This window comes from Heterodontus francisci, chromosome 1 (assembly GCF_036365525.1).
Source record: "Heterodontus francisci isolate sHetFra1 chromosome 1, sHetFra1.hap1, whole genome shotgun sequence".
Classification (NCBI taxonomy): Eukaryota; Metazoa; Chordata; class Chondrichthyes; order Heterodontiformes; family Heterodontidae; genus Heterodontus; species Heterodontus francisci.
The window spans coordinates 242384117-242456205 of NC_090371.1; the positions used below are offsets into that span (position 1 = coordinate 242384117).

At 43.6% G+C, this 72089-nt stretch overlaps 1 protein-coding gene across 2 annotated transcripts; it reads right to left on the reverse strand.

Annotated features, from left to right (window-relative positions):
* Positions 1-25448: 25448 nt before the first annotated feature.
* On the reverse strand, positions 25449-58353 carry LOC137375395 (interleukin-8-like). Of its 2 annotated transcripts, XR_010975996.1 has the most exons (5): positions 58199-58353; positions 54593-54728; positions 53246-53352; positions 49910-49970; positions 25449-26411 (listed from the first exon to the last, which is right to left on the reverse strand). XR_010975996.1 is itself a non-coding variant. In XM_068042555.1 (4 exons), the coding sequence occupies exons 1-3, from the start codon at positions 58260-58262 to the stop codon at positions 53259-53261; spliced, it is 294 nt and encodes a 97-aa protein (XP_067898656.1). In that variant the 5' UTR covers positions 58263-58352; the 3' UTR covers positions 25449-26411; positions 53246-53258. The 2 variants fall into 2 exon arrangements, 1 of the variants encoding a protein (XP_067898656.1); XM_068042555.1 differs by lacking the exon at positions 49910-49970 and having other exon boundaries at positions 58199-58352.
* Between the last annotated feature and the right edge of the window lie 13736 nt (positions 58354-72089).

The window sequence follows — 72089 nt, forward strand, 5'->3', positions numbered from 1 at the left end:
GTGTTTAAAACTAAACCCTGTTACAATAAGAACTGGTGAAGATAGTAACAGACCCCTAGACACCTTTCGCACCTGGTCGTAACACTACCTTATCTCAATGCTTTTACTTTTCGAGGATGTCTTATCTCACGAGTAGACAAATCTATGCAAAAGATGTTTTCACTGTCTGTTCCCATGATCTCACACTTTTACTGCAAGTAAGCATTTTAAAACTTGACATAATCTCCCAGAATCCCTCTGCCTTGCCATCTTGTCTATACTGTGCCCTATTTCCTAAGTTTTTCCATCTTATCATACTACAAAGAAATACATTTAAATGCTAGTTTATAATAATAAGTTATTTGTTAGTTTATAATAGCTAGATTTTAACAGGTAGTATGCTGTTTAGTAACTGATAGCAATCTAATAATCATATATTCCCCTGGTTGAGGAGGAGATATCCTTATCGACCCCTCATTAATTCATTTTACTATTTTCAAGAAAAGCCGTGAGCTCTAAGCTTACTGTCTTGTAGTGCACTAATCACACAAGGTGCCTCAAATAGCAAAGCATAAAGAGTCCTTCTACTAACACTGTGGCCTGAATTAGTCCGGAGCCATGGGTGTTGACCTACATTATATACAGTCTCCCACCATTGGTGGTCCCCTAGCCATTGTATTTCCTGCATTCTACAGTCATTGTTCTACATCATTTTTACCAAATGTTTCTGTGAGGTGGTTGTCCTTTCTATTATGGACAGTAGGCTAAGGGAAAACGGAGGTATGGGGTGCCCAAAATTCATGACAGCCCTAAGGGCTTCTGCCTGCATGGAGAAGTTAACTCTTAGCTCAGTGACATTATGGGTCACTGCAGGAAACAGGACATGGCCACCTATAGTAGTTTGGGTGGGTTTAAAACAAAAGGTGGACTCTAAGATGGGACATTCTCCCTTTCCATGGATCATTGATCATTAGTTGTAACACAATACGTGCCCATACAATGGTAAACGTAATTAACGCTATTCCTACCCCACCTTTGGATGCTTACATTGCATGTCGGTGACTCTTGGTCCAAGGTAAACCCGTATGCAGGCTTCCCCGGACTCCTGGCTTCACATCGGCATATGTATGCCCCTCCCCTTCCTTGATTCTAATCATGATAGCAACATCCACGGATCCATGGCCCAATCACACTGGTCACAAAAGCGTCATATTACATTCATTGCAATATCACAATACTTCCAAAATGCATGGACTCTCTCTTTACCTGTACCCATCTTGTGGATAGTTCTTACCAAAGATTATTATTTTCCTAGCCCTTCAACTGTTTTTCTGAACTTTAATTTTACTCCTCTGATCATTGCCAATGTGTTTGATTTATCCTGATTATTGTAAAGTCATTTTTCTCTACGGAGTATGTGGAATGTAAAATTTGTCTCACCCTCCTGGCCACATTAACCATTTCATGCCATGCTGTTTGTCAAGTAGGTGAACATGTTTGAGACCCATTCTTCAGTGCATTTCACCATGCATTTTGCATGTTCGTTGCTCTACATGTAACAAATCACATCTGCATACTTACACTTAATATCATGGCACACATTCTCAACTCTCAGGTGATCTTATCAAAAGAACAAAAAGCTGTTGGGGCAGTGTGGGGGGGTGGGGGGGGGGGAATGGTTGTGCTGGTGGTCATCTGTCTGAGACCTTTGCCTACTTCCCCCTGCATGGTCCTGATGCCTCGGGTAGTGGCCAAACTTTCAAATGTAGTTCTCTTTAAAAAAAAAACTCATAGGCAAGGAAACATATTTCTAAAAGAAAACTATCAAATTATTTACACTTTCCTGACTTTCACTGGAAAGTTCTGGGCTTCTTGGAAATTCCACACTATACTAATTTAATGGTTTGAATTCTAATTTCACCATTGTTTGTCCCCAAAATTCCTTTATTCGCTCTTGCATCAGCCAGATCTAATTGCCAATTCCCATTAGTTATAATTCTATTTCATTTTGAGCCTTGGAGAAACTTTACAGTCCAATATTCATAATATCTTTACAACAGAAATCAAACATTCCCATTTGAGTCCAGGCATTACCGTATTTTGTTTGTTTTTTGTTTCTCTATCTTAGATTACATTTTGATTTCTTAAAAGTAACTTATTAAATTACACTGAATTTTCAACATCTAAAATTATTCCAAATTCAAATAACAGTGTTGCTGGGGTGACAGGTTTTGTTAATGTTCCATTTAACTTCTCCCCAAAAAGTAACTTTCTGTTTTTTCTATACTTAGGAACTACCTAGACTGCTTTTTCATCATTTTTTTGTTGAATGAAATTTTGACTATCCCCTTAAATGTCAAATAAATTCCCCTTTGAGTGCTTTAAATAACCACTCATATCAATTTAATTTTGTTTATTGATTCCAATTTCTTATGCCCAGGCTTGGTGGTATTTCAAGGTTTTTTTTACTTTAAGAAAGAAGTACTTTCAAGTAGCTCTCCTTCTCAAGCACTTTGTCTTGGAAGACAACAAATAAAAGTTTTTGAAAAGGTAAAGCCTTTAGTCCAAATTGTGACTATGCTGTGACATTTGATGTCTGCAGTTAAGTTCTTAAATTCATAAAGCTGCTGGATCTCTTGCTGTGGCATCAGTTCTCATGTGGCCCTAAAAACTATTGTCACCTGTTTAAAAAAACACACAAAGAGTCCATTGTGGCTTTGCCTCAAAGCCCAGTGGGTTAATTTATCCAATTATATCTGTCAATTTAAAATTTAATAATGTCCAATATATATTTTACTTTCAGCAATGTAAAATTGTGTGGTAGATTAAATGAAAAACAACAGCTGCAGCGGGGTTAATTTTTTTCCTTGTCTCCAAGGGGCGGAGCAAAACATTTTCAGATGCGTCACTTTACATAACACTCTTCAGAAGAAATGTTCCCATTTGAAAAAGAGCTAAACTCCACTTTAAACTATTTTTTTCCAATTCTTTTGGTATCCTTAGGGTTTGAAAAAACAAAATTATTAGGCACAGTGGTGCAGTGGTTAGCACCGCAGCCTCACAGCTCTAGCGACCCGGGTTGAGTGCTGGGTACTGTCTGTGCAGAGTTTGCAAGTTCTCCCTGTGTCTGCATGGGTTTCCGCCGGGTGCTCTGGTTTCCTCCCACAGCCAAAGACTTGCAGGTTGATAGGTAAATTGGCCATTGTAAATTGCCCCTAGTGTAGATAGGTGGTAGGAGAATGGTGGGGATGTGGTAGAAAATATGGGGTTAATGTAGGATTAGTATAAATGGGTGGTTGTTGGTCGGCACAGACACAGTGGGCTGAAGGGTCTGTTTCAGTGCTGTATTAATAAATAATTTAGTTACATGATCAACATCAAAGGAAATCATCTCCATCAGAGAAGAAAGCATTTTAGATTAAACTCCAATTATTTCCAAACATTTTAGTATCTTTTGTAAAAGGTTTCTAATCCAAGGATTTTTTTTTTGATACAACAAAGTTGATTCCGAATTCCAATTCACGTTAAACATTTAAAATTCAAAACTGCCAATGTTATATGAGTGAGCCTTATATCTGGAATTAAAGCCTCCCTCACATGATAAACTTGAAAGTTCATTGTGGCCATAAAGGAAATTCCAGTTTTTCCAACTTAACAGGTCAGTTGACCTTAATAATTTAAACTTAATTCAGACATATTAACTTATAATACTTATTAACTACACACAGAACAGAATAGCAGATGCTTTTTTAAAGAAAAGGTAAATTATGTCATTTTTCTTGTTCTCTCTTCAAGTGCCTTTTCAAATGACTGTAATAAAACCAAAAACTAAAGAAAAAGTTATTTTACATTCTTAAAACAAAAAAATTAACATCAGCTTTTTACACCAGCTTTAAACAGAGAATCTTTCCCATATTTCCTTTATTTATCATTCGCTCCCTTAACCAATATCCAATTCCAGACATTTGCCACTTAAAAATAGTCAGGAAGACATGTCTTTAATTTAAACTGCAAAAAAAGAGCAAATTTTAAACTTTGGTCCAATTAAATCAGTGTTTAAACTTCAAATTGGATTTCTGACAGACATCTTCAGACCTTCAAGGCTGAAGCTTATCTAACAAAATTGTTCATTACCTTTTCACAGTTGCAAAACCAACGTTTAAAATAAAAATAAAAACTTTAATTTAAGACATAATTTATTTTTTATATCCCATTTCTGGGTGCACAATCTTAAATTGAAATGAACTAACTCAACAATCACTTTCACACTTATTCAATTCCAAACAACTTAGAAAAATTGATTCCTGTAATGGGTTATGAATTCAAAGTACCAAAAATCTGTGTTAAATTCCCTGTCCTGATCCCAAGGAACACACACAGGTTCCACTAGTTCACAACCAAAACATGACTCAAGGTTCCCAAAGAAATATACACGCATAAAAAAAAAGAACAAGTAACAAGTAATGCTTTCAATATTGACGCCGGACTACAAAGGGTTAATGACTGATCACTTTACGGAACACAAGCTGCTCAGATATGGACGCTTATTCATGGAAGCATTCACACATTTGAACAAAAGACACGATAACTTTATTTTACTCATTTGAAATTTCACTAAAAACATCTTAAGTTATCCCTTTTCCTCAATCTGATAACTCTCACTTTCCCACTCCAGCTTTCCCAATCTACGTTCTAACCACCATCCTCATAGAAGTGCCTCTCACAGTTACTGCAGACACAATTGCCTGTTGTCTCCCCAATCTTCCCTGCAGTTCCAAATCTTTTTTGAAGCATTCATTCTCCGCTTCCTGTTGCTTCAACTGACTTTTATTTTCCTGAGCATCAACCACGGCTGTGCCAGCATTCAGGTTAGAGACATGCTACTGCTGTAACAGAGCAGCCATACGCTTGTGGCACAGCTCTAAATCTCGAACCCGCTGGTTCAGGCGCTCAACCTCGTTATCCTTCTGAGTGCTGTAAGCCAGAAAGTTTTTAGCCTTCTCTATCTTTAACTTCATCTAGACTATCTTATCGTGAATTAATTTCTGCTTGAAGACCCGTTTAACATCTTTAGACAACATGACTTTATTATTCTCTTTATATATTTTCGTTTAAGTGTCTTTGGATCACTGGTGGGCTCTTTAAGATCTCCACACTCCCCAAAAGGGTTTTCCCTCCCAAGATGTCTGTTGGCCGGTCTCGCAAACTTGAGATCCTTCCTGTCTCCCAAAAAGCGTTCACAACATGCCAAGTCCCATCTGGGGTGCCACTGTAAGATTTAATAATATAAGGGTGTTTTATATCCCCTTCTCAGGTGGGAACAGACTTGGCAGCACAAAGCTTGTTGTGAATCTACTTTATTGAGATGAAGGTAAGAACAAGTTTGTTAAGTTCTCAGATAAACCATAGTCACAAACCCAGGCAGTAATTAACCCGTATTAGAGACTGGACGGCAGAGCGCACGGCTCTTTCTCTTGCAGCTTTGGATCCTCAAGCTTTTGGCTCTCTCTCTCTCATAGTTTCTCTTGTTGTTGTTCAAACTTCTCTGCCGGGCGATAACAATGGAATGGACTTCTTTTATGCTGGCAGCTTTACAGTTAACCCTCCCCTCTCCCAATCAGTGATTAGACTTATATTAAAGGATGCCTTCCTTAACCAACCAAAGATTATTTTGTGATGGTTGCCAACCTTTTGGATTTACACAACTACCTTATCTCAATGCTTTTACTTTTCGAGGATGCCCTATCTCACTACGAGACAAATCTACGCAAAAGATGTTTTCACTGTCTGTTCCTATGGTCTCACACTTTTACTGCAAGTAAGCATTTTAAAACTTGACATAATCTCCCAGAATCCCTCTGCCTTGACATTTTGTCTATACTGTGGCCTATTTCCTAAGTTTTTCCAATTTATCACACTACAAAGAAGGGTTCTAATAAAGCTAAATGTTAGTTTATAATAATAAGTCATTTGTTAGTTTATCATAGCTAGATTTTAACAATTAGTATGCTAGTTCATAACTTTTAGCAACCTAATAATCTTACAGATATATACTGTGAACCGCTGGGGCCCAAGCACTGATCCCTATGGTACCCCAATGAGTCACAGCCTGCCAACGTGAGAATGACCCATTTATTCCTACTCTCCGCTTTCTGCCTGTTAACTAATCCTTAATCCATGCCAGTGTATTACCTCCTATCCTATGTGCTTTAATTTTGCTAACCAACCTCCTGTGCGGGACTTTATCAAAGGCCTTTTGAAAATCTAAGTATACCACGTCCACCGATTCCCCTTTATCAATCCTGTTTGTAACATCCTCAAAAAACTCCACCAGGGTTATCAAACATGATTTCCCATTCATAAATCCATGTTGATTATGCCCAACCAGATCATTATTATCCAAGTGTCCACTTATCACATCCTTTAGAATACATTCTAGAAATTTCGCAACAACTGATGTAAGGCTAACAGGTCTGTAATTTCCTGTTTTCTCTCTCCCTCCCTTCTTAAATAGTGGGGTGACATCTGTGACCTGCCAATCTGCAGGAACCACTCCAAAATCTATAGAATTTTGGAAAATGATCAACAATGTATCCACGATCTCCATAGCTACCTCTTTCAACACTCTGGGATGTCGAATATCAGGTCCTGGGGACTGATCAAAAAATATTTATGAAAATCTATAAAAAATATTTATGTTGCTTTTGAAATACCTTGCAAGTTTCTTTCCATATTCTGTTTTTTGGAGCTCTTACTATCTGTTTTGTCACCTATTGCTGTTCTTGTGCCTTTCCCATTCTTCAGGATGTGTGCTATTATTGCATTCTTGTACACTTTTAGCTTTAGTTTTATGTTAACTCTTTAGTTGTCCATAGCTGTCTTCTTTGGCAAGTGGAACTCCTGTCAATTAGGGGTATCAAATGGTTCTAATGTCACAGTAAATACTTTTTTGAACACCTCCCACTGATGTTTATCATTTTACCCATTAACAGATTTGCCCATTTTACTATGTCTCTGCCTCATCTCATTGAAGTCAGCCTTACCTAAATCTAGAATCTTAGTAGCTGTTTCACATTTCTCCCTTTCAATGACAATGTTGAGCTCAATCATATTATGATCACTGTTAGGTAAATGTTCAGGTACCATTAAGCTATTAACTAAATCTATCACATTGCTCATTACTAAATCTCATATGTTTGTTAGTTCTAGGATATATTGCTGTAGAAAACTATCCCAGACACACCCAAGAAATTCACTGTCTTTAAAAATTAAAAAATAAATTAGGAAAGCAGAGAGGGTATGAAAAAATATTGGCCAGCAAAATCAAAGAAAACCCAAAGATGTTTTATAAATACATAAGGAGCAGGAAGGGAGTAAGGAAAGAGTGCTGCTGATTAGAGACCAAAAGGTAACGTGTGTGTGTGGGCACAGAAGATCTGAGCATTGTTCTTAATGAATACTTTGCGTCTGTCTTCACAAAAGAGAGGGACAACGCAGAAATTGTAGTTAAGGAGGAGGGGCAAATATTGGATGGGGCAAATATTGTGAGAGAGGTTTAGCATTTTTGAAAGTGGATAAATCACAAATCATCAGGCCTGGATGAAATGTATTCCAGGCTGCTAGGAGAAGCAAGGGGGAAAATAACAGAGGCTCTGTCCATCTTTTTCAAATCTTCTCTGGCTACAGGCATGGTGCTGGAGGACTGCTAATGTTGTATGGTTGTTTAGAAAGGGAGAAAGGGATAGATTGAGTAATTAAAGCCCAGTTAACGTAACCTTGGTGGTGGGAAAATTATTGGACAAAATTCTGAAGGTGAGTATGAATCATCGTTCAGAAAGTCACACATTAATCAAGGACCATCAGCATGGAATTGTTAAGGGAAGATTCTGTCTGACTAACATGTTTGAATTTTTTGAGGAGGTACCAAGGTGGGTCAATAAGGGTTATGTGTTTGGTGTAGTCTACATGGATTTTAGCAAGTCTTTTGACAAGGTCATAGATGGCAGACTGGTCAGAAAAGTAAAAGCCCATGGAATCTAAGGGCAAGTGTCAAGATGGATACAAATGTGGCTCAGTGGCAGTAAGCAAAGGTAGCGATTGACAGGCATTTTTGTGACTGGTAGGCTGATTCCAGTGGGGTTCCGCAGGACTGAGTACTAGGTCCCTTGCTTTTTGTGGTATATGTAAATGATTTAGACTTAAATGTAGCGAGCAGTAAGCAGAGGTCATTAATTTAAAATAATTGGTACAAGAATGAGAGGGAAAATAAGGAGATTTTGTTTCAAAAAGAGGGTTGTTAAGATTTGAAACATACCTGAAAATTGTTGAATAACATCCCATAAGAACTTTCAAAAGACATTGGACAATGGCCTGGATTTTGCATTAAGATTGTCAGTGAAGTCAGTGCTCAGTAATATTAAGGAGCAACCCGAACAACAAGTCCCAGATTTCTGCATTTAAATGCACAATTAAGGCTATAAAAGGGCTGGTGTAGTATGGTAAGTCTTAATTACTGTCAAACAATCTCTCTGTCCCTGAAAATCTAATTTTATAAGTGTAGGGTCTCATTCCTTCAGAATTTATTATTTTTGGATATCTGGATTTTTAAAAGCTTTTTCTTTCTCTCACACTTATCTCTTTCTCTCTTAATCCCATCTTTCTTCACCTCTCTTTATTTCCCTTTCTGTATATGATTTTGCAATACATTAAATATTCTAATCAGACTTCCTGGTTTAAACTCTGTGGGGGTTAAATTTGATAACCCAGCCAAAACTGAACACGGGGATCAGGATACGTTGTTGACCCATGTGCATTGACTGTGACACAGGCAGCACAGAAACTTTGTATTGCCTGCTATTTTATAGATTGCTGCAACCAGCCAATGTTAACGGTGCTGGATGCCTGCGGGGGAGGGAATCATCATGAGGGGCTCGCACCAGTTAAAACTAGCCTGCAGTGCTTAATCCTAGCCTGCACTTCTTATAGGGAGGTGCATTGTGGCTGCAGCATGTGCTTGAATCCTTTATGAGTTGAATCTGACCTGGGAAAAACAGAAAGAATGGCAGAGCATGGGAAAGAGCAGGCTCCATGGTTTTCTGGTGCTGCACTGGGGGATTTGGTGAAGGGGGTGGAAATGAACATGGATGTCCTGTATCAATATGAGGCCAGGTGTCCCTCCAGACACATGCTCGGTAGCCACTGGGAACAGATAGCCATGGAGCTCAATGGCAGGAATTAAGTCCAAAGGATTTGAATTCAGTGTCACAAGATGTTCAATGTCCTCACACGAGTTGTCAAGGTCAGTGAATGCACCTTCAAATGCCATATCTTACCAACTGCACCACTAGCCTCAGTCACTGTTCAAATCACCGTACACCTGTCACTCACCTGCCAACAATCAGGACTCATACCTCCTATGTGATGGAATATAGGTATAATAGGCTTAGTTAGGTAGCATTTAGATATAGTTAATATATTATACCTTTTAGAATTAAAGATTTACTAAATGGTCATTTTTCAAAACTCCCTGACATTCCCCTTTAAGAATGTAGAGTTAAAAAATTTCAAGGTCCCTGTTAGAATAGAATTTCTGTTGTCAGGGACTTGGAAGATAAACACACATTGAAATATCCTGTGTGACATCAGTAAGAGGTAGCAATAAACTTAATTAGTTTATGGGGTTGCTGATGCAGACAGATCAGATCAAAAGGTTGCTTTAAGGTTTCCATAAAAAGGCAATTATAGATAATAAAGCAATAAATAGAATTGACTTACAGGAACAAGAGGTCAAGTAAACACAATTATAAACATTTTGACCAGATAAATGTGCACAACTTCAAAAACAGGGGATTTCCAGTAAAACATTAAGTCGAGAGTTAGTTAATGATACTACCAAATATGGATTGAAAGCAAGAAAAACACACATGGAAAGGTAGCACCGATATGCTAAGAGATCATATGACACCTTAGAAATAGTATAAACACGAGAGGTTCTGAAGTGAAAATTAGAAGTGTTGAATTCCTCAAGCAATATTTCTCACCCTATGCCTTACTCAGGGAGTTTAAGGTAAAAGTTTACTTTAAGTTTTAGTGGATATTCTAAGATACTTTGCTGTAACATTAGTAAGGTTAAACTTTTGGATTCTATGTCAGAAATAAGATTATGTGTAACATCTCTTAGTAATATTTGATATTGTGATATACTTATCCACTTAAGAAGTGTATTGCATGTTCAATTCTTTAATAAATATATAAAAGTTAATAAATCGTCTCATGTAGTATTCTGTATGCAACGACAAGAACCCCTCTCTGTGTCTCTTTAGGTGGAGAGATACATATTGAAGAGAGTTTCCTAGGCCCTTATAAAATCTGGGATATTTATGACTTAGCCTTAATTATTAAAAATAGGCTATCCAAAAGATGGTAATATTCTCTATTGGTTTTCTTTCTTTGAGGGAAAGCTAGTTCAATTCTTTGGACCCAAATAAGTGTCTATAAGAGTTTGTCTGGTTTGAAATTAATGAAAGGAGATTCATAGCACCCTGATTTGGGTTAGTCCATATAAGGGGTTAAAGTCATAAATCACTTCAGCTACACTGCACCCTCAAACACTTAGCATTGCTGCAGGCCTCTCATCCACATCTTATGGCTTGCACATTGACAGCTATTCAAGCATGACAGCCACATCACCCAAACAGATTGCATGATACTCACTGACATTGTTATCTCTTGCCCCATCCCCGCTTTACTTGCTTATAACCTTTCACATTCCTAATATTTGCCAGTTCTAAAAAAGGGTCACTGACCTGAAATGTTAACTCTGCAGCTCTCTCCACAGATGCTGCCAGACGTGCTGAGTATTTCCAGCATTTCTTATTTTTATTTCAGATTTCCAGCATCCGCAGTATTTTGCTTTTACTCACTGACACTTCCCTATTCCTTGCAGGACATGGTGGCACAAAACTGCAGACAGCAAGAGCTAATTGGAGGGGTACAGACCCACCTGTAGGAGATGGCGTTGGCCATTATTGAGATGGCCATTCCTGAGGCTGTGGCCAGCGGAGGCACTGAAACCATCGAAGATCATGGTGTGCTCATACCTAATCATCCTTCTCACATCTCTTCTCCCCTACACCTCAACACTCTCTTCTGATTTGCAACTGCAGATGGTGTAAGAATGAACATAAGAAATAGAAGCAGAAGTAGGCCATTCTGCCCCTCAAGCCTGCCCCATCATTCAATAAGACCATGGCTGATCTGATGCAGGCCTCAACTCCTCTTTCGAGGCTTCGCATAACCCTCAACTCCCCAAGATTTCAAAAATCTATCTACCTCCTCCTTAAATCCATCTAGTGCCCTAGCCTCCACAACTCTCTGAGGTAGAGAATTCCAGTGATTAGCCACCCTCTGAGAGAAGAAATTCCTTTGTATCTCTGTTTTAAATGTGTGACCCCTTAATCTAAACTATGTCCCCTACTTCGAGGTTCCCCCACCAGTGGAAACATATTCTCAACATCTACCCTGTCAAGTCCCCTTAGAATCTTATATGCTTCAATAAGATTACCTCTCATTCTTCTAAACTCCAATGAATAAAGGCCTAACCTGTTTAGCCATTCTTGATAAGACAACCCCTTCATCCCAGAAATCAGCCTAGGAATCTTTTCTGAACTGCCTCCAATGCTAGTATATCCTTCCTTAAATATGGGGACCAAAACTGTACACAATACTCCAGGTGTGGCCTCACCAACACCCTATACAATTGTAACAAGACTTCCCTATTTTTAAACTCTAACCCCCTAGCAATAAAGGCCAAAATTCCATTTGCCTTCCTAATTACTTGCTGAACCTTTTTGTGTTTCATGTACAAGAACATCCAGAACCCTCTGTACTGCATATTTTGTCATCTTTCTCCATCTATAAAATAATCTGCCTTTTTATTCTTCCTACCAAAGTGGATGACCTCACACTTTCCCACATTGAACTCCATCTGCCAAGTTTTTGCCCACTCACTTAACCTATCTATATCCCTTTGCAGACTCTTTGTGTCCTCGTCACAACTTGCCTTCCCACCTATTTTTGTATTGTCAGCAAATTTGGATACACTACACTCTGTCCCTTCCTCCAAGTCATTAATATAGATAGTAAATAGTTGAGGCCCGAGGACCGATCCTGTGGCACCCCACTAGTTACGGCTTTCCAACCTGAAAAAGACCCATTGATCCCAACTCTCTGCCTTCTGTGTGTTGGCCAATCCTCAATCCATGCCAACACATTACCCCCAATACCCTGAGTTCTTATTTTGTTCAATAACCTTTTATGTGGCACCTTATCAAAAGCCTTCTAAAAATCCAAATGCACAACATCTACCTGTCCCCCTTTATCCACTCTGCTTGTTATATCCTCAAAGAACTCGAACATATTTGTCAAACATAGTTTCCCTTTCATAAAAACATGTTGACTCTGTTTGATTGCATTATGTTTTTCTAAATGTCCTGCTATTTCTTCCTTAATAACGGACCCTAGCATTTTCCCAATTACAGATGTTAAGGTAACTGGTTTCCTGCTTTCTGTTTCCCTCCTTTCTTGAATACGGGCATCACATTAGCGGTTTTCCAATCTGCTGCTACCCTACTGGAATCCAGTGAGTCTTGGTATATTACGACCAATGCCTCCACTATCTCTGCAGCCACTTCCTTTAAAACCATTGGATGCAGGTCATCAGGTCCTGGCGACTTGTCTGCCTTTAGTCCCATCAGTTTGTCCAGCACCTTTTACCTTGTGATAGAGATTGTTACAAGTTCCTCCCTCCCATTTACACCTTGCTCATCTATTATTGTTGGGATGTTTATAGTGTCCTCCACCGATGCAAAATATTGGTTTCAATTATCTGCCATTTCCCTGTTCTTGTTATTAATTCCCCAGTCTCATCCTCTAAGCGTCCCACACTTACTTTAGCTACTCTCTTCCTTTTTATATACCTGTAGAAGCTCTTACTGTTTGTTTTTATATTTCTTGCCAATTTACTCTCAATCAATTTTCTCTCTCTTTATTAGTTTTTTAGTCATCCGCTGCCGGTTTCTAAATAATTCCCAATTCTCTGGCCTACCACTAGCTTTTGTTTTTGATTTGATACTCTCCTTAACTTCCTTTATTATCCCCGGGTGGTTCATCGTTCTCATCGAGTCCTTCCTTCTGACCGAAATAAATGTTTGCTGAGTGTTATGAAATATCTGCTTAAAAGTCTGCCACTGCTCATCTACTGACTTCCCCTGTAGTCTATTTTCCCAGCCTGCTTTAGACAACTCTTTCTTCATATCTCCGTAATTTCCCTTGTTTAAGTTGAAGACACTGGTTTGAGACCCGAGTTGCTCACCCTCTAACTGAATTTGAAATTCTACCATGTTATGATCGCTTCCCCTGACAGGAACGTTAACTAAGAGATCTCTTATTAATCCTACCTCATTACCAAATCTAAAATAGTCTGTTCCCGGGTAGGTTCTATAACGTATTGTTCTAAGAAACAATCCCTGATGCACTCAACAAATTCGTCTTCCATGTTGCCCTGGCCAATTTGATTTGTCCAGTCTATATGCAGATTAAATTCACCCATGATAATTGTAGTGCCCTTCTTACAGGCCTCCATTATTTCCTGATTAATACTTTGTTCTACAGAACGGCAACTCCTCGGGGGCCAAAAGACCACTCCCACCCATGATTTCTTTCCCTTGCTATTCCTTATTTCCACCCAAACTGATTCTACATCACAATCTATTAAACCTCTATCATTACTCACAACTGCACTGATCCCTTCCTTTAAATACAAAGCTACCCCACCTCCTTTTCCTCTCTGCCTATTCTTCCGGAACCTCGAATATCCTTGAACATTGAGTTTCCAGTCCTGGTCATTCTGCAACCATGCTTCTGTGATAGCTATCAAATCATATTCATTTATTTCTATTTGTGCCGTCAGCTCATTTATCTTGCTACAAATGTTACGTCCATTCAGATAAAGAGCCTTAAGCTTTGACTTTTTACCATTTTTACCTACTTTGGTTCTAATTTCTGCTGTACTCTTATGCTTATATTCTCTGTCCCTTCCTGTCACACTCTGATTAATGTATGCCCCTTCACTACCCTGCACCTCTGCTGTCTTGTTACTTTTCGACTTTTTAAACTTCCCTTCAATTGAACCCTCCCCCTACTATTTAATTTAAAGCCTTATCTGCAACCCTAGTTATACGAATTGTCAGGACACTGGTCCCAGCATGGTTCAAGTGAAGCCCATCCCAACGGAACAGCTCTCTCTTTCCCCAGTACTAGTGCCAGTGTCCCATGAATCAGAACCCATTTCTCCCACACCAACCTTTGAGCCAAGCATTTACCCTCTAATCTTATTTACCCTATGCCAATTTGCACGTGGCTCAGGGAGTAATCCGGAGATTATTACCCTTGTTGTTCTGCTTTTTAATTTAGCCTCGAGCTGCTCATAGTCCCTCAGCAGGACCTCTTTCCTAGTCCTACCTATGTCGTTAGTACCTATGTGGACCATGACAACTGGATCCTTCCCCTCCCACTCCAAGTTCCTTTCTAGCCCAGAAGAGATGTCCTTAACCTTGGCACCAGGTAGGCAACACAGCCTTCGGGACTTTATCTTTGCTGCAGAGAACAGTATCTATTCCCCTAACTATGCTATCCCCTATTACTACTACATTTCTCTTTTCTCCCCCCACTCGAATGGCGCTCTGAACCACGGTGCTGTGGTCAGTTCACTCATCCTCCCTGCAGTCTGTGCCCTCGTCCACACTGGGAGCAAAAACCTCGTACCTATTGGATAAGGACACTGGCTGAGGCTCCTCCAAAGCTAAATTTTGGATCCCCATACGTGCCTCACTCACAGTCACACCCTCCTGTCCCTGACCACGGTCCAAACATGAGGAGTGTGACTGTCTCCTGAAACACTGTGTCCAGGTAACTCTTCCCTCCCTTATGTGTTGCAGTGTCCACAGCTCGGACTCCAGCTCATCAACTCTGAGCCGAAGGTTGTCGAGCAGCCAACACTTGCTGCAGATGTGGCCACTGTGGATCGCACCGGCGTCCACCAGCAAACACATACTACAGCTGCAGCACATCGCCTGCCCAGCCATCTCTATTCTATTTAATTATTTAATTTGGATCTCAGTATTTTAAAAAAATGAATTATTTAAGTATACTCTTAACCTGTAATGACATCTCCTGATTTAAATCACTTGGCCAAACAAAAAAGAGACATGAGAGAAATATCCACCAATCACTTACCAGCTGTCTTGTGATGTCACACTTCGATTTTGTTGGTCAAGCAAGTCCATTGTTCCCGCTCTCACTGCTGCCGCTTCTGATCTTGGGCCTCGGGTCTCCGCTCTTTATATCCCGGCTCCTCTCGCCTGTTCCCACTCTCACCACCACCGTTTCTGGTCTGAATGCACCTCTTACTTTCCCCCGCTCTCCGCACAACAAAAATATACATGCATAAAAAAAATGCCCTCTTGCAGTACTGGCAGTGGCACCCAGTGGCACTGCTGATACTATTGAACTTCCAGCTTGTGCTGTTCTCCTTTCAGAAGTGCAACCTGGCCAGGTAGTCCAGGAGACTGAGGGGAGATTTAATAGAGGTATACAAGATTATGATAGGTTCAGATAAAATTGACATAGAAAAGCTGTTCTCATTCGCTGATGATACAAGGACTAGGAGACACAGATTTAATCAGCATTTTGGGCAAGATATGCAGTGGGGATGTAAGGAAGAACTTTTTTATGCAGGGAATGGTAATGACCTGGAACTCACTGCTTATGAGAGTAGTGGAAGCAAAGATGATAATTTCAAAAGGAAATTGGATGTGCACTTGAGGGAATAAACTTGCAGCGCTGCAGGGATAGAGCAGGGGAATGGGACTGATTAGATTGCTGTATGGAGAGCCAGCATGGACTCAATGGGTTGAATGGCCTCCTTCTGTCCATAATGACTCTATGACTCTAGTTCATGATCCTGTTAAATAGCACTGGTGGGAGGGCCATCCTGCTGATGAATGCATGTAAGCTTTGAGAGGTGAAGAGAGGGAATTAGCTTGAGTTCTAAAATGACACCGCTGGCATCAAATCAGGGTTGTAGGCTGATTGAAGGCATGTTCTGCCTGCTCTGCATACTTCCTGTGACCGTTTACTGCAGCCATGCTAACTTCCTCAGCAACATGACATCCACTGTGACTTGCCCATAAATGTTCACATGTGCCACGGCTGCCATTTTGGATACCAAACTGCACGCATCTTCCCAAACAATGGGCTCTACCATTCTGAATTTTGTAACTGAGGCGCTTCAGTGATGATTCTGCCATCCAATTTGTTGAAGATCCACACAGTTCTTTTCCTTGCTCACACACAATGTCAATCCCATGTAGAAGGCACCACAATGGAAATGATCTCTAGGAACTCAAATTGTTACTCAAAATCCCATGAAAAGCCTATATGTGTCATGAGTGGTGAGTGAATTCCTTCACTGCTGACCCATGTGCTTCAATAGAACTAATTTGCAGGAAAATGGGGAAAAGGATGGTGGGTTGAATTTTGTGAGCCCCCTTCAGATAGGTTCGTAGGCAGGGAGAGCCATATAATTGCAACGGGACGCAGGATGAGGAGGGGCCATCGCCTTCCCATCTCAATGCAATTTTGTCCCGCCCAGAGGCCACTTGAGGCCCTTAAGAGACCTATAAACAGTCACTTAAGAGCTTCTTTTTTTTTTATTCATTCATGGGATGTGGGCGATGCTGACCAGGCCAGCATTTACTGCCCATCCCTAATTGCCCTTGAGAAGCTGGTGATGAGCTGCCTTCTTGAACTGCTGCAGTCCATTTGGGGTAGGTACACCCACAGTGCTGTTAAGAAGGGAGTTCCAGGATTTTGACCCAGCGACAGTGAAGGAACGGCGATATAGTTCCAAGTCGGGATGGTGTGTGACTTGGAGGGGAACTTGCAGGTAGTGGTGTTCCCATGTATTTACTGCCCTTGTCCTTCTAGTTGGTAGAGGTCGCGGGTTTGGAAGGTGCTGTCTGAGGAGCCTTGGTGCATTGCTGCAGTGCATCTTGTAGATGGTACACACTGCTGCCACTGTGCGTCGGTGGTGGAGGGAGTGAATGTTTGTAGATGGGGTGCCAATCAAGTGGGCTGCTTTGTCCAGGATGGTGTCGAGCTTCTTGAGTGTTGTTGGAGCTGCACCCATCCAGGCAAGTGGAGAGTATTCCATCACACTCTTGACTTGTGCCTTGTAGATGGTGGACAGGCTTTGGGGAGTCAGGAGGTGAGTTACTCGCCTCAGGATTCCTAGCCTCTGACCTGCTCTTGTAGCCACGGTATTTATATGGCTACTCCGGTTCAGTTTCTAGTCAATGGTAGCTCCTAGGATGTTGATAGTGGGGGATTCAGCAATCGTAATGCCATTGAATGTCAAGGGGAGATGGTTAGATTCTCTCTTGTTGGAGATGGTCATTGCCTGGCACTTGTGTGGCGCGAATGTTACTTGCCACTTTTCAGCCCAAGCCTGGATATTGTCCAGGTCTTGCTGCATTTCTACACGGACTGCTTCAGTATTTGAGGAGTCCCATCTCCACTGGCATTAAGCCAGCAGAAGGGGCTGGGGGAGAGTGGCCAAGCGGGAAGGTCGACAAGTAAAATGAGGTGACCTCCCTGCTGACATGGGGCGTGGCGGGGCCCTACTCTGTGGGCAATATTTGGTCCAGAGAGGGCCCCCGACTTCAATTTGGAGTGGCACAGTGGCGCAGTGGTTAGCAGCAGTGACTCGGGTTCAGTTCTGGGTACTGCCTGTGCAGAGTTTGCAAGTTCTCCCTGTGACCGCGTGGGTTTCCGTTGGGTGTTCCAGTTGCCTCCCACCGCCAAAGACTTGCAGGTTGATAGGTAAATTGGCCATTGTAAATTGCCCCTTGTGTAGGTAGGTGGTAGGGGAATGTGGGGATGTGGTAGGGAATATGGGATTAATGTAGGATTAGTATAAATGGGTGGTTGATGGTCGACACAGACTCAGTGGGCCGAAGAGCCTGTTTCAGTGCTGTATCTCTCTATGACTCAATGACTCTATGAAACAAGCAACCTCCCTGGATCTTCCTTCCCCTGCACATATGCCCTCCCTCCCACCCCATCACTTGGCCCATGAGACCCCACCTCACTTAACTGGGGTCTGGGTCTCTAGCACCGGGCCTGGGTCCAAGGCCTCTTGCAGTACTGGCAGTGGCTTCCAGTGGCGCTGCTGATACTACTGAACTGCCAGCTCTTTGATTGGCCAGCAGCTCTTGGAGGCAGGATCCCCATCTTCAAAGTGACATTGGCAAACAGGATTAAGGAAAATCCCAAGGCTTTTTATACATATATAAAGAGCAAGAGGGTAACTAGGGAAAGGGTTGGCCCTCTCAAGGACAGAGAAGGGAATCTATGTGTGGAGCCAGAGGAAATGGGCGAGGTACTAAATGAGTACTTTGCATCAGTATTCACCAAAAAGAAGGACTTGGTGGATGATGAGCCTAGGGAAGGGAGTGTAGATAGTCTCAGTCATCACATTATCAAAAAGGAGGAGGTGTTGGGTGTCTTGCAAAGCATTAAGGTAGATAAGTCCCCAGGGCCTGATGGGATCTACTCCAGAATACTGAGGGAGGCAAGAGAAGAAATTGCTGGGGCCTTGACAGAAATCTTTGCATCCTCATTGGCTACAGGTGAAGTCACAGAGGACTGGAGAATAGCCAATGTTGTTCCTTTGTTTAAGAAGGGTAGCAAGGATAATCCAGGAAATTATAGGCCAGTGAGCCTTACATCAGTGGTAGGGAAATTATTAGAGAGGATTATTCGGGACAGGATTTACTCCCATTTGGAAACAAATGAACTTATCAGTGAGAGGCAGCATGGTTTTGTGAAGGGGAGGTCATGTCTCACTAATTTGATTGAGTTTTTTGAGGAAGTAACAAAGATGATTGATGAAGGAAGGGCAGTGGATGTTATCTATATGGACTTCAGTAATGCCTTTGACAAGGTCCCTCATGGCAGACTGGTACAAAAGGTGAAGTCACACTGGATCAGAGGTGAGCTGGAAAGATGGATACAGAACTGGCTCAGTCATAGAAGACAGAGGGTAGCAGTGGAAGGGTGCTTTTCTGAATGCAGGGATGTGACTAGTGGTGTTCCGCAGGGATCAGTGCTGGGACCTTTGCTGTTTGTAGTATATATAAATGATTTGGAGGAAAATGTAGCTGGTCTGATTAGTAAATTTGCGGACGACACAAAGGTTGGTTGAGTTGCGGATAGTGATGAGGATTGTCAGAGGATACAGCAGGATATAGATCGGTTGGAGACTTGGGCGGAGAAATGGCAGATGGAGTTTAATCCGGACAAATGTGAGGTAATGCATGATGGAAGGTCTAATGCAGGTGGAAAGTATACAGTAAATGACAGAACCCTTAGGAGTATTGACAGGCAGAGAGATCCGGGCGTACAAGTCCACAGGTCACTGAAAGTGGCAACGCAGGTGGATAAGGTAGTCAAGAAGGCATACGGCATGCTTGCCTTCATCGGTCGGGGCATAGAGTATAAAAATTGGCAAGTCATGCTGCAGCTGCACAGAACCTTAGTTAGGCCACACTTAGATATTGCCTGGTCTGGAGGGTATTAGCTATGAGGAGAGATTGGATAAACTCGGATTGTTTTCACTGGAACGACGGAGGTGGAGGGGCGACATGATAGAGGTTTACAAAGTTATGAGCAGCATGGACAGAGTGGATAGTCAGAAGCTTTTTCCCAGGGTGGAAGAGTCAGTTACTAGGGGACATAGGTTTAAGGTGAGAGGGGCAAAGTTTAGAGGGGATGTGCGAGGCAAGTTCTTTGCACAGAGGGTGGTGAGTGCCTGGAACTTGCAGCCAGGGGAGGTGGTGGAAGCAGGTACGATAGCGACATTTAAGAGGTATCTTGAAAAATACATGAATAGGATGGGAATAGAGGGATATGGTCCCCGTAAGTGCAGAAGGTTTTAGTTTAGGCAGGCATCAAGATCGGCGCAGGCTTGGAGGGCTGAATGGCCTGTTCCTGTGCTGTACTGTTCCTTGTTCTTTGTTCTTTGGGACAGGGATCCTGGCGCCAGGCTGTTACTTGGCTTGGCGCCGTAGAATCGTGCTGGAGGGGCTCCAAATGGCTGAGGTGGGGCTCCTCGGGCCTTTTTGGCATCGCACCAGGAGCCCCACCATGGGGACAAAATTCAGCCCAGTTTGTGGATTAAAATTGACAGTTGTTTCAAAGAGCCAATGAAGGTAAGACGGTCAAATGGCCTCCGTCTGTGCTGTAAGGTTCTCTGATTCTATGAATTGCTAAGTGGTTTCAAAGTGGAAGGCCATTGGGAACATAATTTATCCAATTTATGGCATTTTTTGTCCCACCAAATAGCAGCCCTAACATTCTGCAGCAAGTTTGATTTATTTTTACAGTGCAAATGCATTATTTTCTTTATACACGTGTGGAAGTTGATAGTGAACCTTGATTCATATGAGGCTAATGGCGGTGTGGCGCAAGTCATCCAGCAATTTGTAGCAATTCACAACTCTCGGCATATCTCTTCTTTGCCACAAATTGTTGTTGATTTTGTGCATTAATAACAGCTTATGCCATGAACTCAGTGTTATTTTTGCAGCAAACTATGAGCCATTGTATTATCATCTCAGTGGTCTGTTCCACTGTGGTGGCATGGGCTTCATTACATTATCCCTACTGCACTCTGGGGGTTCCAAACATGTGTAATTAGCCTTGAGAGTGAATACCCTGGTCTTCGAAGAGTCACCCAGGCATGGTGTTATCTCCTTCAAGCAATGAGTGGAGTGTAGATTGCTAAAGTCGGAAAGAAGCAATCGTGTTCCCTGGAAAGCATGCATTGACATGCAGGGTGATGTCTTTGTGTTGCACAGGCCCTGCCAAATGAAGCATTGGAAATATTTCCTTTTCATGTGTGTGTTCAGAATGTGATGCAAGTGATGATGGTAATACGCACATCATCAGTAATATTCTCAACTCTTTTTTTAATTCATCCTCACAGGATGTGGTTGCTGCTAACAAAGCTGGCATTTATTGTTCCTTCTAATCATCATTGGGAAGGTGGTGGGAAGGGAAATCACCTTAAATGGTTTTATACAACTGAGTGATTTATTAGGCCACTGCAGAGGGCAGTTAAGAGTCAAGCACATAGACATTGGACTGGAGTCACCTATTGGCCTGACTGGTTAAGGACAGCTGGTTTCCTTCCCTAAAGGCAAGTAGTAAACTGGTTGTGTATTTACGACAATTCAAATTTCAAAACTACACTGGTGGGATTTGAATTCTTGTTCTCTGATCTTTAGCCTAGGCCTCCAGTAACATAACCACTACACTACTGTACCCAAATTTTCTTGCTCATTTCCCCTGCGAAAGATATAATGCTTGATGCAGTTAAGAATTACAGATTGCTGGTGTGTCAGGTGTCCCCTGTGATTGCCTGGATAGATTGTGTGTAGTGGAAGACTAAACAACTTGTTAGTGGCACAGCAACGGGAAAAGCTGTAGACATGGTATACAAATCAGACTGCAGCAGAAAGCAGTACCTGCAGCCCTGGTGCACCTTTTTTTATGAATGAGGCCCTTGTTGATAGGATTGAACCCAATGTTCCACAATTCAGTGACTTTTTGACCCAGCTTGAATATGTTTTACACCCATGCATGCCTGTAGCATTGCCTCTTAAGACACGAAATCTTCTCTTTCTGTGGCACTTGTCGTAATTAAGAGTAATATTTCTCCACAGTTTCCAACATGCTGAAAAACTGGGTGTATTTTCTGGGCCTATTTTAGACCATTTCATGAAGGTTAATTGTTCTGATTAGACAACAACTCCATTATTGTTGTAGTTGCAAATACCAGGATGGTATAGGTCAACTAGATGATCTTCATTTTTTTCTGTCTAGCAATTCCTATGTTTCTGTTTCCGATGTAAAACTGAAATAATTCCCTCCAGTTTGCAGCTAAGTCAAAAATATCACAAGCAAGTTTATATTTCTATCTTCATGCATTAGTGGTACTGTAAAATTAAATATATTTTAAAGCTGAAGGCTTGAGAAAGAACAAAAGTGAACAGTGAATCTCTGTTGCTGGTAGTTATGAGAAGGCTATTCATACTGGTGCCGATACCATGGCTTGAATTTTACGCCGCCCCAGCGGATTGGTTGATGGTGTGGGGGCGTCGTAAAATTGAGCGGCAGGCTCCGGGAGGCCTAACCGCCCCGATTCCGTCTCCGACCAAGTTCACGGAAGTCCGGCGGGGGGCGGAGGGGTGAGAAGCGGCCCACCCGCCCAAGACCAATCAAGACCACTTAACGGCCACTTAAGGGTCTTTGCCCGCCTCCACGGGTATTTTACCCGTGGCAAGCGGGTATGCCGGGGACGTGAAAGGCCACCCAGCTATTGCTGTCAGCCTTTCCGCACCCCAGGGGGCACTGGCAATCAGGCACAGGGTGCCCGATTGAGGGCCACCCCCACCTCCCAACCCAACCCCGGGATCCAAGATGCCTCCTCCCCCCAAACGACCACCCTAGCCTCACCAGGGCACGACTGATTCTCCTGGTGAGGCTGCCCAAACTTACCTTCTGTCCCAGTTCCATTGCGTCCTCCTCAGTCGGCTGGGCTGAAGTCCCAGCAGGCCCGCTGATTGGCTGGCAGCTCACTGAGGCGGGACCTCCTCCCTCAAGTGGGTGGAAGTCCCGCCTCGGGCCAATTGAAGACTGGGGATCCGTAAAATACGGGCCGGATCCCCAGGCTGGGCGGGAGCGGGATCAGCACCGACATTTACGTTGGAGTCCGGCTCCCATCCGCCCAGCGTAAAATTCTGGCCCATTTGTTTATATTCTTGTTGATATTTAGAATGCCACAACTTAACTTCAACAATGACTACTTGGTGTTGGGTGGGGTGGGGGGGGGGTGAAATTTACCAGGCAGGGGAAGGTGGGTTTGCGTGCGTGAGGGGAGCTAAATCCCCTGAGATTGACATCTGGCTGGAATCCTGAAATCATCCCGTCTTCTTCTGGGTTTCTGTGAGGTGGGATTGAAGGCAAGCAGGGAACCCCATTGTCAGGTAAGCTTTAAGGCAAGAGAGAGGAATGAGTGGAGCTGCAAGGTGTGTTGACCTGAGGTGTGCTGTGCAGGAGAATACTGGGAAAGTCAGGATGTGGGGCTTGGCACCTGATAGTGTTATGCCACTCACCTGTCATACCCTCCTGAGGTCCTGGATCCTCTTGGTGCACTGCCTCCAGGTTGGAGGGAGCACAATCCTGCTGCTGATGTCCTCAGCCACTTCTAACCACACCTGCTTGGTTAGAGAGGTTGTCCTCTTCCTCCCATCACCTCACTGCAGCTCCTCAGATCCACAGCAGGATCTCCAAGGGGCAGCCTTCTCAGGTCTCTTCTCCATTCCTGTGGTTGCTTCATCATTAAAAAATCCAAGAGCTGGTGAGCCCTTGTAACCCATGCTATGGTCCCTTTAATTAGAAATCCTTCTTTTGACAGAATAGACACATCATCCTGCCCACCCTCCCTAAATAGTTGGGCAACCCAGAGGCAGGATGCTAATGCCGTAACTGAGTTACAGAGCCACAGCTAAGCCAACCCATTAGTAAATCGGGTTCCCAACCTGAAAATGGTCCCGCTGCTCTCACAGGGACTAAATGCAGAAGATTCCACCTTGGATTTACTTCATGACTTTACCGTAAAAAAAAAAAATGTCCCAAGGAGCTTTAGAGAGTGTAATTAAAAATATTGACTGAAATTAATGGAAATAAAATCGGGAGAGATATATAACAGGCAGCTAACTTAGTGTTGCCCATTTTACACAATCACCCAAAGTCAAAATTATCCCCTGGAGTTATTAATGCGTTTCCCAATTTACAATGGGTAATACTGAAAATACAATTAATGTAGTGACACTGTCAGATGATATTTTCTTCCATTATGATATTTTATATTTACTAAGTAGAACTTACTGCACTTATGAGTAGGTCCTAAACAAGTCATTCTGTGCTTGTAGTGTTTGCAGGTTTTTTAGTGCACCTAAACACATGGGTTAAGTTCTACGTTTAATAATTTGCCATTTATATCCTGTATATACCCAAAAGCAGTTTGATAGTGTCAAGCCATGATTGTTTTGAACTTGCTTGCATGGAAATTCTATAAAAGCACATACTTTATCAATGTACATAACCACACTCTCAAGGATAGGTCTTCACAGCTATCAGTAAAGGTGCACCAAGAGAAGTCACCCACCTGAATGGATTGTTTGCTGCCTGTCCATCATCTTTTGGAGATGGAAGGATGTCAACCACCCCAGAATACTGCCAATCAATTTGTGGGTTTTTATATATGGTGATAGCAGGGCTTCTGGATAATAATTGCATTGAATGCACCTTTATTCTGTTTTATAGTTTGTTAGCTGGCTTGAGTAATGACTGTCCCCTGAAACTGATTTATTAATCATTCCAAGGACTCTTGTATTCATCATTCTTTCATTTATTATTTATTCTTGGAGATCTAGTACAATTCAGTATCTAATGTGATGATGTTATTATGGATTTCAAATATATTTAAAGACAGCATTTTGTTAGCCATAAAATTATGAGTAATTTCAAACAACTCTTTACATCATTATGGGTCACATCACAAAGTAGTTTTCTGGTACAATATTTAACACGTCTTCAGTATACTTAATTTAAAAAATTGACTCGTGAATTCAATCAATCTGGTATAGAGTAAATTGTGTGATAAGTACAACTGATTGTTATACAAGTACTGTAATTTTACAATCTGTCAAAATAACCACGATATTTATTCAAACCGTTAAAGAGATATCCTGTTTTGATTTCTGAATAATTTCAGTAAGTGATTGCATATTGATTTCAATGCTGTACGGTATTGGGCAGTACTGGTTGTGTACAGCAACTTGAATACAATGGAGAGCTTTGCCAACCCTGAGTTCATTAACGCTTCATTGATTTGGGATTATTGTTTTAACACATGTGATTCACTATGATAAAGGGTGACGAGATAACAATTGGGGCAGATTCTCTTCATCATCCTATGTGGGTCAGTATCTGGGACATTAGGATAAGGAAATTGGAGTGGGCACATGTAACACTTGGTCCCTGCTCCCTTTGATGTACTTTTGATAACAGATCGCCAATGCAGACAGGAAGCTCCTGTCTGAATCAGGCAATAGAATTTAAATTTTATATAATTGATGTGGCCTTGATAATTCTGCATCTCAGCTCACTTTCTGGAAGTTTTGCCCAGCATCTGCCAGAGAAGCATCCCGAGAAAGTGAATGTTCGAGTTTACTGCCAGTCCCTTCAGATTGAAGGACTTCTTTAAACCTCCTGTAATGTAAGTGTAAATGTTAGGGGGTTGTAGGTGGTGGGGGCAGTAACTAGAATATCAGGGCTGGAAACGACTCACTTGTTGTTACAGACAGTAACCAGAGCAGAGAGGCTGTTGGTAATTCCCATTGGTGCAGACATTTTAGGCCAGCAGAGGTGCACAACTCAGCCATTAATATGTGGCATTTCCATTTGACAAATAACTAGCTCATGTCAAGGACCTAACCATGAGAATGGACCTAGGTTTAGTTACTTTCAAGTTGGTTAAATTTCAAATCACACCACATGACCTAAACTGTGGTGAAAGGTGCAGGAAAATTAGTCTTACTGTCTTGTTTACTCTTCTTTCTCTTGTTAAAACAAATAATTATAGATCATTCCAGTGTTGGCGTTTTAGTGATTGTTGTCAAAATATCAGAATTTAGAAATTAGTGTTGGACAGATGCAAAGGGACAGATTTTAAATATGTAGTAATTATATAATGAATTACAGTCTGGTCAAAAATAATAATAGTTTCAATAATCATGGATAAAGCAATACTCACAACTGGTTATGCTAAGCAATAGATATTTCTGCTCTGTCTGTGGACCATGTGCTAAGATAACATGGTAGCAAGTGATTTGATAGATAAAATTTTAATATCCAGTTAATAGTCAGATACACCAATCCAGCTATCTGATTAGGTATGTCATACCCAATCTCATCTTTGTTCTTGGTCAAGTTACCATTACACTGGGTATAGTTTAATTAAGTATAGATGACAAAACCACCCGATGTGAATGTGATTTCACTGTTTTGTGGACTTCAGCTGAAAACTAATTAAAGCCTGTTTCTCTTGCTGATGAAAATGAAAAAACAATCATCTGTAAAACACACGACTAAAGTGAACTTCCAGAGCTTGTGCAGGGGATGTGTAAGGCTGCTTTTCTGATTCTTGCGAGTTGTGATGTTATACTTTGCCTGAGACATCTTCACTACAAAGTGCAAAAAATATATGAATTAGTAAAGTCATAAAGAGTACATTTTAAGTACATCAGCTCAGAAATTTTCAGAAGAAAAAAGCAAGAGGGGCCTTATCTTCTGGTAGAGTACTGGTTAATATATTTTCCATTTTATTTTTGAAAAGGATTAATGATGGATTAATGATTGTCTTAAAATAGTACACAAAGGAATGTTATGCAAATACATCAATCACTGCATCACCAAAGGAAATGAAGTCCATAAGGACCCTCAAGAAAGTAAAACACATTGAGGAAGGCTTCAGATATTACGGGAATTATGTTGATTTATTCTCTGTGAAGTGGTAATGTGCTAGAATGCTACCCTTTTTGTTGAGCACCAGGGCACAAATCATTGAATGTTGCAAACAGGTTGGAAAGCAGTTAATAAAGCATATAGGATCCTGGGCTTTATAAATAGGGGCATAGAGTACAAAAGAAAGGTGGTTATGATAAACCTGTGTAAAACACTGCTTCAGCCTCAATTGGTGTATTGTGTCCAGTTCTAGGCACTTTAGGAAGGATGTTAAGGCATCAGAGAGAGTGCAGAAAAGATTCACAAAATTAATTCCAGAGATGAGGAACTTCAGTTATGTGGATAGATTGGAGAAGCTGGGACTATCCTCCTTGGAAAAGAGTCAAGAGGAGATTTACTAGAGGTGTTCAAAATTATGAGGGATCTGAACAGAGTAGATAGGGAGAAACTGTTCCTGTTGGCAGAAGGATCAAGAACCAGAGGACACCAGTTTAAGGTGATTGGCAAAAGAAGCAATGACAACATGAGGGAAAACCTTTTTAACGCAACGATTGGTAAGGATCTGGAATGCACTGCCTGAGAGTGTGAAGGAGGCAGATTCAATTGAGGCTTTCAAAAGGTAATTGGATAATTATCTGAAGAAAAAAAATTTGTAGGGCTATGGGAAAAAGACAGGCGATTGAAACGAGGTGAGTTGCTCTTTCAGAGAGCCAGCATGGACACGATGGGCTGCATGGCCTTCTTCTGTGCTTCTATGAATCTACAATGCAGGAGCAGACGCTGGATGAATTCTAAGTTGAAATTTGTATTTGTAAATTAGGGTTTTGCACTTCTTAACAGGTATGCTCTATATTTTGGATTCATCCAGCACCTCATTTGCCATGTGCTGAACTTGCACAGCACACTGCGGTGCTAATTGGCATGAAGGTCCCTTGCCAGTGTTATTTAAAACATTCATGTTGTACTTACAGGTTAGTTGCAGTTTAGTTTTTGTTTAACTTCCTGCTGCTTTTACAGAGTTCTACCACTCTTGAAAGTTCACTTTGTCCACACAGGAAAAGGTCTTGCTGCATTTTCACTATTGTCCCCTTCTGCCTCACAAGTAGTCTAGGTCCAGACATGGGTAGTCTGGTAGGGCTGGCTTTGGGAATACAGGACAAGGGGAAAAAGTGTTGAAGATAACACAGACTAGGAAGAGATGGAAAAGGAAGAACAGGAAGAGGCAGAGGAGGTAGAAGAGGAGAGTTGAGTCAACAACCACAAGAGCCTGTATTTGCTCAAGCACGAAGTGAAAAACTCATTGAGAAGTGTTTCAGCTAAGCTGGGCCTCCTGTTCCTCATTCACCAATAGTCACATAATCCTTACCACCATTCTTACACACACCATCCAATTGTCGTCCTTCGCTCCAGGCTCCAAATCCAGATCCAAAAAACAAATTTATCAAACAAACAATGTCAGCACTGACAAAGGAAATGACTAATCTCCCTTGTGAAAACCTTTAATTCTTTCTTGTATGGTCAATTTCCCACTTTGATGCTCCTCCAAGGTGTTTCCTAGTGACTGCAGCTTGGAGGCTGGAAGGCTGCTGACCTTGAACTGAGGACACTCCAAATGGCCTAGGATGATGACCTCCAGCAGCTCTGAGCTTAGGGAACCCAAACACAGTCTGCAAGTCTCATGGTCTGGGCTTCAGTGGTCTAGCCGGCTGGTTGAAGGGCACCATCAAGGGCTGCAGGCATGATGTCATCCTGAGAGAGGACAGCAAGTCCCTCTCCCATGGAATCCAGGCCATTCTGCTGGGATGGTTCCTCCACACTCCTAGGGCTTTGCTAGATAACAGAGTTCTGGACTGATGTGATTCCCTGATGCACTGTCAACAGTGGCTCCCATGCAAATGGCAGTCATCTGAGCTTCCATGGCAGCAGCTTGTGCTTCAATTGAAGCTGTGAATTTGTCATAAAGCACTGCATCATGGTGAGTTCCACAGCATTGCTGATAGAGCTGACTATTCAGTTCCATGTTGGACTGAATGGCACCATATTTAGCACAAAGCCTTAAATTGAAGGTGGAGACCTCTATGCTCTGGTGCATTGTGCACAAGCTCTCTGCCAAGGTGCCCTTTACACCAAGCATTTCCATTAACATTCTCTGATAGCATGGGTCATTGAAGTCAGCATCTGAGGTTTCTGCAGCAGAGTTAGTATACACCATAACCCTCCAGCAACTCGCAGCTGTGACATCCTATTTCCAATCCCTATATTTTATGTACTTGTGGCCAGTGAATCACCACATCCAGTTTCCTCCTCTAAGCTAACCTCTACTGTCCATCTGGTGCCAGTATCTGAGCTGGTGTTTGCAAGAGTCATATCAAATGATGGTGCATCTTCTGCAACACTGCATTTATCTTCCTCCACTGGCTGAGGGGCATTGGCATTCTCAGAAGCTGAAATTAATGAGGCGGTCAAGGATTCATTTGTTGTGTAAGGAAGACCTGAGAAAAGGAACTGGGTATCGAAAGCATTTCCAGCTTGTCATGCAGATTGTGAGGATCAAGGGATAATCAAGGGAGACAAAGAGGATTAGGTATCAACAGCTCCTCTAGCATTACCAATGATCACGGCCTCCACTCTGCTACTGCCCATGATTGGCAGAACAATCTCTTCAAGGGGGCAGTAGGTTTGCAGACAGGTTCTTCCTCTTCCGGTATCAGTCTGTTGCCAGGTCTTGAGTGTTACCTTCTCCTGCAAGACTGAAGTATGTTTGTGAAAGGTGTATGGAGAATGGTGGATAGCTGAGAGTGGATATAGCAAAGGCTATGTGCCTGGACAACATCCATGCTGCACTGCTGAAGACTTGTGCTCCAGAATTGGCTGCACCTTTGGTCAAGCAGTTCCTGTACAGCAACAACACTAGCATCTACATGAGAGTGAAAAACTGCCCAGATTTGTCCTGTCCACAAAAAGCAGGACAAATCCAATCTGCCCACTTGCCACCTCATCAGTCTACTCTCAATCATCAGCAAAGTGATGGTCGTGCTATCAAGCAGCACTTACTCTGCAAAACCTGCTAACTGATGCTCAGTTTGGGTTCCACCAGGGCCATTCAGCTCCAGACCTCATTGCAGCCTTGGTCCAAATATGGACAAAAGAGCGTAATTCCAAAACTGAGGTGAGAATGAGTGCCCTTGACACCAAGGCAGCAATTGACTGAGTGTGGCATCAAGAAGGCCTCGCAAAATTGAAGTCAATGGGAATTAGGAAAAAGTCTCCACTGGCTGGAATCATGCCTAGCACAAAGGAAAATATATGTGGTTGTTGGAGACCAATCATCTTACCTCAGGACATCGCTACAGAAGATCCTCAGGGCAGTGTCCTTGGCCCAACTATCTTCAGCTGCTTCAACAAGGTTAGAAATGGGGATGTTCAGTTCCATTCACAACTCATCAGATAATGAAGCTGCCTATGCCTGCATGCAGCAAGACCTAGATAACATTCAGGCTTGCGTTGATAAGTGAGAAGTGAACATTCATGCTACACAAATTCCAGGCAATGACCATCGCTAACAGGAGAGAATCTAACCACCTCCTCTTGATGTTCAACGGTATTACCATTGCGGAATCCCCCACCATTAACATCCTGAGGGTTATCATTGAGAAAAAACTTAACTGGACCAGCCACATAAATAATGTGGCTACAAGAGCCGGTCAGAAGCTGGGAATTCTCCTGACTTCCCAAAGCCTGTCCACTTTCTACAAGGCACAAGTCAGGGGTGTGATAGAATACTCTTCACTTGCCTCGATGAGTGCAGCTCTAACAACACTCAAGAAGTTCGACACAATCTAGGACACAGCAGCTGCTTGATTGACACCCCATCCACAACCTTAAATCTTCACTCTGTCCATCATCGGCGCACCATGGCAGCAGTGTGTATCATCAACAAGATGCACTGCAGCAACTCACCAAGGCTCCTTCGAAAAACATCTTCCAAACCTGCAACCTCTACCACAAAGAATAAGAAGGGCAGCAGATGCATGAGAACACCACCACTGGCAAGTTCCCCTCCAAGCCACACACCATCCTGACTTGGAACATCGTTCCTTCACTGTGGCTGGGTCAAAATCCTGGAACTCCCTTCCTACATGGACTCAGCAGTTCAAAAAGGTGACTCACCACCACCTCTCAAAGACAATTGGAGATGGGCAATAAATGCTGGCCTTGCCAGTGATACTCATATATTTCTTTTAAGAGTTATAAAGGGCAAAAGAAGTGCTTGGCCTTAAAAAGGAAATCTTGGGGATGTTCTCAGGCCAGTATCTTTCCTGTATGAATACTCATTATAAACATACTAAATGCCCTGTGCAAACATTAACCCATAAATATATTCTGAAGATTCTTGTAGCAGCTTTAATAGGGATTAAGTCATAGGAGCTCCATGTGAGAGCTAAGGAGAAAGTGAGGTAAAGCATATCTACAGATCAATAAGGACTATGGATGATGCCATCAAAGATTAAAGGTGCTAGCTGGTGTTGTAATTTACATGGGCTAGAAAACCCACGGACCAGTGATGATGACATTCATGATGGGATCATATCCATTAGTGATCACTGCCACTGACTCTACCTTGCATGTGGTATTGGGGCAGGTCACATAACTTAACTGGCTCCAATGGTTGGCCACACCAGTCATGTTGCATCTCAGGTGCCTGCATTTCCTAGGACACCACAAACTATGGCAATGGTTGTTGAGTCCAAGGAGAAGTTGACTACTCCCCCTCAGAAATATCTTCAGAATGTCCCATTGGCCCCATTATACGAGGGCCAAAACATTCTCCAATCATGTTTCTTTGGGGGTCCAATCTACAACACTGGCCTGGATCTCCAAAGTCTCCACAACCATCAACAGGTCGGCTGGTATGCCTGCTTCTACTGGGCACTGCCAGCCACCAAAGATCCACTGAGTGGCTGGAAATGCAGGAAATAACAACATTGGGAGTCCTCAGCCCTGGTTCTGGTCCCCCTGCATTAAAACATAGGAACATAAGAAATAGGAGCTGGTGTCAGCCATTTAGCTCTTCAAGCCTGCTCCGCCATTCAACCAGATCATGGTGGATCCATCACCTCAACATCACCTTCCCATACTATCCCATTATCCCTTAATTCCCCTAGTACCCAAAATTCTATCGACCTTCATTTTGAATATGTTCAATGACTGAGCATTCACAGCTTTCTGGGGTAGAGAATTCTAAAGATTCACAACCCTTTGAGAGAAGAAATTTCTCCTCATCTCAGTCCCAAATGACTGACCCCTTATTCTGGGTGGGATCCTGTATTCTAGATTCTAGCAATAGGAAACATTTAGACCCTTAAGAATTTTATATATTTCAATTTGATCACCTTTCATTCTCCTAACCTCCAGGAAATATAGACCTAAACTACTCAATCTCTCCTCATAAAACAATCCCCTCATGCCAAGTGATCCTTGGTTGCACTCCCTCTCAGGCAAATATTTATTTAGAGATACAGCACTGAAACAGGCCCTTTGAGTCTGTGCCAACCAAGAACTACCCATTTATACTAACCCTACAGTAATCCCATACTCCCTACACTAGGGGCAATTTATAATGGCCAATTTACCTATCACCTGCAAGTCTTTGGCAGTGGGAGGAAACTGGAGCACCCGGCAAAAACCCACATGGTCACAGGGAGAACTTGCAAACTCCACACAGACAGTACCCAGAATTGAACCCAGGTGCCTGGAGCTGTGAGGCTGCAGTGCTAACCACTGCACCACTGTCCTTCCTTAGGTAAGAAGACCAAAACTGCACACAGTACACCAATGCCCACCAACACCAATCATTGTAGTAAGACATCTTTATTCTTATACTCCAATCCCTTTGCAACAAAAACTCACAAACGATTTGCCTTTTTAATTACTTGCTGTACCTGCATGTTAACTTTCTGTTAGTCATGTCCAAGGACACCCAGATCTTTCTGGATGCAAACATTTCCCAGTCTTACAAAAAATATTCTGTTTTTTTTGTTAATCCCACTTCATACTTAGGCACATTGTATTCCATCTGCCATGTTCTTGCCTGTCACCCTTCGCAGTCTCTTTGTGTCCTCCTCATCACTTACTTTCCTTTTGTATCTTCAGCAAACTTGGATATGTTACACTCAATCCCTTCATCTAAGTCATTACTGTAGATTGTAAATAGCTGACGCCGAAGTACTGATCCTTGCAGCACTCCACTAGTAACAGTCTACCAGCCTGAAAATGTCCCATTTATTCCTACACTCTCTTTTCTGTCTATTAACCAATCCTCAATCAATGCGAATATATCACACCCAATCCCATGTGTCCTAATTTTGTGTCATAACCTTTTGTTAGCAGCTTATCAAATGCTTTTTGAAAATCTAAAAATACTACATCCAGTGGTTCCCCTTATTTGTGTGCAAATGAGCTTGTAAGGGGAGGGAGAAGGCTCCATATTTTTTAAGGCCCCACAGGAACTCCTGGTGTATCTGGATCCTGGGCTATTTTCCAGCCCTCTGACCCCCCTCCCAGCATCTATACACTTTACAATATACCAATTTGTACCCTTGGCATGCAAAACTCTGTAGTGGCAGTGTTAATTTTGGGGGTACATTACAAAATGGTCTGAGGAGAACTGGCAGTGGTTGTGATATGCCACGTACTGCACATCATAGCCCTGAGATATGGCCGTATGTCTAGTTATAGATTAGGATCAACTGGAAACAATAACACAGAATGAGGAGGAGGATGAGAATAGCAAGAAGCTAAGGCAAACAAAGTTGCAGGAAGAAACACAGACGCACAATGATTGGAATGAAGAGGATTCACTTGTGGCCTGGATTTATATTCAATTGGTTTATTTTCCAGCTGCAGAAAACAATGCTATTTTTAGGATATTTTCTACACAACAGAATAGTTTTCGACAGGCCTAGAGCTCTGAAGGTCTGTTTGCCAGTAAAAAAAACCTCAAACCTCAAAAACAACAATATTCCAAAAGAATTATCTTCCACAAAATTTGAACAAAATGTTTTCTTTTCCTTTTTTCCACCATTTTCTACTTCTTCACTAAAAGTAGTGAGTTCAGGGATTTCCCGAGAATTTTTTCCCTTATAATTTTTTTACCCTACTTAAATGCACTTTATTTTCTTTAGATTTGTGTTTACTTCTCTGTCTTTACATTGCACAAATTATTTGCAGAGACTCTGGGCTCCCAATGGAATTAAATGTATTAACAATGAAGCCACACTACACCCCCAATATAAGTCGAGCTCCTTTGATGATCATTTCTATTTATTCAGGTCTAACCTGTGGGCGGCACAGTGGCGCAGTGGTCTGTATGGGTTTCCTCCAGGTGCTCCAGTTTCCTCCCACGTGCCAAAAGACTTGTAGGTTGATAGGTTAATTGGTTGTTATAAATTGCCCCTAGTATAGGTCGGTGGTAGGGGGATGTGGTAGGAATATGGAATTAGTGTAGGATTAGTATAAATGGGTGGTTGATAGGTGGCACAGACTCGGTGGGCCGAAGGGCCTATTTCAGTGCTGTATCTCTAAACTAACCTGAAGTAAAATACTCTGTGTAACTGAGGGATGCTGCATTCATTTTTCATTATTGCCGATAACAAGGTCTTAACAGTCAGCAATTGATTTGTTTTATAAATTTTGTTTTGTGTATTTGAAGGAGTAATAACAGTCAGAAAGCCACCCTTTCCACCCTTTATTACTCCCTTCTCCAATAATGGTAATGTACTCAGGGACTGTTCACTTCCCTCCTAACTTCTTATTTAACCCTTGAGCCTGTTATTTCTAAAGGGTGGAATATACCTGCTACACACAAGCTGCAAACAAGCAAAAAGACCAATACCACAAACAGTCGATTGACTCTATCAGGCCTGCTTGTGGCCCCAGAGTCATTACGACACAGAAGGAGGCGATTCGGCCTATCAGGTCCATGTCGGCTTTCTGCAGAACAATCCAATCAGTCCCATTCGCCCGCTCTACCCCATAGCTCGAAAAATGTATTTCCCTCAATTTCCTATGTAATTTCCTTTCGAAATCATTGTCTTCGATTCCATCACCAAATTCTGGGTCATTACTACTCGCTGCATAAAAACGTTCTACCTCACAGCCCCCCTGTATCTCTTTCCCAAAACCTAGCGAGGATGGGGTAAGAGATAACAAAGGAAAAGGTGTAGATAGGACAAGGCCACAGAATAGCTGACCACAAGGTCATGGAGCAAAGGCAAACAACATGTTAATGGTGTTACTTTTTTTTTAGAGCTACAGCACTGAAACAGGCCCTTCGGCCCACCGAGTCTGCGCTGACCATCAACCACCCATTTATACTAATCCTATATTCCGACCACATCCCCACCAGTCCCTATATTTCCCAACCACCTACCTATCCGAGGGGTAATTTATAATGGCCAATTTACCTATCAACCTGCAAGTCTTTAGCATGTGGGAGAAAACTGGAGCACCCAGAGGAAACCCACACAGACACAGGGAGAACTTGCAAACTCCACAAAGGCAGTACCCAGAATTGAACCTGGGTTGCTGGAGTTGTGAGACTGCGGTGCTAACCACTGCTCCACTGTGCCGCCCCACAATGTGTTGAAAGACAAAGCATTAGTACAGATAGGGTGTTGATGGACTGAAAATTGAACAGCCGCAAGTACAAACATGAAAAAAAACAGTGGGTAAGCAAACTGAACAAACTAAGAAATAAAATAAAATAAACACAAAAAAAAATTTTTTTTAAAGGAAAAAGAAAAAAATAACTAAAAATAAAAGTAAAATGGGGGGCCCGTCATGCTCTGAAATTATTGAACTCAATGTTCATTCCGGCAGGCTGTAGTGTGCCGAATCGTTAAATGAGATGCTGTACCTCGAGCTTGCGTTGAAGTTCACTGGAGCACTGCAGCAATCCCAGGACAGAGATGTGAGCATGAGAGCAGGGGGGAGTGTTGAAATGGCAAGCAACCTGAAGCTCGGGGTCTTGCTTGAGGACTGAGCATAGGTGTTCTGCAAAGCGGTCACCCAGTCTGCGTTTGGTCTCCCCAATGTACAGGAGACCACATTGTGAGCAGCTAATACAGTATACTACATTGAAAGAAGTAAAAGTTAATCGCTGCTTCACCTGAACGAAGTGTTTGGGGCCTGGGATAGTGAGGAGAGAGGATGTGAATGGGCAGGTATTATACCTCCTGCGATTGCAGGGGAAGGTGCCATGGGAAGGGGATGAGGTGGTGGGGGTAATGGAAGAGTGGACCAGGGTTTCACGGAGGGAATGATCCCTTCGGAATGCTGACAGGGGAAGGGAGGGGAAGATGCTTTTGGTAGTGGCATCATGCTGGAGGTGGCGGAAATGGCAGAGGATGATCCTTTGGATATGGAGGCTGATGGGGTGGAAAGTGAGGATAAGGGGAACCCTGTCGCAGTTCTGGGAGGGAGGGGAAGGGGTGAGGGTGGAGGTGCAGGAAATGGGCCGGACACGGTTGCGGGCCCTGTCAACCACAGTGGGGGTGAATCCTTGGTTCAGGAAAAAGGAAGACATATCAGAAGCGCTGTCATGGAAGGTAGCATCATCAGAGCAGATGCATCGGAGATGGAGAAACTGGGAGAATGGAATGGAATCCTTACAGGAGGCAGGGTGTGAAGAAGTGTCGTCGAGGTAGAACATCCTTGTGAATCTTTTCTGCACCCTCTCTAGCTTAATCACATCTTTCCTGTAGTGCGGTGACCAGTACTCCAAATGCGGCCTAACCAACGTTACGTACAACTGTAACATGACGTCCCAACTCTTGTACTCAATGCCTCGGCCAATGAAGGCAAGCATGCCATATGCCTTCTTCACCACCCTGTCTCCCTGTGTTGCCACTTTCAGGGAACCATGTACTTGCACCCCAAGGTCTCTCTGCTCAAGAACACTCCCCAGGGCCCTGCCATTCACTGTGTATGTCCTGCCCTGGTTTAACTTCCCAAAATACATCACTTCGCACTTGTCTGCATTAAATTCCATTTGCCAATCCCTTGCCCACTTTCCCAGTTGATCTCTATCCTGTTGTAACCTTAGACAACCTTCTTCACTGTCCACTATACCACCAATTTTGGTGTCATCTGTAAACTTACTAATCATGCCCCCGACATTCACATCCAACTCATTAATATCTACGACAAACAACAGAGGGCCCAGCACCGATCCCTGCAGCACACCACTGGTCACCGGCCTCCAGTCTCCAATCTGAAAAACAATCCTCCACTACCACCCTCTTATCACCAAGCCAATTTTGTATCCAATTGGCTAGCTCACCCTGGATCCCATGTGTTTGAACCTTCCGGACCAGCCTACCATGGGGGACCTTGACAAAGGCCTTGCTAAAGTCCATGGAGACAACGTCCACCGCCCTGCCCTCGTCAATCCTCTTGGTCACCTCCTCGAAAAACTCAATCAAATTCGTGAGTCATGATTTCCCACGCACAAAGCCATGCTGACTATCCCTAATCGGACCTTGCCTTTCCAAATACATATAAATCCTGTCTCTCAGAATCCCTTCCAATAACTTTCCCACCACTGATGTAAGGCTCACCGGTCTGTAGTTCCCTGCCTTACCCCTGCTGCCCTTCTTAAATAAAGGCACAACATTAGCTATCCTCTAGTCTTCAGGTACCTCACCCATGGCTAACAATGATACAAAAATCTCTGCCAGGGTCCCAGCAATCCCCTCCCTTGCATTCCATAGCATCCTAGGATACACCTGGTCAGGCCCTGGGGATTTATCCACCTGAATGCGCTTCAAAACCTCCAACACATCCTCCTTTGTAATGTTGATATGCTCCAGGAAATCACTGTTCCCTCCCTTGAACTCACTAGCTTCCATGACCTTCTCCACGGTAAATACGGACGAGAAGTATTCATTTAAGATCTCGTCCATTTCCTGTGGCTCCACACATAGATTACCACACTGATCCTTAAGGGAACCTACTCTCACCCGAGCTACCCTTTTACTCTTAATATACTTAGAAAATCTTTTAGGATTCTCCTTTATCTTATCTGCCAGGGAAATCGCATGGCCCCTTTTCGCCCTCCTAATTTCCTTCTTAAGTGTACTCCTACATCCCCTATACTCATCAAAGGACTTGCTTGATCCCAGCTGCCTATACCTGACATATGCCTCCTTCTTTGTCCTGACCAGACCTTCAATATCCATCGTCAAACAAGGTTCTCCAAACTTGCCAGCCTTGCCCTTCCATCTAACAGGAACATGCCGGCCCTGAGCTCTTCCTATCTCACTTTTAAATGACTCCCACTTGCCAGACATCCCTTTACCTGTAAACAGCCTCTCCCATTCAACTTTTGAGAGTTCCTGTCTGATGCCATCGAAATTAGCCTTCCCCCAATTTAGGACTTCAACTTGAGGACCAGTCCTATCTTTTTCCATAACTATCTTGAAGCTAATAGAATTATGGTCACTGGTCCCAATGTGCTCACCTACTGACACAGCAATCACCTGCCCAGCCTCATTTCCTAAGAGGAGGTCGAGTGTAGGCCCTTCTCTAGTAGAGGCATCCACATACTGCTTCAGAAAACTATCCTGGACACACTTAACAAATTCTTCCCCATCTGATCCCTTAGCACTAAGGCAGTCCCAGTCAATATTAGGGAAGTTAAAATCACCTACTATTACAACCCTATAATTCCTACACCTATCTGTGATTTCCCTACATATATGCTCCTCCAATTCCCTCTGACTATAGTATAATCCCATCAAAGTGATCACCCCTTTCTTATTTCTAAGTTCTACCCATATGGCCTCGCTGGACGTTCCCCCAGGATATCGTCTCTATGTACTGCCGTGATATCCTCCCTAATCAATAGTGCAACTCCCCCTCCTCTCTTACCTCCACCTCTGTCACGCCGGAAGCATTGGTAGCCCAGAACATTGAGCTGCCAGTCCTGCCCCTCCCTCAACCACGTTTCCGTAACAGCTATAATATCACAATCCCATGTACCGATCCATGCTCTGTGTTCATCTGCCTTACCTGTAAGACTTCTTGCATTAAAGTAAATGCAGTTTAGACTACCAGACCTTCCACGCTCCCTGTCCTGCCCCTGCCTGGCCTGCCTACTGGACTTGCTTGCTTTAAACTCTACATTTGCCTCAATTATCTCATCGGAGAGACTACTACTTTGGGTCCCACCCCCCTGCAAGACTAGTTTAAACTCTCCCGAGTAGTACTAGCTAACCTCCCTGCAAGGATATTGGTCCCCTTCCAGTTCAGATGCAACCCATCCCTCTTGTACAGGTCACCTCTGCACTAGAAGAGATCCCAATGATCCAAGTAGCTGAAGCCCTCCCGCCTACACCAGCTCTTCAGCCACGCATTCATTTGCCTTATCCTCCTATTCCTATCCTCACTAGCATGTGGCACAGGGAGTAATCCTGAGATTACAACCCTAGAGGTCCTGCTTTTTAGCCTTCTGCCTAACTCCCTATATTCATTTTACAGGACCTCATCTCTCTTCCTGACTATGTCGTTGGTACCAATATGTACCACGACCTCTGGCTGCTCACCCTCCCCTTTCAAAATCTCCTGCAGTTGCTCTGAGACATCCTTGACCCTAACACCAGGGAGGCAACATACCATCCTGGAGTCTTGTTTGCGGCCACAGAAACACCTATCTGCACCCCTTACGATAGAATCCCCAACCACTATAGCTCTTCCACCCCTTTTCCTCCCCTGCTGTGCAGCAGAGCCCTCCGTGGTGCCACAAACTTGGCTGTTGCTGCTTTCACCCGGGAGGTCATCCCCCACCAACAGTATCCAAAGCGGTATATCTGTTTGAGGGGGGGATGGCCACAGGGGACTCCTGCACTTCCTGCCTGCACCTACTACTCCATCTGGTGGTCTCCCATCGCTTTTCTGCCTGTGCAGCCATTACCTGCAGTGTGACCACCTCACTAAACGTGCTATCCATGACATCCTCAGCATCGCGGATGCTCCACAGTGAATCCACCTGCAGCTCCAGCTCCATAATGCGGGTAGCCAGTAGCTGCCGATGGATACACTTACTGCACACATGGTCATCAGGGACACTGGAAGCATCCCTGATTTCCCACATAGGGCAGGAGGAACATATCACGGGGCTGAGCTCTTCTGCCATGACTTACCTTCGTCCTTCTACCATCAACTATTGGGAAAAGCTATTCATTGTCTACCTTATCTAAACATGTCATAATCTTATACACCTCTATCTAATCTCCCCTCAACCACTTTTGCTCCAATGAGAACAACCACAGCTTCTTCAACCTAACCTTGTAGCTAAATTCCCTCACCCCTGGAATAATTCTGGTAAATCTCCTCTGCACCCTCTCAAGGATTTCACATCCTTCCTAAAGTGTGGTGACCGGACCCGGATGCAATACTCTAGTTGTGCCCTAACCAGAGTTTTATAAAGGTTCAGTGTAACTTTCCTGCTTTTGCACTCAATGCCTCTATTTAGGAAGCCCAAGATCCCATATGCTTTGCTGACTACTTTCTCAATGTCCTGCCACCTTCAAAGATCTATTCACTCAGTCCCTGTACACTCTTTAGGCCTATGCCATTAAGTCTATATTGCCTTTCTCTATCCCTTCTGCCAAAATGCATCACCTCACACTTCTCTGTATTAAATTCCATCTGCCACTTGTCTACCTATTCTGCTAGCCTATCTATGGTCTGTTCCAGGTGATTGGTATCATCCTCACTGTTTGACACACCTTCAATTTGGAATCATTGGCAAATATTGAAATTTTACTCTGTATTCCAAAATCCAAGTCATTTATATATATGAGAAAAAGCAGTGGTCCTAGCACTGGACCTTTGGGAACACCACTGTCTACCATCCTCCAGTCTGGAAAACAACCATTTATCATGACTTTTTTCTGTCCTTAAGCCAATTTTTTATCCAAACTGACACTGACCCTCCTATTCCATGAGCCTCAATTTTGTCAACCAACCTTTTATGTGGTACTTTGTGAATGCTTTCTTAAAATCCATATAGACATCATCCACTGCATTCCCTTCATCAACCTTCTCTGTTACTTCATCAAAAAATTCAATTAGATTAGTCAAGCACGATCTGCCTTTTACTCAACATTGGCTCTTATTAATTAACTCAAACCTCTCCAGATACATGCTATTTTTCCCCTCATTATTGTTTCTAAAACTATACCCACCACTGACGTTAAACTGATCAGCCTGTAGTTACTAGAAATGTCCTTGCACCCTTTCTTGTACAAAGGTTTCACATCTGTATCTTTCCAATTCTCTGGCACTTCCACATATCAAGGGACAATTAGAAGGTCATGACAAAGCCCTTCCACTATCTACATCCCCACTTCCCTTTGCAATCTGAGATGCAGGCGACTTATCCATTCTAAGCATAACTAGCCTTTCCAGTACATTTTGCCTCTCAATTTTTTCTCTATCCATTACCTCTACCATCTCCGCTTCCACCGATATTTTGTCAGCATCCTCTTCCTTAGTAAACACTGTTGCAAAATAATGATTATGTTTTCTAGCCTTGCCCTACACTTCTAAGCCTCTTCACTTGCCCTCTCAAATTATTGCATTTGGCCTGGTCCTTGCTTGAAGAATTCACGGGACATGCATCATACATCTTTTTTTTATTTTTCATCATATTTTCTATCTCCCTCACCATCATGGCTTTGGTGCTCTTACTTTTCTTAAGGTTGGAATGCTCCTAACCTATAGCTGAAACATTTCTGCCTTGAAGATCACCCATTGTTCCGTCACAGTTTTTCCTGTCAGTCCTTGGTTCCATTTTACCCTGGCTAGATCCCCTCTCATCCCTTTGAAGTTAGCCCTCTTCCAATTTAGAAGTTCTACTTTAGATTGTTCCTTGCTCTTATGCATTACAAATCTAAAGCATATGATACAATGATCATTTTCAACCAGGTGTTCCCCCACAGACGCTTGGGCTGGAATTTTCCATTGGGTGGGAGGCCCCGTCCACCGGCCGAAAAGTCAGTGGCGAGCCCACCTCCGCCGAGCCTGGGGAGCCAGACAGGGATTTTTCTTGCGAGGGACTTACACCTCCTTGAGACAAGAAGTCCCATCTAATGTAGCTGCCAGCAAATCAGTGGGCCGGCAGCTGAGTCCCAGCAGCGCCACCAGGAGTGGTGGCCACTGCTGAGACTACACCCAGCTTCAGGAGGAAGAGGAAGGACAGCCCGGGAAAGGAGGTAAGTTTTTAGGGCCTCGCTGGGGACAATCAGTTGGGCCCTGGCGAGACAAAGGGAGTCAGTAGGGGAGCAGGGGGAGTGTTGTGCGTTGGGGGCAGTTGGGACTTCGGGGGTGGCCCTTCGAGGGGCACAGGGTGCCTGATCAGGAGGGCCACCCACCAGCTCAGCCACCTGCCAGCCAAGGGTAAAATACCCGCAGTTGTGGGCAGAGGCCCTTAAGTGCCAGTTAATTTGTTCCTTAAGGGCCTTGATTAGCCTGGGGTGGACGGGCCGTTTCTTGCCGCCGCCGCCCCACATAAAATTGCAGTGTTGGGGGGGGTGGGAAGGGGTCAGGAATGGCCCCCCCACCTCCAACTCAATTTTACGCCCCCCCCCCCCCCCCCCCCACCCCACCACCAGCCCGCTTGTTTGGGGGGGCGTAAAATTCGACTTTGGCCCACTTGGCCCACCTCATTTCCCAGCATCAGAACGAACAATGCCTCCTTTCTAGTGAGACCAAGAACATGCTGCTCAGGGAAATTTTCCTGAACACATTTCTGAAGTTTCTCCCCCTCCTTGCCCTTTATTCTAATTTTATCGAAATTAATATTTGGGTAACGAAAGTCCCCCAGTATCACCACTCTATAGTTCTTGCACACCTCACTGATTTCCTTGCAGATTTGCTTCTCTATCTCTCTCTTTCACTATTTGGAGACCAAAGAATACCCCCAGTAGTGAGATCACCCCTTTTTGCTTCTCAACTCTAACTAAATGGATACTGTCCTGCCCCCTCAAGGACATCCATCTTTCCAACACTGCAATGTCTACCCAAATTAATACTGCCACACACCTTATGTTTTTCCTTCCCTATCTATTCTGAACATGTTTTATCTGTCAATATTAAACGCCCAGTCCTCACCATTTTTAAGCCATGTTTCCATTATTGTCACTATATCATATTTTCACACAATATTTTTGCTTGTAGCTCACCAAACGTATTCACCACACTTTGTGGGTTTACTTGCATGCATTCTAAACTGGTCTTTGTATTCCTCGTATTCCTTCTTCGTCTGCTACTATCTAATATGCTACTAGTTCCTTCTCTAGTACTATCCAACACCCTCACTCCTTTGTGCACCTTATTCCTCTTTTCTACTTCTTTCTGCTGGTGCTCATCCCTCTGCCAATTTAGTTTAAACCCTCCCCAACCACACTCATGAACCTCCCCATGAGGACTATGGGCCCAGTCTTGTTGAGCTGCAGCCTGTCCCTTTTAAATAGGTGCCTCCTGCCACAGAACTTGTCCCAGTGCCCCAAGAATCTGAAACCATCCCTCCTGCACCATGCCTCAAGCCATGCACTAATCCTCCCTATCTTCCTATTTCTATTCTCGTTAGCATGTGGCACTGGGAGTAATCCAGCGATTACTATCTTTGAGATCCTATCTTTTAACTTCCTCCCTAACTCCAGAAAATCTGACCATCGGAGCTTAATACCTGCCCTCTCTATGTTCTCATCCTCTCTTGCTGTTCCCACCACCCCGCTGCCCCATTCTGTCCCTTGCCCATTGGTGTCATGGTCTGGACTTCACTCCTTCAAGGTATCATCACTCCCAGGACTCCCCAATGCAGAGTACCAATTTGAAAGTGGCATACACTCCGAAGACTCCTGCACTTCTTGCCTCATCCTACTGTTACAGATGGCCAGCCATCTAGTACCTTGAACTCTCTCTGCCTGTTGGGTGGACATCTCCTGGAACATATGATGCAGGAAACTCTCAGCTTCCCTGCTGTTCCACAGTGAGTCCAGTTACTCCTCAAGCTCGAAAACCCTGAGCTGAAGCTCAAACAGCTGGAGACACTTCCTACACATGTGGTCCGCCAAGACACATAAAGTGTCCTGAAGTTCCCATATGGCGCTGCAATTACAAGCAACAGGTGTCAGCTGTCCATCCATAATCTAAAAAAAAACTGTATTACTTCATTTATAACCTAGTTAGCACTTTGTTTAAACTATTAATTTTAATTAATGCCGCTAGACCTCAGCTCTCAGGTCTTGTTGTCTCACAGCCCCTGTCTGAGACCACTCCTGGTTTTTAGTAACATAGGAGTAGGAGTAGGCCATTCAGCCCATCGAGCCTGCTTCACCATTCAATTAGATTGTGGCGGATCATCTATCTCAAAGTAACTTTTCCGCACTATCCCCATATTCCTTGATGTCATTAATATCCAGATAGCCATTGATTTCTGTCTTGAACATGCTGAATATTGAGCTTCCACAGTCCTCTAGGGTAGAGAATTCCAAAGATTTACCACCCTCTGAGTGAAGAAATTCCTCCTCATCTCAGTCTTAAATGGCCTATCCCTGATTCTGAGACTATGTCCCCTGGTTCTAGACTCACCAGCCAGGGAAACATCCTATCTACATCTACCCTGTTATTTTGTAAGTTTCAATGAGATCACCACTCATTCTTAGAAACTCTAGAGAATAAAAGCCCAGTTTCCTCAATCTCTCCTCATAAGATAATCCTGCCATCCCAGGGATTAGTCTGGTGAATGCCTGTTGCACTTCCTCGATGGCAAGTATATCCTTCCTTAGATGAAGAGACCAAAACTGTACACAATACTCCAGGGGCAGTCTCACCAAGACTATATAATTGCAGCAGGGTTTTTGAGCATCAGGGAGGCTGACGGTTTCCTGCATCATATGTTCCAGGAGATGACCATCCCACAGGCAGAGTACTCCTGTACTCAAAACCTCTTTCTATGAAGGCCAACATACCATTTGCCTTCCTTATAGCTTGCTGCACCTGCATGCTGGCTTTTAGTGACTCATGAACAAGGACACCCAGGTCCTTTTTGACATCAACACTTCCCAACCTCTCACCATTTAAGAAATACTCTGTCTTTCTGTTTTTTCTACCAAAGTGGATAACTTCACAGTCATACACATTATATTCCATCTGCCATGTTCTTTCCCATTCACTTAGCCTGCCAAATCCCGTTGAAGCCTCCTTGCATCATCCTCACAAGTGACATTCTCACCCAGTTTTGTGTCATCAGCAAATTTGGAAAAATTACATTTGGTTCCCAAATCCAGTCTGTGGTCCCAGCACTGATCCTTGCTGTACCCCACTTGTTACAGCCTGCCAACGTGAGAATGACCTGTTTATTCCTACTCTCTATTTTCTGTCAACCAATTCTCGATCTATACCAGTTTAATACCCCCAATCCCATGTGCAATAATTTTGCTGACTAACCTCCTTTGATCTTATCAAAAGCCTTCTGAAAATCCAAATACCCCACATCCACTGGTTCTTTTATCTATGCTACAAATAACATCCTCAAAAAACTCCAACAGGTTTCCCTTTCATAAATCCATGTTGACTCTGCCCAATTCTATCATTATTTTCGAAATGTCCAGTTATCACATTCTTTATAATAGATTATAATATTTTCCTTACTGCGGATACCAAACTAACAGGTCTGTAGTTCCCCATTTTCTCTCTCCCTCCTTTCTTAAACAGTGAAGTTAATCTGTCTGCTGGTTATTCCAGTCTGCAGGAACCTTTCCAGAATCTATAGCATTTTAGTTTAGTTTAGTTTTGATTTAGAGATACAGCACTGAAACAGGTCCTTCGGCCCACCGTGTCTGTGCTGAACATCAACCACCCATTTATACTAATCCTCCATTAGGCGAGACTTCCTGTTCAAGGAGGTGCAACTCCCGCCCAAGACCAATTAAGGGGCAAGGTAACGAAAAATCCCTACCTGTCTCCCCAGGCCCAGCGGAGGCATGCTCACCACTGATTTTTCAGCCAGTGGACAGGACCTCCTGCCCAACGTAAAATTCTGGCCAAAGACATAGAGTCACAGAGTCGTACAGCATTGAAACAGGCCCTTCGGCCCAGCGCGTCCATACCGACCATAATGCATCTCTATACTAATCCCTGCCTGCATTAATTCCATATCCCTCTATGCTTTGCTCATTCAAATATCTGTCCAGATGCCTCTTAAATGTCGCTACTGTTCCTGCCTCCACCACCTCCTCAGGCAGCTCATTCCAGATACCCACTGTTCTTCGTGTGAAAGATTTACCCCTTTGATCCCCTTTAAACCTCCTCCCTCTCACCTTAAATCTATGCCCTCTAGTTTTAGTCACCCCTACCATGGGAAACAGACTCTGGCTATCTACCCTATCTATGCCTCTCATAGTTTTATATATCTCTATCAAGTCCCCTCTCAGCCTCCTTTACTCCAGGGAAAACAGACCCAGCCTATCCAATCTCTCTTTATAACTCAAGCCTTCCAAACCAGGCAACATCCTTGTGAATCTTTTCTGCACCCTCTCTAGCTTAATCACATCTTTCCTGTAGTGCGGTGACCAGAACTGCACACAGTACTCCAAATGCGGCCTAACCAATGTTATGTACAACTGTAACATGACGTCCCAACTCTTGTACTCAATGCCTCGGCTGATGAAGGCAAGCATACCATACGCCTTCTTCACCACCCTGTCTACTTGTGTTGCCACTTTCAGGGAACTATATACTTGTACCCCAATGTTTCTCTGCTCAACAACACTCCCCAGGGCCCTGCCATTCACTGTATATGTCCTGCCCTGGTTTAACTTCCCAAAATGCATCACTTCACACTTGTCTGCATTAAATTCCATTTGCCACTCCCTTCCCACTTTCCCAGTTGATCTATATCCTGTTGTAACCTTAGACAACCTTCTTCACTGTCCACGAGACCACCAATTCTGGTGTCATCTGCAAACTTACTAATCATGCCCCCTACATTCACATCCAAGTCATTAATATATATGACAAACAACAGAGGGCCCAGCACCGATCCCTGCGGCACACCACTGGTCACCGGCCTCCAATCTGAAAAACAACCCTCCACTACCTCCTATCACCAAGCCAATTTTGTATCCAATTTGCTTGCTCACCCTGGATCCCATGTGTTCGAACCTTCCGGACCAGCCTACCATGCGGGACCTTGTCAAAGGCTTTGCTAAAGTCCATGTAGACAACGTCCACCGTCCTGCCCTTGTCAATCCTCTTGGTCACCTCCTCGAAAAACTCAATCAAATTCGTGAGACATGATTTCCCATGCACGAAGCCATGCTGACTATCCCTAATCAGACCATGCCTTTCCAGATGCATATAAATCCTGTCTCTCAGAATCCCTTCCAAAAACTTTCCCACCACTGATGTAAGGCTCACCGGTCTGTAGTTCCCTGGCTTATCCCTGCTGCCCTTCTTAAATAAAGGCACAACATTAGCTATCCTCCAGACTTCCAGTACCTCACCCGTGGCTGACGATGATACAAAAATCTCTGCCAGGGCCCCAGCAATCTCCTCCCTTGCTTCCCATAGCATCCTAGGATACACCTGGTCAGGCCTTGGGGATTTATCCACCTTCAAAACCTCCAACACCTCCTCCTTTGTAATGTTGATATGCTCCAGTATATCGCTGTTCCCTCCCTTGAACTCACTAGCTGGTTGATGGTCGGCACAGACTCGGTGGGCCGAAGGGCCTGTTTCAGTGCTGTATCTCTAAATAAATAGCTTCCATGACCTTCTCCACAGTAAATACGGACGAGAAATATTTATGTAAGACCTTGCCCATTTCCCGTGGCTCCACACATAGATTGCCACACTGATCCTTAAGGGGGCCTACTCTCTCCCTAGCTACCCTTTTACTCTTAATATACTTATAGAATCTCTTAGGATTCTCCTTTATCTTATCTGCCAGGGAAATCTCTTTGCTCCTTTTCACCCTCCTAATTTCCTTTTTAAGTGTAATCCTACATCCTCTATACTCCTCGAGGGACTCACTCGATCCCAGCTGCCTATACCTGACATATGCCTCCTTCTTTGTCCTGACCAGACCCTCAATATCCCTCGTCAACCAAGGTTCCCTAAACTTGCCAGCCTTGCCCTTCCATCTAACAGGAACCTGCCGGCCCTGAACTATTCCTATCTCACTTTTAAAAGCCTCCCACTTGCCAGACGTCCCTTTACCTGTAAACAGCCTCTCCCATTCAACTTTTGAGAGTTTCTGTCTGATGCCATCGAAATTAGCCTTCCCCCAATTTAGGACTTCAACTTGAGGACCAGTCCTATCCTTTTCCATAACTATCTTGAAGCTAATAGAGTTATGGTCACTGGTCCCAAAGTGCTCCCCCACTGACACATCAACCACCTGCCCATCCTCATTTCCTAAGAGGAGGTCGAGTGTAATCCCTTCTCCAGTAGGGCCATCCACATACTGCTTCAGAAAACTATCCTGGACACACTTAACAAATTCTTCCCTATCTAATCCCTTAGCACTAAAGCAGTCCCAGTCAATATTAGGGAAGTTAAAATCACCTACTATTACAACCCTATAATTCCTACACCTATCTGTGATTTCCCTACATATATGCTCCTCCAATTCCCTCTGATTATTGGGAGGTCTAAAGTATAATCCCATCAAAGTGATCACCCCTTTCTTATTTCTAAGTTCTACCCATATGGCCTCGCTGGACCCCCGGGATATCCTCTCTACGTACTGCCATGATGTCCTCCCTAATCAATAGAGCAACTCCCCCTCCTCTCTTACCTCCACCTCTGTCACGCCGGAAGGATCGGTACCCCGGAACATTGAGCTGCCAGTCCTGCCCCTCCCTCAACCACGTTTCCATAATAGCTATAATATCACAATCCCATGTACCGATCCATGCTCTGAGTAGTTGTTTAGTTTCTCTGCCATTTCCCTATTCTCCATTATAAATTTGCCTGCCTCCGCCTGAAATGGACCCACATTTCTCCTTGCTAATCGTTTCCTTTTCACATATCTAAAGAAGCTTTTACTGTCTGCCTTTTGGTTCCTCGCTAGCTTGCATTCATATTCTCTTTTCCCTTTCTTTATCAGTTTCTTGGTCATCCAATGCTGGATTCTAAATTGGTCCCATATATATCAGAACAGCATCTCTTCCCTCACTGCACCAAATTTCCCAAGTTTAATACGCTGTAGAAGAAATACATCATTGGACTTTGTGCTGCTTACTTTGTGCATTAGCAGAAGCCTCCTGTATTCGTACTGGCAAAAAATTCAAACATCTGAATCAGCCTCTGCTGACAGTAATTACTAGTTCTAACTAGCCACCCAATTAATTAAATATGCAACTGCAACTAGCAGATAGCTTGTTTACAATTGGCTAATACCATGAAAAAAGTTACAAGTTAAGGTCAAAGTTAAGTTTAATGCTAAATGCAAAACTTAACTAAATTTTAGAACGTGATCAATCCTTAAAATTTTCTCACTCAACAAATTCCCCGTGTTTATACTCCATGGAGGCAGTACTCACTTGAACTGGACTCCTGCACTACCGAAGTGACTGACTGACCCCAAAGGACTCCATGTGTTGGGTAATTTTAAATAATGTGAATAAGCACCTTGTACAAATAGAACTGTGTAAGCTGTGGAATTGTGGTAGATGAGGAATAGTCTGTGGATATTAGTTATATGAACTTCCAGAAGGCATTTGATAAGGTTGCACAAAAGGGACTGTTAACAAAAAGGCAAGCACATGAAATTAGAGGCAATCTTTTCACATGGGTAGGATTTTGGCTCAGAGGTAGGAGACAGAGAGTGGGGATAATCGTTATGCACTCAAATCGGCAGGAGGTGTTTAGTGGTTTTTTGTTCCCCTCCCAAAGGGCGCCTCAGCTTTTCACTGTATTTTTAAATGACTTAGATGAGGGAATAGGGAAACATACAACCAAGTTTGCTGATGACACCAAGTTAGGTGGCCCAGTAAATACTATAGATGGGAGCAGAAAGTTACAAAGAAGCATTGATAGATGGGAGTCAACAAAAGCCTCACCTCACATAACTGTTACATGTGTTCTCACTTCCTCACCGTGACTTCTCAAACTACTTACTTACTTGGTCCTCATTCTTTCATACCTGTTAAAAGATAGCCTAGTTGTTGGGATGTCCTTTGTGTCACATGTTGATGTTATTTGTTCTGTAAATCAAACAGTAACCATTCCACTGCTTTAGAAAGAGAACTCATAGTGGTGATAGACCAGCCAAACTGTAACACCACACTCATTGTGAGGGGTAGGCTTTGCCAAGTTTTGCTGTCGGGTGATAAATGAAGTAGGCAAAACAGAGCTTGGTGGGCTGGTGGCAGCTCAACAAAACAAGGTCAACTTCAACTTTTCATGTTTGAAGTCAATCACTGAAGAATAGCGAGATATATCTGCCCATCAGCAAGATGGCACCCCATTGGTCTTGCTACTGCTTGTCCATGTGCTACAGTCCCCATCCTACTTTAGGTAGGATGCTCCCATGATTCCAAAGCAAACACTAGAGGGGAACAGGAAGCTGCACCAACATACCATTATCCATTAAACAGTCTTGACCCCACAAGCACCAACAGACTTACATCCATGTTGGGAGATCAACTAGGGCGAGGCAGAATGGAGCACCTGATGATGTACAGAACACAGATGAGCAGGAGCAAGGGACAAGGGACAAAGGAGCATTACAAGATGAATGGGGGAGCAAGGGGCAACTGCTATAGATTCCATTGATTCATGCCTTATAGAGGCTGTGCACTGAGCTGAACTGATTAATCATCAGAAACTCTGAATATAGTCCTTTGCGATTGTAATGACAAAGAATATGCACTAGTGCTGATCTGACATCTGTAAAAGAATGCAAGATGGGTGTTGGAATCCTGCAGAGCAACATGGAGTGTGTGACAACTCCAGAGTGACTTGAGTGGGAACCCCTGAGGACAGAGAAACCCATTACAGATGCAGTTTTGCTCGCTGTCTCTGTGTACTGTTCCTATGGGTGGAATCTTATGCACGTAGAATCTGACGGAGCATTGGGACCATATCCGGGTCAGTAACCAGGCCCTGTTAGTAGCAGCCTTTCCAGGAGAATTTCCAGGGGCCAGCCAATTAAGAGGGTACTTCCGGGTTTGGTGTCTGATTAGGAGAAGTGAGTGGGAGGCGCAATCAGGAGCCTGACTGAAGTTACAGTATTAAAGGGACACAGCAGCAAGCACAGTGGTGAAACTGTACACTTTGGACAGCAAAGCTGCAGAAGCAGAAGGAGGAGGAAGATGAATTGCAGAAGGGGAAATTTCTTCACCCAGAGAGTGGTGAACCTGTGGAATTCGCTAACACGAAAAGCAGTTGAGGCTAAAACATTGTATTTTTTCAAAAAGGAGTTAGATATAGCTCTTGGGTCTAAAGGGATCAAAGGGTATGGGGAGAAAGCGGGAACAGCCTACTGAGTTGGATGATCAGCCATGATCATAATGAATGGCGGAGCAGACTCAAAGGGCCAAATGGCCTACTCCTGCTCCTATTTTCTATGTTTCTATGTTTTCCCATTGAAGGAAAAGAGAACAGACAGCTCCTGGGAGAGGTGCAGAAGCTGGTGTGGAGTGGCATCCTTGGCCATGCTGATGCTACTGGAGGAGGATGGGCGGGAAATTGGCAGGCTGGCTGCTGTGGCCGATGAAGTGATGGGGTGCCGGAGAGAATGGGTGAAAGCATTACATATGACACTTGCAACTGTCTCCAACATGTGACCGATATGGAGTCCTGTACATTAATGAGAGAAATATAATCATCAGCAAAATGCAAGGGCCTCATCTCTCTGTCACTGATGATTATCTTTTCTCTCTTGCAGGGGTATTGCCAGAGGCGCAGCAAGAGATGATGGGGGAGGCATCTCAGTCCTCAAAGGAGGAACAGCACTCTGAAGAAGCACCATCACTTGTCTCATGCACCCCTCCACCAGCGCAGATATATAGACCTTGGTGCATTCGGCATCACAGATAGAAAGCATGGCACAAGGTCAGGAGGACTTCACATGTGAGCAGGAGCAGATGCTGGAGGCAGAGACTATGGAGAGTTTCCATCGAAGACCTGAGGAAGTATCCAGCTAGCTCAGCTAGATGCAGATGCTGACCCTTGGGGGTCAAACACTAAGTGGGTACTTGTGCAGCAGCAAAGGGAAATGTGTGGTCATCTGTCAGAATTCCCAGAGGTAGTGCAGTACCTTGAACTGAAGATGTAGGAGCCCATCTCGGACATGAGTGCCTTCATGTCTCTGGGTGTAGTCACTTGGCCATTCCCTTTGCGGTGTCTTGATGCCTGTCCCTGAGCTGCATTTTGCAGCTGCTGGTCCTGTGGTGCTTGATGCCCCTGCTGCAGTGGAGGCTGACCTGCAAGAGCACTGCAGCTCCTCCTCAGTGAACCATCTCACCTCAGAGTATGTGGAGCCCATGTTCCTGTGTAAGGACACAGCTTTCAAGGTCAATGTCAGCCCTTATCTCCCCAAACGTCCTCAGCAAAATGAAACCGAGTCCCTTGCATTGCAAACTCTCCAAATGCTTTCAACAGCCAGATAAAATTCCACCCTATAGGACTGAATTTTCCCATTCCTGATGTGGCAGGCTAGGAGGTGGGGGTGGCGGGAGCGGTAAAATAGCGGTGAGCTGCGTCAGGACGGTTCCCTGATTCATTCCCGCCACCAGGAAATTTCCCAGGGTGGGCTGGCAGGCGGATAAGCTTCCCACTCAATGGAGGCGAGCAGCAAATTGAAGTCATTAAGGTCCCAATTAGGGGTGATTTATTGCACTCGCTGACATTTTGCCAGTGGTGGAGTGCACCCCCGCCCCCCCGGCCATGTGCGGAGTTTTCCAGCTCATTGAAGGTGGCCTCCCTGTGGCAGTCCGGGGCAGGGGGCCTTCGGAGCCAGAGGCTCCATCCCCCAAAGGGGGAGCCACCGGCAGGAAAGACATCCACCACAGCCCCATTGCTGACACCGGAAGGGTGTCCCCTCTAATCGCAAGGGCCTGCCTGCTCGTCCCCTCTTAAATATTTATTTATTTTTTGGTCTCTGAGGCTCCTCTATGTTGAGGCACTCTCGCATTCTCTTTGCTGCCTCAGCAGTGCCCACTTCTCTCGGTAAGGTTGCCAAGGCTTCAGAGCTGATTAGGCTGGCAGCATCGAGGGCCTGCCAGCGTTATTAATAGGACGGCAAGCTCGGAGGCAGCCAATTAGGATGCCACCTCTGGGAATATCGCTGTGCCAGTATCGCTTCTGGCAAGTATGGGTCTGGGACCCCATTTGGTCCCGATGTTGGGATCCCGAAGCCTGCGGGAAAATTCAGCCCTATGTTTCCATATATCATCACTGCCTTTTGCCATACGTACCCACGAGAAACAATTTCTTTATCCCTGCTGTCATTAACCATACAAAAATGAGAACTTACTCATAAAATTCTACTAATTTTCCTGCAAAACCTTGTCAATCAGTTTCTTCACCCAGATGGCATTGGGGTCCAGACAAACTTTTTTCGATTTGTCTTTGAGTGTGACTCTGAAAAGAATTGTACAATTATTTCAAATTTTCAATTATCTACCCACACTGTATATAAAATCTATCTCTGTAGATACATCTTTGTATCCAAGTTGTCTGTATGTTTTTTTCTGTTGCTGCTGTTTGATCAGCCAAGCAAATAGCAAGTGGGTAAGGGAATATGAAGAAAAAATGCTGGAAATCCTCAGCAGGTCAGGCAGTGGAGAAAGAAACAAAGTTAACATTTCAGGCTGATGATCTTTCATCAGAACTGAAAAATATTAGAGATATAACAGGTTTTCAGCAAATACAGAGTTAGGGAAAGGTAGGAGGGGAAGAAAAGAACAAAAGGAAAGGTCTGTGATCAAATGGGATGATGGTGCAAAGCAAAAGTGGGTGGTAATGGGACAAGTAAAGACTCAAAAGATGGGTCCAGAGGAAGTGTAAATGGCAATAGCAGAACCATATCAACAGCTGCTGTTCCATAAAATGGGAGCAGTGGTTATAATCTAAAATAGTTGAATTCAATGTTGAGTCCAGAAGGCTGGTCACATGCCTAATCGAAAGCTGAGGTGCTGTTCAGAGAGCGTCTGTTGAGGTGCATTTGAACAGTTTAAAAGGCTAAGGACAGAGAGGACAGAGAGATCAGAGTGAGGCGGAGAATTGAAATGATAACCAATCCTTTTTCAATTACGATGGAAGGTCATTGACCTAAAATGTTAACAGATGCTGCCTGACCTGCTGAGTATTTCCAGCATTGATTTCAGATGTCCAAAATATGCAGTATTTTTCTTTTATGTCAGTGGGGAAGGGAACTTGCTACATGTCATATTGTACAACAATGGCAACAGTCCAGAGAACATCAGTTTCAATACCAGCCACACCACTCTGCCCAGTTCCTGTCTCCACTTTTAGTACCTAACTCGGCCCCGGGAAAACTTCCATTCTTGGCTTTAATCCAGTAACATTGCTCATTCCAGACTCACGATTTTCCCATTCCCAGTTCCCAATTGGTATCAAACAGATTCCAACAAGAGCTTTACTTCCTGCTTTGAGAGCTTTCTAATTTCTAATTGTTATGCTCTCCTGTCCTGTTTTCCTTTCCTCTCTTGATGTTCCCTAGATTCTCTCCCATTCCCCACCCAATGACCCACTGTATTGCTTATGCCTTGGAGTTCCCAAGAACAATGGTAAAATAAACATACTAATAATTTATAAATACTACTATATAAACAACAGTTAGATTTGCAATAAGACTTACATCACTTCTACATTTGGACAATGGGGACTACTTGGAAAAATGTCAATATCCCTCATTAGCTTCGGAGAGATGAAATTAGAAGATTTATTGATGCACTGACAGCGTGGGTGCTCTATTGTCCTTATAACCGATGTACCTGTACAAAGAAAATATTACAGAACCTTAACCATTGTAATAAGTAATTTGGTTTCACGTATTATCTATTTATTTTATTTTTGGGAATATGTAATGTCCTTTGAATGTATACACCCTTGTTGCTTTTGTAAAAGGTTCTCCCCAGGACATGAATCTCCTACTGTGTCTAATATAATGGTTTGGTCCCCAGCTACTGCCAATAGTATGGTTAGATGATCAGCAGTGAATATACAAGGGTGGCCCCTGGAAACTCCTGTTTGATTGTGTTGAGCCAGAAGTGATTTTGTGCTGTGAACTTGCACTATCTAGCAATTGTCATAAGATTAAACTAATTTCAAATAGACATTCCAGTCAGCAGAGAAGACATGTCATGAGTCTTGCTGAAGATATTTTGTGTTACTGGTAGCTACTTAAAACTTATATACAGTGTTACGACCGAGGCTGGAGGAGTGCACTGACTGTCTCCAGTTCCATTTCTCCACGGGTCACAACATACATTTAAAATGTTTTACCCAGTTACCAATACGGACAATTATATATTTTATTTCAGTTTCAGAATAAAATCCACCAACCAGATTTCTTTAATAAACAACAAAATTATTAATTTATTATAAAACAAGACTTATTCAATAAAGATGGGCGGCACAGTGGCGCAGTGGTTAGCACTGCAGCCTCACAGCTCCAGCGACCCGGGTTCAATTCTGGGTACTGCCTGTGTGGAGTTTGCAAGTTCTCCCTGTGTCTGCGTGGGTTTCCTCCGGGTGCTCCGGTTTCCTCCCACATGCCAAAAGACTTGCAGGTTGATAGGTAAATTGGCCATTATAAATTGCTCCTAGTATAGGTAGGTGGTAGGGAAATATAGGGACAGGTGGGGATGTGGTAGGAATATGGAATTAGTGTAGGATTAGTATAAATGGGTGGTTGATGGTCGGCACAGACTCGGTGGGCCGAAGGGCCTGTTTCAGTGCTGTATCTCTAAAACAAAACAAAACAAAGATGCAAAGCTTATTAACACATAGCTTAAAATACAAAAGTTCCCTTCTAAATTAACCCAACACACATGTGCGCGCGCGCGCACATACACACACCAGTTAAAGAAAAAACAAATAAGTTTTCTTTGCAGAGATCTCTTTATAAAAAAACAAAAAAAAACTTTGGCCCAATACTTGTTAATTCTTGAAGGAAAAGGATAAGATATGATATGTTGCAAGCTGCTCCTTTATTCTGGCATCCAGATATGCGTAGATGGCTGTCACTGGGATCTTTGTGGAGCAGTTCTGTTCAGGTGACGTCGAGGATTAATCTGGCAGGCTTTTCAGGAGAACTGTGGCATCAGGGTTTCAGCTATCACACTGGACTTTCACAACAGCAGTAACATCTTAAATACTCAGAAACTTTCATTTAAGAAAAATGTAATGAATTTATTCTTGAAATATATTTTTAAAAATATGTACTTGTCACAGTCAGTTTTCACTGGGTTGTTATCCCTTTGATTTCCCTACAACCGCCATGTTGGGAGCTCTAAGATACTTCTTGCCAACAAATTCAGCACTTGTAGCACCCATTTTTCTTTAGCTCTAAATGTGCCGTATTGACTCCAAAATGGTATCTACACATTGAACGCACACATCTGATGCAAACCGTGCCAGTCACCATTTTGGTGAGGGCGTCAGCGCAGATGCAAGGACAGTCAAATGGAAGTATGCAGATAAGGCAGATCGTGATGTCAATCAACATGTTACACTGATTTGACGCCAGCGCAGCCATTTTGATAGTCAACACACCAGCTGACACCATCTCTTAAATATGCACAGTTGAACATGCATTCAGCAGCAAGTAGGACCCCCACCATCATTCCTTAAAGGGATCATCACTACTTACAGATTAGTTGCTGATTGATTTCTACAGCCTCTTGCTGCAACTGTAGGAGGGTTCGGTAGTTTCCGGAGTTGTTTGAAGTTGCTGAAGTCTACAGGGAGTGGTATGGCACGTGCTGAAGGACTTTGACATGGTCAAACCTGCTAGTCCCATGACTAACTTGCTTGGCAACCTGAGTTTTCTGAATTGTACAAACAGTTTGAACTGAGAGTGTCTGTTTGCTCCTGGACTGAGAAGATCTCTCCTGTCTGCTCCCATCTCTTTATCACAAGCCTCTGAATCCACTGAAGGCACTAGAACCCCAAAAGAGAAAAGTCTCCTACAGTGAAAAAGGTTTAAGAAGAATACTGGGCCCTATTCCCAGTAAACAGTTGACCACCCAGCTTCCCTTCCTGGCTCCCATGTTAGCTGATATTATTCACTGTACTCTCTCCTCAGGTTCTGTTGATCCTCTCCTTCATATCTGCCATCCTCACTTCTCAAAAAACTAACCCTTGATCCCGCCTTCTTTGCAAAGCTACCACCCCATCTCCAACCTCCCTTTCCCCTTCAAAGTCCTCGAATGTTCAATCGCCGCCGAAATCTCAGTAACCTCCTCCATCCCTACAACTCTCCAATATATATGCACTCTTCCAATTCTGGCCTCTTGATTGCTTCACCATTGGTGGCCATGCCTTCAGCTGCTGAGTCCCTAAGTTCTGGGATTTCCTCCCTAAACCTCCCTGCCTCTCTAGCTTTCTAGCTCTCTTTCTGCCTCAAAATCAACCTTTTTGATCTATAATCTATGTCTTGATCAATATCTCTTCATGTTGTTCAGCACTAATTTTTTGTTCGATAACGCTCCTGTGAACTGCCTTTGGACAAGGTGCTAAATAAATGCAAGTTATTGTTGTTGCATTTGTTAAAGACAAATTGCATTTGACCAACTTGATCAAGTTGTTCGATGAAGTAATAGAAAGGGTTGATAAGGAACATGCAGCTCATATTGTGGAAATGGACTTTCAAACAGTGTTTGAAAACAAAATTAAAGCCCATGGGATTAAAAAGACAGTGATACAAAGTTGACTAAGGGACAGAAAGTAGTAAGCAGTACTCACACTCAAGGAGAATTTGCACTCACACCCACCAATGTTCCCACTATTTTTTTTTTGTTGTTTTGTATGACTTGTTCATTTCAATGCATGGTATATTTAAATTCTTTTGTGAGCCAGGCAAGCACATTATCTTAAACAGGACAAGTTGTGAGCAACTTGCAGAAGAACCTTCCAGGTTGTGCACACCTCAGAGGGAACACGTTACAATCCACTGAGAGCAGCAAAATGTCACCTAGAATTACACACACACACACACACACACACACACACACACACACACACACACACACACACACACACACACACACACACACACACACACACACACACACACACACACACATGTGCAGCATTAAAATGCGACCTTATTAAGCTCAACCTCCAGGCTCCCATGCTGAGTAGTAAAGAGAAACCTGACATAAAGCTTCAAACTGAGCAGTAAAGTAAGTTGACTCATGATAGTTAAAGATACAACATGATTCTCTGACTCATTACTTACCTTGTGTGGATGATGCATACAGTACAAAGAGAGCGACAATGGTGACAGTAACTTTGCCATTCATTGTGCTTTTGTTGTAGAATGCTCTTTACTCTTTCACTGTTATGCTGTTGTTGTCTGTGTCTCACTCCCCACTGTTCTGTTATTATACTTACAGCCAGAATTTTTTGGCTTGAAAACAGGAAATTGTGCAATCTTTAAGGCAAAGATAACAAACACAGAATTCATTATTGACTGATCAAATAAAAATTCTTGTGCACCAAACAATCTGTAAAATAAACCCCTTCCTGGTGATCACTCAGGCGACACGTATCTCTATTCCTGCTCAAGCCAGAGCTGAGTTTTAAGCCTCATGTCCCATCTATTACCAAGGTTGTTTACTTCCAAATTTAAATCATTGTCAGCCTACACCTTTACCTTACCCTGAGACCATGACAATCTTTGTCTTTGCCTCTGTCATGTCAAGGACAAGTTTAAAATCACCCTTTCATTCTCCTTTGAATTTTGCCTCTTTTACATTCCCCATCCCCCTCCAGTCCTTCATTGCAGCGCATCCTCCAGACATTTTAGAGCTGCTGCCTACAACTCCAACTCTGATCCCTTTAATTTCCCTAACTTTCAAATCCTTTTTAAAGACCATCTCTTTGACCAAGCTTTCGACCACTTTCCCCAACTCTCTGACAGAGGCTCAACCTCCTTTCCTACAATCATCTGTGAAGTACTGTCATCAATTTGGGGTCTCCATTAGATAGTCTTTAAATTTCAGTGACATTGGTGCCTGTATCTTATATACAGGGGTGCACCCATACTGCCCAATATCTAATCATACAATAGTGTAACTGAGGGAGTGGATGACAGGAAATAACAATACCCCTTGTGATCTGAGCTGGATATTATAGGGGTAATTTTAACTCCATTAAAGTCTATGGAGAGTAATATTAGGTGGGATGTAAACTGAGATGCACTGAATGATGTGAAGTTGCTCTACTTGCAAAGTAGTTCTGAACTAAACTGTCCACAGAAAGTTAAAGCCGGTCGGAATTGAAATGAGGAGCCTGTCTTGGTGCCATTTAATGTCTGTGCATATTTAATTAGACTTGGATTCAGAGAGAGGGAGATTTTTAGCTGTCAGAGATTCTTTGTAGAAACACCTGTGAGACTTTTTTCCATTTAGGTGACATCAACAACCCCACAAGCATTTAAAGAGGCATACGGGACTGAAAAAGCAAAATAAATGCATTTTCCACGGGGCACCCCACTGTTTAGGTATTTACTAGCAGCATGGAAGGTCAGTGCAGGGAACAACAGCAAAAAGTCAGGCACCATGCCCAGAAACTCACCAGAGGACCTTTAACCCACTCAGAGACTCTACGAGTGAGGCTGTCTTTCAAGATGATGTCCATGGAGCTGTGTGTAAGGAGGTTATGCTATAGTAATGCCTCTGTGAAATGTTAAAAGAGGAGTTTCAGCCATGTTCTAACTCCCGCAGAGCATTGTTGGTGGCAATGAAGGTAACTACAGTCCTCAAGTTTTATGCATGTGGGTCATTCAATCAGGCACCGGTGACATGTGCATCATTACTCAAAGCATTGTGAGGGTCTACACTCAGCAGGTCATGGATACCATATTCCTCAGGGCCTCTGACTTCATCATCTGTGACATGTCCCTAGTGTGGCAAAGGGAAATCTATCGCTGTCCACAAGATCCCTAGATTCCCAAAGTGCAGGGGACCTTGATGTGACATTGAAGGCACCCCTTCTTGCAACTGTTATATACATCAACAAGAAAGGGTACCATTCATGAAAGTTCTTTGCAATGTCCAACTGTGGGTCATGAATGTCAAAGCAGATCAGCAGGGAACTGCTCATGATGCGTGCAAGTCCTTCGGCACTGAAGCTTACATAATTCCTTCACCCCAAGCACAGTAAGGATCTACATGGTTCTTAGATGACAAGGCCTATCTGCTAAAGCTGTGGCTGATGACACCATACTGTGGGACCAATAGTGCAGTACAGGAAAGGTATAACTGTGTACGTGGGTGCCTGTGCCACATAGTGTAGAGGACAATAAGGGTGCTGAAATCACACATCTGGTACCTGGGCAGGTTGGGGATACTTTGCAGTTTTTGCCTATCAAATTGGCAAAGATTGTAGTGGTCTGCTGTGCATTGCAAAACTTTGATCTGAGTCCTTAACCCAGCAGATGAGATGGAGGTAGAAATGGACAAGATGAAGGATTCCAACCAGATGTCACTGGGGCTCTCATTTGTGGCAGTCACGAGGAAGCCACAGCTGCAGAGAGCAGGGCAGTTTGAGAGCAGCTGGTGGCTTGTGCATTGGTACAATGAGGAAAGCACAAAAATGCTCTTCCCCTCCCCCTCCCTAGCAACACATGCAACAGGACAGACAGGATTGAAAGTCAAACAGTGAACTTCTTTTGCAACAGCAGTGTAAACAGCAATCGAGATTGTTTGTTCAAAACTTTAAATAAAAATTATTGCAAAACTTTAACTAAAAATTGAGGCAATTAATTATTTTGTACTTTGGAAACATTTGTAATGCTCACATGGTTGATATTAAAAAACAGAGTTAAATGATTTAAGGACAGCAGCAGTAATAACAATACTAATACAAACAATAAGAAAAATAGAAATATCAATAAATAACGTCAACATTTGAACAAGAACAAACAGCTAAAAATTAACAGACTTGCCCCTGACCCACCACCACCTCCCCTCCCCCCCACCCCACACCGCCCCTGCCACAGGCTGTGCCTGACAGTCATTTCTGACTAATTTTGAGCAACAGTGGTTGGACTCTGCATGAGGGGGGCCCTCCTATGCCTCACCCCTCCATGTGAGTGGACTCCTCTTGTGCTAAGGACACAATATCTATGTCTGGTCTGTCGTTTATCATCAGGGAGTTGGGAGCTGGGGTGTTGCTGCTCCACGGGGACATGAGCAGAAGTAATGTCTGGTGGAGGCTGAGTGATTAGCTCTTGGGCCTGGGCTGTGTCTGTGGTGGGAGCCTGCATCGAGGGGTTATAACAATTGTCAGGTGCAGTACAGCTATACGCACTGCACACACCTTAATGCCATGTGAAAGGACTTGGTAACAGTTACCCACATTCTGCCCAGTGTAGTCCACCTTCTCACCAAAGTTCTTCCCGATGTCGCCCCCTGCAAACTCCCATACGGCCCTCTACAGACCCCATTACTGCTGTCTGCAGCACCTCACCGCCCTCTTCACTTCCTCACTGCCCTCTGCAACCTCTCATCACCATCTGCCCTCGCTCACTGCCATCCACAACCTCTCATTGCCCTCTGCTATCCTTCACAACTCTCTGCAACCCCTCACTACCATCTGTACCCCTCACTGTGCTCTGCAGCCTGTGTGTCCTCAGAGAGTTGTTTTACATCAGTAAAGTCTGGTGGTGCCGTTAAGTTCTTCAGCAGGGTGGAATACATATTTACCTTCCTTCGCCTGGTTGTCACTAATCTTTTCTCTGTATTGAATTGTTGATCTGGAGCTGTGGAGGGAGCTCTCACAGCTTCAACAACTTTCCTTCACCACAATCAAACTATGGAACAAGATGGTCTCTTCTTCTGGATGGAACCAATTCTGCCTTTATCCTTATCTCATCCTTAGCATTAGAGAAATTGGAGGCTCTAAATTCTTTAAATTCTGTAGCAACACATCAGTTTCAATCTTCATGGCTGGATGTGCCTATTTCCCAATGGGTTGCACAGGAGCCTGCTGACAATTGTACAAATCAGCTGATCCCAGGAAACTTGCTGAGATCAGCAGCATGGCAAAAGGAGTAACAGAAGTACATGACTGCTGAATTTCCACCAAAGGAACATCCCAGTGTAAATTCTAGTCTTTGGAGTTTAGGGGCCCTTCTTGTGTACTGAGTGTGCATAATGGCAGATAAATTATAATCAAAGATTGGCAGGCAAAACTGTAACTGAACAAAAGGCTGCCTTTAAAGAGGAGATAGTTAGGGTACAATCAAGAGAGGGAAATGTAGGGCAAACAAATCCAGAGTTCCCTGAATGACGAAAGAGATAGAGAGTAAGATGAAGCAGAAAAAGAGTGCATATGATAGATAGATGTCAGGTGGATAATACAATTAAGAACCAGGCTGAATATGGAAGGTTCAGAGGAGAAATGAAAAAGTAAATAAGAGAAGCAAAGGGAGAGTATGTGAAGAGACTGGCAGCTAACATAAAAGGGAATCTAAAAGTTTTTTATAGGCCTATAAATAGTAAAAGGATGTTAAAAAGAGGAGTGGGGCCAATTAGGGTCCTAAAAGTGGATTTAGGTATAGAGGCAGAGGGCATAACTGAAGTACTAAATGAGTACTTAGCATCTATTTTTACCAAGGAAGAAGATGCTGCCCAAATCATGGCGAAAGAAGAGGTAGTTGAGTGACTGGATGGGCTAAAAATTGATAAATAGGAGGCATTAGAAAGACTGTCTGTATTTAAAGTTGATAGGTTACCAAGACCAAATGACCAGATGAAATGCATCCAAGGATGGATGTAAGGGTAGAAATTGTGGAGGCACTAGCCATAATCTTCCAATTCTTCTTAGATACAGGGGTGGTGTCAGAGGACTGGAGAATTGCAAATATTACACCCTTGTTCAAAAAAGGATGTAAGGACAAGCCCAGCAAATAAAGACCAGTCAGTTTAACCTCGGTGGTGGGAAAGCTTTTAGAAACGATAATTCAGGACAAAATTAACAGCCATTTGGACAAATGTGGATTAATTAAGGAAAGCTAGCATGGATTTGTTAAGGGCAATTTGTGTTCAACTAACTTGCTTGAGGTTTTTGATGAGATAATAGAGAGGATTGAAGAGCTTAATCTGGTTAATGTGGTGTACATGGATTTCCAAAAGGTATTTGATAAAGAGCCGCAGAAGAGGCTTGGCAGCAAAATTAGCATGCATGCAATAAAAGGGAGAGTGGAAGTATGGATATGAAATTGGTTGAGTGACAGGAAACAGAGAGCAGTAAAGAACGGTAGTTTTTTTGGACTGGAGGGAAATATACAGTGGGGTTCGGCTTTTCGTGATATATATTGATGATCTGGACTTGGGTGTACAAAGGCACAATTTCAAAATTTGCTGATGACACAAAACTTGGAAATTTTGTGAACTGTGAGGAGGATAGTGATAAACATCAAGAGGACATAGACAGGCTGGTGGAATGGGTGGACACATTTAATACAGAAAAGTGTGAAGTGATTCATTCTGGTAGGAAAAACGAGGAAAGGCAATCCAAATTAAAGGCTTCAATTATAAAGGGGTGCAGGAACAGAGGGACCTGGGGGTATGCGCACAAATCATTGAAGCCTGGAGGGAAGGTTGAGAAAGCAGTTAATAAAGTATGCAGGATCTGGGCTTTATAAATAGGTGCATTGAGTACAAGAACAAGGAAATTATGATAAACCCGTATAAAACACTGGTTCGGCATCAGCTGAAGTACTGTGTCCAGTTCTAGGCACTACACTTTAGCAAAGATGTTCAGGCATTAGAGAGGGTGCAAAAAATATTCATGAGAATGATTCCAGGGGTGAAGAACTTCAGTGACATGGATAGAACAAAAAGAACAAAGAACAAAGAGCAGTACAGCACAGGAACAGGCCATTCGGCCATCCAAGCCTGCGCCGATCTTGATGCCTGCCTAAACTAGAACCTTCTGCACTTCCAGGGACCGTATCTCTCTATTCCCATCCTATTCATGTATTTGTCAAGATGCCTCTTAAACGTCATTATCGTACCTGCTTCCACCACCTCTCCCCGGCAGCAAGTTCCAGGCACTCACCACCCTCTGTGTAAAGAACTTGCCTCGCACATCCCCTCTAAACTTTGCCCCTCTCACCTTAAACCTATGTCCCCTGGTAACTGACTCTTCCACCCTGGGAAAAAGCTTCTGACTATCCACTCTGTCCATGCCGCTCATAACTTTGTAAACCTCTATCATGTCATCCCTCCACCTCCATCTTTCCAGTGAAAACAATCCGAGTTTATCCAACCTCCCTCTCCTCATAGCAAATACCCTCCAGACCAGGCAACATCCTGTTAAACATCTTCTGTACCCTCTCCAAAGCCTCCACGTCCTTCTGGTAGTGTGGCAACCAGAATTGCACGCAATATTCTAAGTGTGGCCTAACTAAAGTTCAGTACAGCTGCAGCATGACTTGCCAATTTTTATACTGTATGCCCGGACCGATGAAGGCAAGCGTGCCGTATGCCTTCTTGAACACCTTATCCACCTGCGTTGCCACTTTCAGTGACCTGTGGACCTGTATGCCCAGATCTCTCTGCCTGTCAATACTCCTAAGGGTTCTGCCATTTACTGTATACTTCCCACCTGCATTAGATCTTCCAAAATGCATTACCTCACATTTGTCCGGATTAAACTCCATCTGCCATTTCTCCGCCCAAGTCTCCAACCGATCTATATCCTGCTGTATCCTCTGACCATCCTCATCACTATCCGTAACTCCACCAACCTTTGTGTCATCCGCAAACTTACTAATCAGACCAGCTACATTTTACTCCAAATCATTTATATATACTACAAAGAGCAAAGATCCCAGCACTGATCCCGGGCAGGGGCAGGACAGGGAGCGTGGAAGGTCTGGTAGGCTAAACTGTATTTACATTAATGCAAGAAGCCTTACAGGTAAGGCAGATGAACTCAGAGCATGGATCGGTACATGGGATTGTGATATTATAGCTATTACAGAAACGTGTTTGAGGGAGGGGCAGGACTGGCAGCTCAATGTTCCGGGGTACCGATGCTTCCGGCGTGACAGAGGTGGAGGTAAGAGAGGAGGGGGAGTTGCGTTATTGATTAGGGCGGATATCACGGCAGTACTTAGAGAGGATATCCCGGGGGAAACACCAGCGAGGCCACATGGGTATAACTTAGAGATAAGAAAGGGATGATCACTTTGATGGGATTATACTATAGGCCACCCAATAGTCAGAGGGAATTGGAGGAGCATATATGTGGGGAAATCACAGATAGGTGTAGGAATTATAGGGTTGTAATAGGTGATTTTAACTTCCCTAATATTGACTGGGACTGCCTTAGTGCTAAGGGATCAGATGGGGAAGAATTTGTTAAGTGTGTCCAGGATAGTTTTCTGAAGCAGTATGTGGATGGCTCTACTAGAGAAGGGGCTACACTCGACCTCCTCTTAGGAAATGAGACTGGGCAGGTGGTTGATGTGTCAGTGGGGGAGCACTTTGGGACCAGTGACCATAACTCTATTAGCTTCAAGATAGTTATGGAAAAAGATAGGACTGGTCCTCAAGTTGAAGTCCTAAATTGGGGGAAGGCTAATTTCGATGGCATCAGACAGGAACTCTCAAAAGTTGATTGGGAGAGGCTGTTTACAGGTAAAGGGATGTCTGGCAGGTGGGAGGCTTTTAAAAGTGAGATAGGAAGAGTTCAGGGCCGGCATGTTCCTGTTAGATGGAAGGTCAAGGCTGGCAAGTTTAGGGAACCTTGGTTGACGAGGGATATTGAGGGTCTGGTCAGGACAAAGACGGAGGCATATGTCAGGTATAGGCAGCTGGGATCAAGCGAGTCCCTTGAGGAGTATAGGGGATGTAGGACTACACTTAAGGAGGAAATTAGGAGGGCGAAAAGGGGCCATGAGATTTCCCTGGCAGATAAGATAAAGGAGAATCCTAAAAGATTATATAAGTATATTAAGAGTAAAAGGGTAGCTAGAGAGAGAGTCGTTCCCATTAAGGATCAGTGTGGTAATCTATGTGTGGAGCCACGGGAAATGGGCGATGTCTTAAATGAATACTTCTCGTCTGTATTTATCGTGGAGAAGGTCATGGAAGCTAGTGAGTTCAAGGGAGGGAACAGCGATATCCTGGAGCATATCAACATTACAAAGGAGGAGGTGTTGGAGGCTTTGAAGCGCATTAAGGTGGATAAATCCCCAGGGCCTGACCAGGTGTATCCTCGGATGCTATGGGAAGCAAGGGAGGAGATTGCTGGGGCCCTGGCAGAGATTTTTGTATATTCAAAAATGGTGAGGTACCGGAAGACTGGAGGATTGCTAATGTTGTGCCTTTATTTAAGAAGGGCAGCAGGGATAAGCCAGGGAACTATAGGCCGGTGAGCCTTACATCAGTGGTGGGAAAGTTATTGGAAGGGATTCTGAGAGACAGGATTTATATGCATTTGGAAAGGCATGGTCTGATTAGGGATAGTCAGCATGGCTTTGCTCATGGGAAATCATGACTCACGAATTTATTTGAGTTTTTCGAGGAGGTGACCAAGAGGATTGACGAGGGCAGGGCGATGGACGTTGTCTATATGGACTTTAGCAAAGCCTTTGACACGGTAGGCTAGTCCAGAAGGTTCGAACACATGGGATCCAGGGTAAGCTAGCCAATTGGCTTGGTGATAGGAGGCAGAGGGTGGCAGTGGAGGGTTGTTTTTCAGATTGGAAGACAGTGACCAGTGGTGTGCCGCAGGGATTGGTGCTGGGCCCTCTGTTGTTTCTCATATATATTAATGACTTGGATGTGAATGTAGAGGGCATGATTAGTAAGTTTGCAGATGGCACCAAAATTGGTGGTATAGTGGACAGTGAAGAAGGTTGTGTCTGGTTACAACAGGATTTAGATCAACTGGGAAAGTGGGCAAGGGATTGGCAAATGGAATTTAATGCAGACAAGTGCCAAGTGATGCATTTTGAGAAGTTAAACCAGGGCAGGACATATACAGTGAATGGTAGAGCCCTGGGGAGTGTTGTTGAGCAGAGAGACCTTGCGGTGCAAGTACATAGTTCCCTGAAAGTGGCAACGCAGGTGGACAGGGTGGTGAAGAAGGTGTATGGCATGCTTGCCTTCATTGGCCGAGGCATTGAGTACAAGAGTTGGGACGTCATGTTACAGTTGTACATAACGTTGGTTAGGCTGCATTTGGAATACTGTGTGCAGTTCTGGTCGCCGTACTGCAGGAAAGATGTGATTAAGCTAGAGAGGGTGCAGAAAAGATTCACAAGGATGTTGCCTGGTTTGGAGGGCTTGAGTTATAGAGATTGGATAGGCTGGGTCTGTTTTCCCTGGAGCGAAGGAGGCTGAGTTGGGACATGATATAGAGTTATATAAAATTATGAGAGGCATAGATAGGGTAGATAGCCAGAGTCTGTTTCCCCTGGTAGGGGTGACTAAAACTAGAGGGCATAGATTTAAGGTGAGAGAGCGGAGGTTTAAAGGGGATCAAAGGGGTAAATTTTTCACATTAAAAATAGTAGGTATCTGGAATGAGCTGCCTGAGGAGGTGGTGGAGGCAGGAACAGTAGCAACATTTAAGAGGCATCTGGACAGGTACTTGAATGAGCAAGGCATAGAGGGATATGGAATTAATGCAGGCAGGTGGGATTAGTATAGATAGGCATTATGGTCGGTATGGACGCGGTGGCCAAAGGGCCTGTTCTATGCTGTACGACTCTATGACTCTATTGCATGTTGTCCTGTGAGTCTTACAATAGATCACATACTAAAGGAACAAACAATATTCCAGTCACCTCCCTGATGCAGTGATGGATGGCAAACTGTGAGATATTACTCATGTTGCCTCCTCCCACCTCGAAGGATTCGCTGGTGTAGAAACTGAGGGCAATGGTAATCTTAATGGTCACTGCCAGTATTGTCCTCACCCTGCTGTGAGGCTCCAGGTCAGGTTATCGGAGGTGGCACAGTGCAGTGACCTCCTTGGTGGAACGCAGGTGCCTCAGACACTGCTCCTGGCTGAGGTGGAAGTAGGACAAGAGCTCCCTAAAGATGCTTGTTGGGTAGGACTTTCTATTGGGAGCCCTCCTCCACCTTCCTCTGCACACAGCTTCCCCTGTCTGCTGCCTGTGTTCCACTTCCAACTCATGCTGCAGCCCAAGAGAGACTGCAACTATAGCTCCTATTGCTGAAGCAGACCTTCTCCTGACATGCCAACCAACTCCTCAGACCTTCTTGTTGAGATCCAACACCACTCCCTTGAAAATGTAATGCTCGTCAGGCATCAGCAGCACTACGGAGCAGAATTTTGTGCTCCCAGTGTCTGAGACTCCTAGCCAACAGTGCCTTACTTATTGTATGTAAGAATGGCTAGGTGTTTGACGTAAGTCCATTTAATTCATAGTTGTAACATTGTTGTGATAATTTTGTTTGTGATAAAAAAAAAGCAACCATTTAACTGAAATCATGAGCTTGATGTTTCTTTCTCCCACTAACTGTAGTTTGGGTGGGGCCTCTTGATGCCACACTCAGTCAAATTCTACCTTGATATCAAGGGCAATCATTCTCACCTCACCTCTTGAGGTCAGCTCTTTGTCCATGTTTGGACCAAGGCTGTATTGCAGTCAGGTGCTGTGTGGCCCTGAAGGAACCCAAACTAAGCATCGGTGAGCAGGTTATTGCTGTTTAAGTGGTGCTCGATGGTACCTTCCATCACTTTGCTCATGATCGAGAGTAGACTGATGGGGCGGTAATTGGATGGGCTGGACTTGTCCTGCTTTATGTATGGAGGACATACCTGGGCAATTTTCTGCATTGTCAGGTAGATGCCAGTGTTGTCGCTGTGCTGGAACAGCTTGTCTAGGGACACGGCGAGTTCTGCAGCCCAAGTCTTCAGTACTACAACCGGGATGTTGTCAGGACCCATAGCCTTTGCAATATCCCGTGCCTTCAGCCGTTTCCTGATATCATGTGGAATGAATCGGATTGGCTGAAAACTGTCATCTGTGATGCTGGGAGGAGGCTGAGATGGATCATCCACTCGGCACTTATGGCTGAAGATGGTTGTGAACGCCTTTTCTTTTGCACTGATCTGCTGGGCTCCCCCATCATTGAGGATGGGGATATTTGTGGAGCCTCCTCCTCCTGTTGTTTAATTTGTCGTTTAAGAGTAAAGATTATTTACTGCAGTTATGTAGGGCCTTGGTGAGTCCACACCTGGAGTACTGTGTAGTTTTGATCTTCTTACCTTAGGAAGGATGTACTACCATTAGAGAGAGTGCAATAGAGATTGTGAGACTGATTCCTGGGATTGGGGAATTTCCAATGAGGAGCAATTGAGTAAGTCAGCCCTATGTTGCCTCGACTTCAGAAGAATGATAGGTAATTTGATTGAAACATATAAAATTCTTAAGGGTACGAGCAGCTACAGATACTTGGCCAGTAACAATCTGCTTGCAAAAGGATGCATATTGGTTAGAGTGATAGACAAGATACAGGATCTTTTCTTCGGTGTAGGTTCTCAGAATTATTTCATGTTTTCAAAACCAGGGAGCAACGGTTTCACTAGAATTATCAGCTTGCTCTTCTCCTGCATTAATCCTGTCCCTGGTTTCAGTATTTTTCAAAATAACCCACCAGGTGCAAATTTATATTTTGCAAAAGGTCAAAAATCAGATTGCTGTCATCCAATTGTAGGGTTCTGTGCAATGCAGGGGGTTTGTCCAAGGGACCATTCTTCATATGGACCTACATTTCAACCTGGTACATACTGATGGAATCAAAATATGTTCGTTGCCAACTACAAGAGTCCAAAGCCAGTTCCTAAATTCACAATGCAAAGCTAGTCATAATTCAGTACTAATTACCACTGAATCAACAATTATGAGAAAGCAAAGCTTGCATTTATATAGCACCTTTCATAACCTCAGGCCATCCCAAAACACTTCACAGAAAATTAAGAACTTTTGAAAATAGGAAATGCAGCAGCCAATTTGCACACAGCAAGGTCACATGGACAGCAATAGGATAATCCCCAGATATTTTGTTTTATTGATGTTGGTTGAGAGATAAATATTGACCAGGACATGGGGATGACTTCCACGCTCTTGCTTGAAATTGTACCATGGGATCCTTTACATCTACCGGAGAAGGCAGATAGAGCCTCAGTTTACCATCTGAAATCTGAAAGACGACAGCTCTAGTAATGGAGAACTCCATCCACACTGCATTGAAGTGACAGCCTAGATTATACACTCAAAACTGGCGTTTGAACCCACAACCTTCTGATTCAGAGGTAAGAGTGTTTTCACTGAACTAAGGTAGGAAAGCTAACCTTCGTTCGATGAGTTCTTCTGACCTGCAACCAGAAATTGACAAACATACATTTAACTACTAATTGACCTGAGCAATTTAAAAGCAATTGCAACTACCTTGATTTGTCTATTTACATTGCTTTCCGATAAGATATACTTCACCAGAAGGCTTAAGGGGACACAGCTGCATTTTAGCAGCTCTACATCATGGGATCAATTTTCCTGACCTGTTAATGCTCATTCTGTGGGCACAAAGGTCAGGATAAAGAATTGGTCCCAATTTCTTGTTTTGTCCAAGGGTGTGAGTGAGGGCCGGATGCTGCAAAGTAAGGCCTGCATCTGCAGTAATTGTTGATCAGATGGAGTGATGCTAATGAGACAAACATGTAGGAATTCCTGGTTTCTGATCCCTGTCCCCTGTAGTTGCAGTGGCAGTGTGCCCAGATGCAGTAGTGGCCCATGAAGCTGGTATTGGATGTGCCAGGAAGCTCCTCAGACCGGAGGATCTGAAAAAAACTGGCCGTAAGCCAAAAGGCACCCAACAATATAAATTGAACAATCTTTCCACGTTAATGAAGCATATCTTCAGGCCTTGAGAGCCTTGGGCTATAGGGAAAGGAAGTGGGACCAGCTGAGTTGCTTTTGCAGAGAGCCAGCATGGGCACGACAGGTTGAATGGCTTCCTTCTGTGCTAGATTGTATGATTGTATGTAGCTGCTGCTCTCCAACAGATCTCCAGCTGTGGTTCAATTACTTCCTCATTTTCTGATTCAGAGTTCTACCAGGGTCAGACCTGCACTGGAGGTGCCCCCAAAATCACAGTAATGACCCAGGACAGAAAACTAATGTATAGGAACATGTATGGTTCCAGCATCTGTCTGTTGCACTAGGACAGCAGGAGGGGCAGGAAAATCACAGAATGACAGAATCACAGAACTGTTACAGTGCAGAAGGAGGCTATTCGGCCCATCTTGTCCACACCGCCTCTCCGAAAGAGCAATTCACTTAGTTCCATTCCCCCGCCTTCTCCCCGTAACTCCGCAAATTCTTCCTTTTCATATAACAGTCTAATTCCCTTTTGAATCCTTCAATTGAACCTGCCTCCACCATACTCTCAGGTTGTACATTCCAGACCTTAACCACATTCTGCGTGAAAATGTTTTTCCTCATGTCCTATACAACTAGGTTGCAGACTACAGATTACCCATGAGCAATGCATTTGGAGAGCCGCTAGTGTAAATTGATGAAATTTAGCCCATTATATTGTTATGATCCCTGTGGAGACCACCAACAAACCAAAAGTATCAAATCCACTGACTGACCCCATTTTAAGAAACCAAAAACGAAAAGGACAGGAATTCACTTTTAAAAATTTTACTTTAACACTCAAACCAAAACCAACATAAATTAAACATAAACTAACAGTGAAATCATGATCAAGATATATATATATTAAAGATTACACGTTAATTAGCAGATGCATCAAAGATAGTCCTTAAGCATCCACTGAACAGTCTTATCAGCAAGGTGGCACTGAATAGTCCCACAGTACAACAATATATGGATCTTCAGGTAGTTTTTCAAGTCCTGTCCTCCAGGATGTGGAGGCAGAAGTAAAGAGGCCCCATCAATAGCGAGCGATGCAATCTTTCATTAATGTTTTGGTCTTGTCATGCCTCGAACAGCTTTGGCCTTGCCCACTACTGTCCTGATGTCATGGTATCATGTTAATTCTTTCAGTCACGGAAGATAGTGCTGTAAGTCATTCACCAATGATCAGCCCTCAGTCCAGACTCTTTTG

Excerpts from the sequence above, each read along its gene's own strand:
- LOC137375395 (XM_068042555.1), bottom strand. The coding sequence starts at position 58,262 with ATGAATGGCAAAGTTACTGTCACCATTGTCGCTCTCTTTGTACTGTAT. Across the intron at positions 54,729-58,198 it reads GTATGCATCATCCACACAAG|GTACATCGGTTATAAGGACA; the intron begins GTAAGTAATGAG and ends TTCTTTGTACAG. Across the intron at positions 53,353-54,592 it reads TGTCCAAATGTAGAAGTGAT|AGTCACACTCAAAGACAAAT; the intron begins GTAAGTCTTATT and ends AATTCTTTTCAG.